The 60,948-nt window shown below is 43.7% G+C and overlaps 1 protein-coding gene and 1 long non-coding RNA gene across 2 annotated transcripts; one reads left to right on the top strand and one right to left on the bottom strand.

The window, feature by feature from the left end:
• Positions 1-352: 352 nt before the first annotated feature.
• On the bottom strand, positions 353-44,696 carry LOC125705063 (uncharacterized). Its single transcript, XM_048971393.1, has 22 exons — positions 44,504-44,696; positions 43,935-44,282; positions 39,672-40,025; positions 38,906-39,007; positions 38,327-38,422; positions 37,398-37,490; positions 34,500-34,571; positions 30,663-30,776; positions 29,423-29,542; positions 18,089-18,196; positions 17,341-17,433; positions 16,627-16,707; positions 7,926-8,030; positions 7,097-7,189; positions 6,600-6,689; positions 4,343-4,435; positions 4,063-4,158; positions 3,641-3,659; positions 2,521-2,575; positions 1,787-1,855; positions 1,375-1,443; positions 353-1,050 (listed from the first exon to the last, which is right to left on the bottom strand). Exons 1-22 carry the CDS (start codon positions 44,562-44,564, stop codon positions 955-957), a joined length of 2,427 nt encoding a protein of 808 aa, XP_048827350.1. The 5' UTR covers positions 44,565-44,696; the 3' UTR covers positions 353-954.
• An 8,497-nt stretch (positions 44,697-53,193) lies between these two features.
• On the top strand, positions 53,194-54,346 carry LOC125705103 (uncharacterized). Its single transcript, XR_007381399.1, has 3 exons — positions 53,194-53,273; positions 53,909-53,979; positions 54,111-54,346. It is a non-coding gene; the product is annotated as an uncharacterized LOC125705103 (long non-coding RNA).
• The last annotated feature ends 6,602 nt before the right edge of the window (positions 54,347-60,948 follow it).

The following is a 60,948-nucleotide window of genomic DNA, read 5'->3' as shown; positions in this document are numbered from 1 at the left end:
AATTAATAAATCCCAGATTTTATTAATTAAATGCAACCAGTATATTAAAAATATATTTTAAAAAACCTCACAAAATCACATGATCCGATCCCTGGGCCTGACCCAAACTGTGGATTTGGAGAATCATTGCACCCCTAGAGAATGACAGGCTGCCATTTCTATGGTTACACAAGGCAAAGTCAGGTGATATGCATCCAATCACTTTGCTGCTACCTTAGTGTCAAGTTTTATTTTTCTCTAATTCAGGAAAAATGCCCTTGGCGCTGATTCCAAAGGCCAGTGGGGGAATTAGATTGACACACAGTCAAGCTTAAACAACGTGTCCAAATGAACACGATAGAGCTGAAGCCAGTGAGCAGTGAGTATTTATTCAGAATGTTGGTAATGACACTGTATATTTCAATACTGCAAACAACACTGCAAAGGTAAGTCAGATAATCATACAGTATGATGTACAACTATTTACACAGGAAGGTTTCTATTATGTCCTGAAACCAGTTTACTTGACTTGTAACTTTCCAAATACATTGTTTCACTAAGCAGAGTCTCTTCACATTAAGTCATCAAGCTTTTTTGTTAAGCAGATATTCTGAAACACATAAAATGGTGAAAAGTTCTTTGTAACAAAAGCATAACATACAAAGTTCAGTTTGGAAGAAACAGGATGACATGAAGGACCCTGTATTGATCTACACAGCTGACTTTATCCTCAGGTGACTGACTATAGATGCAGCATAATGGTCCTTCCCAGGGTGCTGCTCTGCAGATGAACATCTACTTGTCTTAGAAAAGCTTATCTGCTACCCAGCAAAGTCCATCAACTCTTCAGATAGTTAACTGTAAATGAGCATCAATAATCTGATGACTGCTAACACGAGTAGCTTGTTGATCCAGTTGGACCTGGTAAACTTGGGACTGCAGGCAAAACACATAAAATTAAACTCTATAGATCCTTCAGGCTTCTGTGTTCTTCTCCCCCAGTAATACATCCTCTGGGTTTGGTTCATTGTGATCATGCCTGATTGATGATGCCTGATTGTCATGTGATCCCTGCAAAAGTGTGTTAGTTGACACATTTTATATGCTTTTTTCATCAAACAAGTAACGTAGCCACCACATAATTTTGTTTACTATACCTACCAGGTTATGGGACTTAGTTTAATGGGACCAAATATTTAAAAGGTTGACATCTCAAACATTATAGTATGAATGAAATACTCAAACTCTCGTGCATACAGACTTTCATTAAGAAGCTAACTTCCTTATTCTTTTGAAATGCATTGTAAAAACTGACAGGTAACAGTGTCCTTGGATCCAAAGTAGAGTAAATGACAGGAACCCTGAGAATCACAGAGTTCTTGTTCCTCTGTTTACCTCCTCTGTGTTTGGTCCATTGTGATCAGGGGGGGACAATGCTTCAGTCTCCTCATTGTCATGTGATCCCTACAGAAGCGACAATATTCACTTAAATATTTCATATTACTAGGTTTCACCAAACACAGTGCAGCGACCATGAAGTAATATTTACCTTTCAGTTTACATTACTTTGTTTTCATGTAACCGAATATTAATGAAATGTTGGAATTACCAGCAATCTACAAACCAACATCTATAGAAGCTATTTAAGAATTCAGACTTTTAAAATATTCACAATGCCTTTGCATGGAGACTGTTGGTAAGAAGCCAACTTCCTACTTCCGAATCACACTGCAGCTATATCAGCACCTAATGACCCAGGGAGGTTCCATTACATTATCTCTGAGAATCACAGAGTCCTTTGTTTTACCTCTTCTGCCTTCAGTTCTTGGGGATCAGTGGATGATGACGCCTCAGTCTTGTGACTGTCATGTGATCTCTGTAGCAAAAATAATGTATATATATATATATATATATATATATATATATATATATCAGCTAGTAAATTTCATATTTTCAGGTTCCTCTAAACAACAAGTAGTGACCATGAAGTGGTTTTACTTTTCATATTACAGCAAAAACTGGAGGTTTAGGTAACGTTTGGTTTTTATGATCTCGTAAAAATGGCGCATGATAATGTTAGGGATATATGAGATGAGAGTGGTCATCTTCATCCATTTCCAAAGCAAACAGCCAATCACGAGATTCAAAGTGACCAATTAACGAAGTGGAGAAATCAGCCACTGTTCCCAGCTCCAGCTTGTGCAGTGTTGTGCAGACACAAACGCATAGAGATGATGGCGTTTCTCCTGCATGGTTTTTATGTGCTCAAGTTTTGAGACAGTCTTCCCTACCATGTTTAACAACAGGGGACCATGAAAATGAAGAATGTTCTGACATGTTATGTGTGCAGGAGTCATACTAAGGGCTCTTCCTCTACCTCAACAAACTCCATACTTACATGGAAGGAGGAAGAACACAAGGGCCACAGATCTGCCACAGACACAATTATGTATAATAATCTGAGGGAAGATGGTCAGACTGATGTAGGGAAACAGGCCCCAGGACACCAACCAGGGGGGCTGATGTATCTTGGACACCTACCTGGTCCAGCTCAGTATCTTGCCGTCTCTGAATCAAGCCCATCTCTTCTTTTATTCTAAGGAAATTATAATACAGTAATTACAATGGAGCTTTGTCAGAATATCACATTTTAAATTAAATTTTATGACCATTTTACGAATTCCCATTAACGGTTTAAATTTAGATAATTCTGTTAATTATCCGATTAAGTGTTTGGTTCCCATATAAGAGCTGGATTATGGAACTGAACTCAGATGAATCTACATTTTAACAGTTTAACACATGATGTCACTCATTTGTAACATTGCTGCATGGTGATTCGGTGGGTAACACTGACACCTCACACCCACCGGCTTGGGCTCTGTGTAGTTAACATGGTGACTCAGTGGGTAACACTGACACCTCACACCTCCCGACTTGGGCTCTGTGTAGTTTACATGGTGACTCAGTGGGTAACACTGACACCTCACACCTCCCGGCTTGGGCTCTGTGTAGTTAACATGGTGACTCAGTGGGTAACACTGACACCTCACACCTCCCGACTTGGGCTCTGTGTAGTTTACATGGTGACTCAGTGGGTAACACTGACACCTCACACCCACCGGCTTGGGCTCTGTGTAGTTTACATGGTGACTCAGTGGGTAACACTGACACCTCACACCCCCCGGCTTGGGCTCTGTGTAGTTTACATGGTGACTCAGTGGGTAACACTGACACCTCACACCACCCGGCTTGGCCTCTGTGTAGTTTACATGGTGACTCAGTGGGTAACACTGACACCTCACACCCCCCGGCTTGGGCTCTGTGTAGTTTACATGGTGACTCAGTGGGTAACACTGACACCTCACACCCCCCGGCTTGGGCTCTGTGTAGTTTACATGCTCTCTCCATGTTTCCCCAGATACTCCGGTTTCCTCCTAGTCCCAAAACATGAGGTTTAAATGTCCCCTCACAGGTGAATGTGTGTTTGCTCTGTGTTGGACCGGCATCCTGCCCAGGGTGTCCCCTGCCTTGTGTCCTGTGCTTCCTGTCACAGGTGCCAGACTCACCACAAAGGATGGATGGATGATTTTTTTTGTACATTGATACCTTTTGTGTCAAATAAATGGCTTGTACATGTACTACATAAATATCTACTTACTTTTCTTTTTTATCCAACCCTGTAATTAAAAATATATACAATTAACTATGTTGGAGCTCAAAATACTAAGACATCAATAGGAGTTTACTGTAGCTGCCAGGTTATAAGTACTTTAATTAGTAATGAAATTGGTGAGAAACGTGTAAGAGTCATAACATCAGCATCATAAAAGAAGAACAGAAAAACCCAAAAGAATTAATTGCAGCATTGATATCAAATGTCACGTCCTGAGCCACAGCTATAGTGAATAAATAACCATCTAGCTATAAATGTAATATTCATCCAGCTTTAGTGCTGAGCATGTGGAGATGTAAACAATGACTGGAAAGCTGCCAACATGCTGGAAAATTCGCAGTACACATATTCAACATTTATGGGACGTTATACATCATATCATATCATCATATTTCTGTTATACTTACAATATGCAGACACCTGCATAACAAACCAGCTAAAGAGGAAGACAGACCCAGAAATCAGGACAATCAGCCGCAGGTCCAGTGACTGTTTTCCTGTGTCTGAAATGACATCATCACAAAAGTTACTGAGACCTGAGGTCAGTAAATGAGCAGTAAGTGACAGATATTAAACCACAGGAATCCATATATGTCCTAAATGGTTTGTACAATTTATTGTGTGGTTAAATTTACATAGTAAAAGTGAAATTGCAGGAGAAACATCTCAAATCTATAGTGTATTTACCTGCTTTGAGTATTAATACTACAGCCAGGGAAACAGAATTCACGAGAGGGACACCAAAAGCCCCTGAGAAATATACATATTTACGGGGTTTGGCTGAAAGATAGAGAGAAGAGCATTAGTCATAAAGCTACATACAGTGCAGTGATGATGCATTTGCCCTGATTCCCTCTATTTTTGTATTAGATAACTAAACATTTTTTTTCCTTTTCTGCCATTCAGAGGTGGACTTGCTCTTGTGGTTCAGATCATTGCCCTGCTGCATAACCTAATTGCATTTGAGCTTCAGACCACAGACTGATGGACGTTCTCCTTCAGTACTTTCTGGCAGAGCGCTGAATTCATGTGTCCCTCAATTACAGCAAGTCGCCCAGGCCAAGCAGCAGCAAAGCCTCCCCACAGCATCACACTGCCTGCAGCATGTCTGACTGTGGCCATGATGTGTCTTGTGTGGAAGCTGTGTTAGCTTCACGTCAGATGTAGTAGGGCCCATGTCTTCAAGATAGCTCCACTTTTGACTCATCAGCCCACAGAACATTCTCCCAAAAGTGTTGGGGGTAATCGAGGTGCTTTTTGGCGAATGTTAGATGAGCCTTCATGTTCTTCTCCTTTAGCTGTGGTTTCTGCCTTGTAACTCTCCCACTCTCCCAGCGTCTTTCTAATCATGGAATCATGAACGCAGACATTAACTGATCTGACAGAGGGGTCTGCTGCAGCTTCCTTGATTTAGTTTCCTATGCGCTTTTTGAGTAATTTTGGTATGGCAGCCACTCCTGGGCAGATTTGCCATTTTTCCAAGTTTTTTCATCTGAATATGGCGGCTCTCACAGGAAGTTCCTCAGATTGAGGCATGGTGTCCTGCTTCTTGAGACCCCTTATCCAGCTCCACATTGCTGCAATGGTTCTATTTATTATTATTTATGATGTCAAGTCAAGTCAGTTGGTTTTTATTGTTATTTCAACCATACACAATGATACAGTACATAGCGAATGGAGACAACCTTCCTCCAGGACCATGGTGCTACATATAACACTACATCAACACAGGACTACATAAAGTGCAAGTGTGCAAAAAGTGCAAACATTGCAAAAACAGTGCAACAGTGCAATAGAGGAAATAGAAGAGATGATGATGTGTAAGAGAGGCTAAGTGTCAGGGTCAGCTCCTGTTGTCTCAGTCTTTTGTGTCCCTTCCCCGTTTGGCCAGCAGGTGTCACTGGCCATCCTGTCCCTCCTGTCAGTCTTTGCGATTTCCCTGTTATCTGTCAGCCACATGGGTCAACATGTTGAGCATGCAGCTACCTGTAAATCCCTTTCATCATGTGTGTCGAATCCCACCTCCTCTCTTTTCGTATTTTGTTCCCTAGCGTTTCATTGTATGAGTTTTCCTGTGTCTTCTGATTTGTATTTGGTTTTGGTTAAATTCTTTGTGCCTGTGCTTGTGTTTCTATCTGTCTGTTATTCCCCAGTGTTAGATTCTGTTTTTCCTGGTTTCTTGGTTAGTTCTTGGTTTCCCCATTTAGTTCCTTTTGAATTAATTAGTTTCACCTGTTTTCCCAACCCTTGTTGATTAATCTCACCTGCCCCTTGTTAGTTTTGTTACCCCTCTGTATTTAAGTCCCTGCCTCTGTTTAGTTCACTAGCGGTTCTTTGAATGTTCTGTTGATTGTGATTGTTACTGTTTGGTCTGCTTACAAGCCCCCATTTTGTAATTAGTCTTGTTTATCCCCATTTACTTTTGACCCCTCGTGGTCCTTTGTTTTTTAGTGTTTTCTTGTGTATTTTTAGTTTAGTTAATAAACCCCATTTGTTCTTTGAACCGCAAGTGGGTCGTCCACCATTTCTGCCTGCACCATGCCTCATTCTCGATCCCGAACCGCCTCGTTTCGTGACACTAAGTGTAAAGTGCAACAGTGCAATGTGTTGTGCAAAAAGTTGTAGTGATGTGTAGATTCATCAGGGCTGGCAACAATCAAGCCTGGGCGTGTCTAGTTTAATTTAACCCATTATCATTTAGGTTTTGTTAATTAGTTGATTGAGTGACCAATTACTTTGTCACAGCACTGTATATACAATAAAACAGCCATTGGGTATTTTGCTTAATTAAATAAAAAATAATGCTGTGTTTACAAATAAAAAAAAAAACAAATCACAATATTTTATTTAAAATATAAAAAGTATTTAAGAAACACAATATTTAAACACCTCATCAATGAAAAGGTTTTTAAAAAATGATTTTTATAGTAAAACAAATACAAACCAAGTAAATGTCCCCGCTCCCAGAATACAAAGAGTGTTGTGACACTCAGAATGTAGACAAACACAAACTCGCAGATCTTTACTGGTCGTCCTGTAGTCAGAAATAGTCGAAGTTAATTTCTGTTTAATACAACAAGGGATATTCATGAAACGATCAACATTCTGTTCCTATAAAATCAGTAAATTCATCTCTGAAGACACACAGAACAAATAAAATAAAACCGCTCCACTATTGGAAGTGTCTTTTTTACCGCTTACACAGAATGTATTACTGTCTCTTTCGTATTTATTACATCAAAGTATATGACTTTATTAATAAGGTGTAACTCAATAATGACTTAATACTAAAAACAGTTATAGTACATTACTGTTAACTGCATCCCAAAATAATTTCAGGTTTATCAACATTTTACAAACATCATTTACCAAAAATGACTGACTGCAATTAAAGCTCTATTAGAATCAAATGGGTTCCTTACAGTTAAAGGTTTTCCTTACCTTTGTCATTTTCAAGAATTACACTTAGATACAGGAAACTTATTATTAGGTGAAACATGAAGAAAATCCCCAAAAGGATTTTCTGAACAAAATCTGAAAAGTAATAAAACATGTAAAACAGATTAAATAAACATAAACAGGCCCCCATTAAACATTATCTCTCTGTTTACTTTTGGCTGTTGTATCTTTGAGGGGTGGGCACTTACAGGGGGTGGACAAAATAGTGGAAACATCCGTATATTAATTTCAAGAACCTAATAAGGAGTTCCCTTATTAGGCCCTTCTAGCTTCAATAATACGTTCAGATCCTCTTATAATGTGGTGATGGAATCCTGATATGCGGAGTGGGACACTGGACTGATCTTCAGAAAGAAAAGCTTTCAGTTCTTTGCAAGATGAATAAGGTGGAAATCGACTTCACACACTGTGCTCCAGAACCTCTCATAAAGCTTTAATGGTGTTTAGATCTGGTGGCTGGGAGGCCAAGGAAGGCATCTGACATCATCCCGGTGCTCATGAAACCTCTCCTGAATGTGTTTAGCAGTGTGTATGGGGGCATTATCATCTTGGAATGAGGAAACATCATGAGGGAACAGTGTCTGAGCCACAGGGAGCAGCTGCTCTTGTAAAAAGCCCTCATGTTCCTTGGCTGTTATAGGACCATGCAGAGCATTACGATTTTAAACTACATATAAATAGGGGAGAGTTTAATTTTGAGAACTACATGGAAATACATTTTAATTGTACTCTGATGACTCAATTTAAAGACTGACTCATGTAAATTATAAGTAACGAACAGGCTGAATTCAGTACAAAATTTCATACTTACAGTAAAATCCCTCCAAGCGCTTTTCTTCATGATACAATAAATAATCTTTAATAATGATGCAGACACATATTGCCAAAGCAGCCACTGTAATCGGAATTGTATATTCTGAAAACAGAAAGATTACATTGGTGGTTGTCACGGACTCGCGGGTTTCTCTAACATTGTTCAGGCTCATTGAGCTATGTGGCTATCTGGAGAGCTGGGAAACACGCTAAAGACTAACAACAGGGAGGCCAGAATGGCCAGCAACACCTGCTGGCCAAACGGGGTAGAAGACATGAAAAACTCAGACAGACGGGTGCTGACCCTGACAGTGGTGTATAATTTTCCACACTAGTGCCTTATCCTATCATTATTATGGATATAAAATGTAACATTAGTCTGCGGTATATAATTATCCACACTAGTGGCTTATCCTGTCATTATCATGAATATAAAATGTAACATCACGACTGTCTGTGTTTAATAAACCAAAGGTTTTCTCAGTTAAACAATCGTTGTCTTTCCTTCAGCTCCCTTTACAAAGGTACAGTTCACACATTCCCAGTCACATGATGCCAGGGTTGGATTGTACTGGAAGACAGGTGTTACATATGTTACATACATGACCTCTGCATACTCTGTATTCAGCTCACTTTATGTTTATGAAACAGTATTCGAGAATACAGATACTTTATTAAATTTCCATCAATCCATCCATCCCTTAACTTCTGCTTGACTGGTGTTTGGGTCAAGGCGTTCCCATGCCAACCGAGAGATATAATCCCTCCAGGGTGTCCTGGGTCTGTCCCCGGACCTCCTCCCTGCAGGACATGCACTAAAAAACTCTCTGGGTAGCCAGGTATCCGCACCAGATGTACAAATGTACATCTGTACAGATGTACAGAGATTCTCCCGGATATCCAAACTTCTCATCCTATCTCATTTAGGCCTCCTGTATCCACAATCTCATTTTTTTTTACCCATACAGTAGTTCATAACCATAGGTGAGGGTAAGAACAAAGAGGGACCAATAGATCGAGAGCTTTGCTTTTCGGCTCTGTTCTTTCTTAGCCAGGACGAACTGGTTAAGCGCCTGCAAAACTGCAGACACCACTCCGATCCATCTGTCCAGCTCTCGATCTCGCCTACCCTCACTCATGAACGAGACTCCTGGATACTTGAACTCCTCCACTTGAGGCAGTACCTCCTCCCTGACCTGGAGAGGGCAATCCACCCATTTCCAGCTGAGAACCATGGTCTCAGACTTGGAGGTGCTAATCCTCATCCCTGCAGCCTCGCACAAGGCTGTGAACCGCCCCAGAGCATGCTGGAGGTCCCCAGCAGATGAAGCCAACAGGACGACATCATCCACAAGAAGCAGCAACGCAATCCTGAGGCCACCAAACTGGACGCCCTCAACACCCTGACTGCACCTAGAAATCCCGTCCATAAATATTACAAACAAGACCGATGACAAAGGGCAGCCCTAGTGGAGCCCAACTCACACTGGGAACACGTCCGACTTATTACCTGCAATACGGACCAAGCTTCTGCTCCGTTCATACAGGGACCGAATCGCCCACAGTAGCGGGCCCTGAACCCCATATTCCCAAAGCACCCCCCACAGAGCACTTCAGGGTACCCAGTCATAAGCCTTTTCCAAGTCCACAAAACACATGTAGACTGGATAGGCAAACTCCCAGGCCCCCTCCAGTGCCCTCACAAGGGTAAAAAGTTGGTCCAGCGTTCCACGGCACGGACAAAAACCACATTGTTGCTCACCCTCCTCTCGTCCACCCCTGGGGCCTGGCCACCACGTAGCCCTTTAACACCTGGCCACCACAACCCCAGTGATGGGCAAGTCCACTCCAGCCCCCTCAGGGCTCTGTGCCCTGATGTCTAAGGCAGTGCGCATAGATGTATCTGAGGCAGAGCTGAGGAGGTCCTCAAAGTATTCTTTCCACCACCGGGTAATGTCCTCAGGTTAGGTCAACAGCACCCCCTCCCCACTATAAATTTTAGGAACCAGAAGCTGCTTCCCCCTCCTGATATTCCGGATGGTTTGCCAGAACCTTTTTGAGGTAAACCGAAAGTAACTTTCCATAGCCTCACCAAACTCCTCCCATGCTTGGGTTTTTGCTAACACAACCGCTCGAGCTGCATTCCGCCTGGCCTGCCGGTATCCGTCAGCTGCCTCCGGAGACCCCCAGGCTAACAATTCCTGGTAGGTCTCCTTTTTCGGCTTGACAGCCGCCCTCACCTCCGGTGTCTGGATCCTCCATCACCCGCCAGTATAGACCCTGGAGGGCAAAGAACTTTCTGGCCAGAGTCTTGGACACAGGCGAGGCAGTGAGCAGATGAGCCTCTAGTGTCGGCCATGATTTGGCAGGCAGACAAGCTTCGGGCACAGGTGGTGGCAAAACTGTGGATCCCGGAAGGGCTTCCGACATGCCCTCCTGTTTGTGACCCTTCCACTTCTTTTTTCTCCGGCGTCGAGTATACTGGAGGAGAGGACAGCTCGGGCAGTGCTACAGCTGTGACTTGAGGCAGCCCACAGTCCAAATGCATCTTCCATATCATGGCTTCTGCCACCCCTCCCCTTAAGTGCCGTAAGTTGGCTCACACCTCCTCCACGAGGTGCAAGTTATTAGGCAGGGAGATCTGCTTCAGGATCTCCTTCGACCGAGTAGAAGGGCTCCAGCCGCGGGGTCCTTTTTGACCTCGGACTGTGTGAGCAAATAGATCACCCCATCGATTAGGTTGAGGTATTCTTCCTCTGTGAGTCTAGGTGTCTTGGTTTCGAGTTCTGTCATTCTGTCGTGCCTTGGAATCTCCTCATGGTGTGCTAACCAGGAACCACTGAGGGAATCCAAGACGGCCGGGTACTCCGAACTGTCATTCGGCGCATAAGTGCAGATGACAGTCAGAGACCTCGCCCCAAAACGAAGGCGCAGGGAGACAGCCTTTTTGTTCACCAGGGTAAACAACTCCGTTGTTAATGCACCGAGCTGTGGGGCCACCTGCTCACCCGCTACAACTCCAGAAGAAAAGAGCACCCGGCCCCTCTCCAGGAGATTGGTTCCAGAACCCATGCTATGCGTTGAGGTGAGCCCGACTACATCGAGTCAGTATTTCTCAATTTCACGCACAATTTCAGGTTCCTTCCCCACCAGAGAGGTGATATTCCATGTCCCGAAAGCCAGTTTTGTCAGCCAGAGTTCGGTCCGCCATGGCGTCCCTTTGCCGCCACCCGATCCACAATGCACCCAACCCCTGACATTCCCCTTGCGGGTGGTGGGCCCACCTGGGCACAGTCCCGCGTACCTCTTTATGAAATTTAAGCTGAATATTTTTCTTTAAAAAATTTCAGTGTGCAGCAGCTAGAAAAAAACTGTCTGCATCAAAAGATAAGATTAATATACAGTAAACTTTACTGATCTCAAGGGGAAATCTTTGCGCAAACGGCAGCAAGTGCAAAGAGCACAGACGGACATACATATAGTGCAAAACAGACAAAGCAAAAAGACACTAAGCAGTGAAAAGAACTAAATGTGGTGCAAACAAATTAAAAAGTACACATAAAAAAGCATGCAAACAGGATATTGGAATATTAAGAAAATGAATAAATAGTTTTATCCATCTATCCATCCATTTTCCAAACTGCTTATCCTACTGGGTCGTGGGGGGTCCGGAGCCTATCCCGGAAGCAATGGGCATGAGGCAGGGAACAACCCAGGATGGGGGGCCAGCCCATCACAAGGCACACTCACACACCAATTCACACCTACGGGCTATTTAGCAAGTCCAATTAGCCTCAGCATGTTTTTGGACTGTGGGGGGAACATGCAAACTCCACACACATGTAACCCAGGTGGAGACTCGAACCCGGGTCCCAGAGGTATGAGGCGACAGTGCTAACCACTGCACCACCATGCCGCCCCTAAATAGTATTATTATATATTAATATACTGATGAGCCAAGATACTATCACTAGAGGTGCACCGGTCCGATATTCAGATTGGTACTAGCATCGATCCTGACCTATTCAATGGAACTAGTATCGTCCACATGTGACCGATCCTTACTTATTTATTTCACAAAGTTAGCTCCTACTTTTCTCAAATTGATTTGTTCAATCACTTACATGACAGCTCTTTACCAATTTAGATGTGTGTTTTGCAGCATTAAAACTGAACGCTAACGCTGGTACTCAGTTTTTCTGATTTTCTGTTTTCTCAGATGGGTGTAAGCGCAGATACTTCTGTCTGCTGAGACATCATGTAAATATCCTTTGCAGCAAGAGAAGCGTTAAAACAGCAGATAAGAGGGTGACGGTCTGAAAATATTGTACACTTTTAACAGCACTTAGTTGAGCAATTTGCAACCTTTATAAAACCAATGTTCAAAGTTTTGAGAGGTGGGAGTAGCATTTAGTGACAAAATCCACTAAACAAAGTGCACACAAGTGTGCAAGACAACGCAAGTAATATGAAACTAGCTTGAACTGTTTTCCTCACTCACTACAGCCTGTGATACAAGAGGGGCTGCTAGTGCCACACTGTTGCCTGTGGGAGAAAAACTGTGGGGCATTTTAAGCATTCGAATCCTGCATATCCTCACGTGGAAGATATTCAAATTTAACTGTGGTACTGTGATAGGATGCAACCTGTGCAATAAGTCAATTTGTGATATTTCCTTGCTACTAAATATTCCACGGTCAACTGGAGAGATGGGACAATGCATGCTGAGATGCACAGTGTGCAGAAGTTGCCAATTTTCTGCAGAGTCAACAACTACAGACCTCCAAACTTCGTTTGGCCTTCAGATTAGCTCAAGAACAAGGCATAGAGAACTTCATGGAATGGGTCTCCATGACCAAAGCAGCTGCATCCAAGTCTTACATCGCCAAGTGCAATGCAAAGCATCGGATGCAGTGGTGTAAAGCACGTTGCCATTGGACTCTAGAGCAGTGGAGACGTGTTCTCTGGAGTGACGAATCTCGCTTCTCTGTCTAGAAATGAGTTTGCAAGAACTTTGTGGGAACATTTTGGGGATGGCTCCGTCCTGTTCATGGATGAGCAAGTCTGGTGTGGAGAAACTTGACTGGCCCTGACCTCAACCCAACAGAACACCTTTGGGATTAATATAAAGTTGGATCAGCCCATCTCTAATTATGACTACCCCCATGTGAAAACTGCACATGTCAAGGTCTGGGATGTATTAGACAGCATTTGATACTCGTAGTTGACAGGCTGAATGCAGAAGAAATAGGCAGAGATTAAAGACACTATAGTTTTTGTCATTCCTTTCGGCACCACTCAGGCCCCAACTAGCGAATGCAATAACCCTTTCCACACCTCCCTGCCTCTGACTAAGTACAGTTCCAAGGCCTCAAAGGCTCCCATCGGTTGTCAAGATGAAAGGCACACTTAAATCGGGATAGGCAATTACACTGCATGCTCTCTAAGGAGGTCAAAGGCAGCCTGGCCGTCATCACTCCAAAAGAGTGGTTGGGAAGAGTCTCTTTCATTCCCCTTCTCTACCAAAGCATGGAGGGGTTTGGAAATCTGAGCAAAGCCTAGCACAAAATGACAGTAATAGCTCATGAATCGTAAGACTTGCCTAATCTCTTTTGAACTTTTTGGCACGGGCCAGGTCTCCAGCGCACTCGCCTTCTCCCGTTCAACTTCTATTCCCCTGGGCTTCAGCTTAAGGCCATGTTGCTTCTAACAACTGGAAACTAAATATAGTGGCTCTTGAAGTCCTCAGAGAAGATTATGATATCACCCAAGTAAATGAGGAGAATGTCGAAATCAAGATCACCCAGTACCACCTCAATTAATCTCTGAAACGTGGCAGGGGCATTACAAAGCCCAAAAGGCATATGAGTCCCTTCATACAGGTCAAAGGATGTAATCACTGCTGTTTTTGGACTATCCTGCTCACTTACAGCCACCTGGAAATAACCAGCATTCAAGTCCAAGGTGGAAAAGAGCCTGGCTTTTCCTAAGGCATCAAGAAATTCCTCCACATGAGGAAGAGGGTAGGCATTCTTACAGATCACTTGGTTCAGTTTTCTGTAGTTGCAGCAAAAACAAATACTGCCATCCTTTTTCCTTACAATGATAGCTTGTACATACATCCTTGTGCTTCTCCAGCAACTAACAATCCCTTCAGAAGGGTAGTCCCCCCAGAGTTCACTACCAACACCAGACACTTGATCTCGGGTATTTGGCATCGCCCCCAGATTACTCTTTCACTACATGGAGGAATGGTAACAGGATGTCTCCCCGCAACCTTAACACCCTATCTTTCCATCAGGACCAGCTAAATGTGCTCTCTTTTCTACCTGACCCATTATCCACTTCAACTTGGCTGCAGCTGCCCTGGGGGCACATCCTGTTGATCCCTTCAGCACCAAAGGAAACATCCTGCAACTCCCCAATGTCATTCATGCCAATAATACCAGGAATCTTCTCTGTTCTATCACCAGATTTGACATCCTTTATGACAAACACACATTTCCTGGGAAGCACCCTACCCAACAACTCAATGACCATTTGCACACACCCTACTACAGGGATATCAAAAGCATTTTCACGACTGCTGTCAATATGATCCACCTGGCCATTGTGAGGGGTGGCTCTGCTCCCTCGTAATATGTTCAATAATATGTCTCAGTGATTCTAGTAACTTCTGAGCCAGTATTTAAAAGACAGTTGGATTTGACTCGAGTGATAACAACTTCCACAGTCAAGCAGTCCCCAAAAGCATGATCCTGAAGCTCTGATATCCCCAGGCCATCTGCTCCCCCCGCTTTCCTTCTGTCCCTCACTAATGAGACACTGTGCTTCTTTTGATTACCCCTTAAGCCGTCCCCTGCCCCACTACCCATTATTTCATTAGCTTTCTTGGACTCCAACTGTACTCCTGGCTTCGGCACCATTTACTAAAACTGACCATAAGTCCTGCAATTAAAGCAAATGTACTGATCTTCGCTATCCTTCCAGCTATTGTGGTTTGAGATTGCTCTGAGCACTTTACAGCTTGGAAGAGCTCAGACATGCATGTAATTTACATTGGACCAATTCGTTAGTTGAGATGCAGGGAAAGGCCTACCAGCATTTTAACTTAGCAATGTTTGTGTGTTTAGCTTTGGCTAAAATACTCATTTCATATTCATTGTCATTGTTCCTCTCATCTGTGTTATTTTATATCTAGTAGCAATAGTTGTAAATAAACACACTGGCTGTTAAAATAATTTTTATTTATTGATAAAACTTGTAATACTGTAATTGAATACAGTTTACTTACCACCGTTCAAACTTCCCAAACTTCCGGGTTTACATGAAGAAACCGAGGGACTGAACCGCATTAGTGAAATAGAGGGGTTTTGTGGGAAGTTGGTGGATGAAGCTAGTTAGAAAGGGGTGTTTTAATTGTTATTACCTAAAATGTATTTTTAGGTGCATATGGGGCATTTGGTGATCAAAGTTGGTTGTGTGTTATTGTTTATTTTGTATTTGTTTGTTTGATTTACTATTTTGGAATAACAGTGTTGTTATTTAGTTAATTGGTGGGCAGGCCTACAGCTTTCTTTAGGCTGTATTGGGCTCCAAGGATCAGTTTGAGGGGGGGGGGGTTTGGTGATGGAGGTAACGTGTGGTTGCAGGTGTGTGATGGCTAGTTTGAACAGAGTCCAGTAAGACATAGCTGGCAGACTTATGCCTGTTTGTTTTTGTTTTGCTCAGTTTTTGTTTGGGCTTCTTGGTTATTGCTATTACACTGTTGTTGCCTGCATGGTTTGCAAGTGAAAAAAAAAATTGAAAAATAAAACGCTTAATTTTTGTGGGAAACCTTTGGGGCCTTTTTTATTTACTCCGCCGCTGACTACCCTGCTACACTAAGGGTATTTTGAATAAGGTACATTTTGAGTATCTACCAGAATACAATACTGAATACATTCAGGACTGTGTATTCAGCATTCAGACTATGTGCTTATTCATAGTATTCTGCCCAAACCTGCGTGACCCTCAACCCTCACACTGACAAAGACGAGTAAATGCAACAGTGTCATAACCTCACTTTTCACTGTGAACACAGATGTGTTTTATCCATCCATCTCCCTGCTGTTCAGGCCCACACATAACTCAGAATTAATGGGATTAGGCCAATCAGGGCTCAGACCCACATACACAGAACCAGGAATCAAACCCTCATTGTGAAGCACACAATACTGCCCACTGTATCAGAACACCTCTGGGAACCAGCAGACAGCACTCACAATCTCTCCTCCCTGCACCACTCAGAGCTCACCATACCAGTTCCACCGGTTCCTATCAGTGCACCAGCCTCTAGTTCCCTCCTTTCCCCTCTGCCTGTTTAAGCCCCAGCTCCCCAGCAGTCCTCATTTAGACTGTAAACTTCTAGCCTGTGTTTCCCTACCTGTGCTAGTCCTTGCTCTCTGTGTTTGCACCTGGTTCTGCTGTGTCCCAGTTGCCCTGTCCCTGCTGTTCCTGTCCCATACCCTGATTTTACCTTATTAAACCCTGTTCTCCTCCTTCCTCACCTCTGGATCTCTGCCTCCTTTTCTGCCCCCCCCCCCCTTACTCCCAGTAGTGACACACTGAGCCTCCACACAGCAGAAGTTATTAAATGTATCAGAAACACCCACCTCCATTTACACATATAATAAGTATGAAAATGCAGGGAGACTCACCTAATTTAAATGTGTTATTAACCCAGGCAAACAGTTGGGAATAAATAACAAGGAACAGCATGTTAAACAGTACAGGATCATCTGTAAGGCAAACAGATCACGTCAGACATCCTCATCCTCTCATCAGTCTATACAGATATAACATAATATTCAATAACAAAGTGTCCTTGGGCTTTTCTTCCCCTGAGATTAATCCTGTCATCCCCAGGGCCCGACCGCACTGTGAGGTCATGCACAGTAAGGCCCATGATCCGGAGTCAGCGGGGGCCAAAACACAGGCCAAGGAATCTAATGCCCTGACGAGTCAGAGGGTCCCTTGGAACCCAGTGGCGTGATGTTGGTGGGGACCAGCAAGTGTCGGCAGGGGGGGGATCCCGGACCATCCCACATGGCAGCCAGGTGTCCCCCCCCAGCCCGTACACCATACATGTCACCTTACATCAGGTCCACACAGTAACATCCTACTGGGTAAAATTTCAGGTGCCCAGGGTACAAATGTAAATTGTTAAACACCAGAACCTACAAACTCCACACAAAGAGCAGAGGTGGGACTCGAACCCCCAGCCCTGGAGTTAAGAAACAGCAGTGCTGCCCTCTGGCCCTGTGTGCCACGGAAAATGAAACAGCTCTAAACCGCACTCCGGTCAGAATTTGTATTATGCCAATGGACATAAATGTTAATGTGAACAAATAAATACACATAAGTATACTTACACAGGAAATAACCCATGATTACAAAAATGTCTCTAAGTCGTCCTGTTCTTCCCAACCTTCGGGAGCGTATTATTCGAAACAGACCGAGGCCAACTGAAATAAGGGAAGATGCGTTTCAGACACCAGACACAGAGTGAAAAGACAGATGTATTCAGTGGTCCTGTGTTTAAATCCCTGCAGAGCACTGTCATCTAGTTTCTGAGTTTGAATCCCCCAGCAGATTTAAATTGGTTATGAAAGGATGTTTCAGTTGGGTATTGTATCAATAACACCCTAATTGTGTAGATTTTAATTACGGAAAACACACTTATAAATATCAACATAATTTCAATGCTCCAGTTTAACGTTTGTGTGTCTAATTCACTACAATGTAGCAAATAAATTTCATGCCCTGCTCATCCAATCCCCCTGTGTGCCACGCCCCCTCGTTAACCTCGTGTGGAATCCCTATGTGATCAGCTGCTTTGCGTTTTTAATTAATCATATGCATTTCAGTCCGCGTTTGAGTATGTTTCCCTAGTCCCGTCACTGACGTTACAGTCTGCTTTTCCCTCATGTTCAGTGTGACTTTCCTAATACTGTAAATCCCTCGTTCCCCGATCCTGCGACTCCTGCTCCCGTTCCATGCCTCCGCGAAGCATGACAATAAATACCTGTATACCAAGTTCTGCCTCAGTGTTCCTGATATTCCAAAGTCTAAAACAAACATTTTAAATACATACTTTACAAAACCTGAAAACATACTTACATGGGAATAAAACCATGATGACTGGCAACATTAATAAAGTGGAAAATGTTGCAAGTTGTTCTTTCCAAGCTAGAGCTGAGTATTTTGCCAGATAACCACCGACAGCAACTAAAAAAAAAGTAATAATAGAGTCAATCACCATGAAATATATGTCAGACAGAGTACAAACACAGATATGTTCACTGGTCCAACACAGGCCAACTGGAAGTTCTGGGTTTGAATCCCTTATTGAACATTGTGGTATGAAACACATATCAGTTTGAATTGGACATTTGATCACACATCCCTAAATGTACATATTAATTGTGAAAAAATAATTAAACAATCCTAGCAGCCACAAGAAACTAAATTAAAATATACATTATCCATCCATCCATCCATCCATAACCACTTCTCAAGTAGAGTCCCATGGTGAGACTATCCCTAAAAAGCCCAGAGCAGGGTACAGCCTAGTGGGGTGTCAGTCCATCACAGAGCACATCCACTCGCACACAATGGGCCATTTTAGACCCCATTTTACCTAAATGCATGTTTTGTGTGTGTGTGTGTAGTGGGGGGACCAGAGCACCTGCAGGCAGAGGCGTCATGCTGATAGAGACTGAAGGGGTTCGGGGCCCCTCAGGGTTTTAGATTTAGATTCTAGATCAAGGGTCCCCAAACTTTTTTCTTTTTGTGAAAATTACACTATTATTGTGGAGATTTTTTTATGATTTTAATTTAAATTTATTATGCCTCCTAATGCTAGAAAAGTGTATTATTTTGTTATGCACCATACAGACAAATGATCATTACTTTTCAGTGATATTCAAAATCAAATAATTGATTTTGCATATGCATATTAATTAGTGTGAACTGTGGGCTTGCTTCTGGCTGGTGAGATGTCCAATGTCAGGTTCCAGTCCTGTCACAGCCAGCCTCAAATGCTCATCAGTGAGTCTTGAGCTCATCAGTTTTCATCAGTTTCATACATGAAAAGGTTTGCTCACAGATATACGTGATGCCAAAAAGTGTGGACATCGTCATTGCATGCTTCTTGATGTTTGGGTATGTCTTGTTTGGGAGGGTAGCATAGAATTCAATGAGACCGTTGGGCTGAAATGCGTCTTTCAGAACATCACAGTTCTGTAACTCAGCCAATTCAAACTGATAAGAAGCAAGGCTTCATCACTGTCGGCAGCGGAGGGATTCTGGAAAAGGCGTTTGACATGTACAGTAGCTCACGGAATTGCACGTCAAACTCCGCCTTCAGCATTTCCAGCGCTTCCACGGATTTTTCGCCAACCATACTAGGAGCTCCATCGGTAGTGATGCCGGCCAGCTTAGACCAGTCTAGACCCAGCTCTCCCATCGTTTGGCACACTTTACCAAAAATTTCCTCCCCTGTCGTAGTGCCTTTTAGACTTGTAGGGCTGCCAGCTCCTCGCACACTTCGCTTCCCACAAAGAAAAATTAGCAGCTGTGCCGTGTCCTGTACGTCATTGCTCTCATCCAGTGCTAATGCAAAAAATTCTAATTCTTTAACTTTCTCCTGCAGCTGGGCATATACATTATTCCCCATTTCTTCAATTCATCTGGTGATTGTAGTTGCGTGCAGACCTACCGTATTTAAGATGTCTTTTTTTATTGGGGCACAACAGCATTCATACATTTCTTGACGAATTCACCGTCACTGAATGGCCGACCGCTGCTTGCAATCAGTTTAGCTACCTGAAGGCTAGCTGGAACGGATGACTGGTTCAACTGGATTTGGCGTAAAAACGTAATCTGCTGAGCTAATAGTGCACTTTTTAGCTTCGACACTTTGCTCTAATTTGGTCTTGCAAGCTTGCATGCTTTTCTCTGTGGCGGGTTTCATAGTGTCGGTGCAGATTGTATTCTTTGAACACAGACACTGTTTCTTGACAGATGAGACAAACTGCCACTTCTTTGCACTGAACAAAAAAATAATCACTTGTCCACTTTTGGTTAAATATCCTGCATTCTGAATAAACCTTCCTCTTTCCCGACCGTTTCACCATTTTGTCTTCTCTTTCAGCTCGTACATCATCTGTTCGATCGCAGTGGCACATTACTAGAATGTACCATTCTGTTGGTATGTGATTTTTAAAATGAATTAGGCTACGTTAATAACTAAGGGAAATTTTAGTTTTAAAGCCAACCTTTATTATCAAATACAGACAGGTATATTTAAAATTACATTTTAAAATTATAAACTATGTCGCTGGCAATGTTCAGAGGGCCGGTTCAAATGTGGGGGCGGGCCACAATCGGCCTGCGGGCCGTAGTTTGGGGACCCCTGTTCTACACTGTTTAGCCTGTTTCACAATATTTCTCAAGTGACAGTGCATAAAATGATCATATAATTATCATTGCTAGTGATAGATTTTTTTTCTGTATGTCACGCCCAGCTCGTCCGCTCCTCCTGTGTGCCACGCCCCCTGCTTACCCACGTGTGTTTCCCGACTCGTACCCAGCTGGTTCCGTTTATTTTCAATCAGTCCTGTGTATTTCAGTTAGTGTCTTACCCGAGTCCAGTGTCCGTCATTGATGTAAGTCAGCGTCTGATGTTCCCTGCACCTCGTTGTCCTCCAAATAAACCCCCGTTTTCCCCGTATCCCGCTTGCTTGCCTGCTCCTTACCCGCACGATCGCTGCTCGCTGCCGTTACCTCCGCGAGCGATCGTGACAGAATGACGGACCATAAGAAGAAGCAGAGAAGGAGGAAGAAGCTCCCAGAAGAGCCGATCTGTCTGGGCGCCTGCTCGCTCTCCAGCCCTTGGCTCCCTCAGGAGGAGGAGCTCGTCCTGGGTCCCGACCTGGGACCGTACGGTCTGGGACCCTGCTCCCTGGCGAGGCTCTGGGCTCCGAGCGAGGATGAAGAGGACGAGCCCTTCGTCTTCCCAGACCCAGAGCCCCTCCCTGCGGAACAGCTACCGCCCCCCAAGCGGTGCGATAACCGGCCCGAGCAGCTGGCCAATGGGGGGGCCAGAGCGGTGCGGGAAGCCATCCCGCGAGTCCCCAACTTTCTTAAAGGGGCCCCGGAGATTTCACCCGCGGTCCTAGCTGACCGATACTTCACCCTCCAGGGGCTTTATTGGAGGGTGATGGGAGAACCGGCCCCACAGGCCCCCCTGGAGGGGGAAAGACTCGCCGCACAGCTGGGGCAGGACTTCGCCGCCTTCTCTCCTGACTCCCCGTATTCCGACCTGGAGAGAATGGCTGAGGACCTTAGGAGGCTGATCAAGCTCCGGAGAGCACCGGCTTCAGCTTCTGAGCAGCGGCAGCCGACACCGTCACCCGCGGACCCCGCTCCCGTGCAGCCGCCTTCGCAGCCGCCTGCGCAGCTATCGCCTGTGCAGCTCCCCCTGCCTGCAGCTCCCGGGCAGGCGCCCCCACTGCAGCAGCCTGCAGCTCCCGGGCAGGCGCCCCCACTGCAGCAGCCTGCAGCTCCCGGGCAGGCGCCCCCACTGCAGCAGCCTGCAGCTCCCGGGCAGGCGCCCCCACTGCAGCAGCCTGCAGCTCCCGGGCAGGCGCCCCCACAGCCTCCAGTTCCTGACCGCGCTCCAGTTCCTGACCGCGCTCCAGAGGCGCCCCCTCCGCCTGCAGCAGCTCCAGCTCCTGTCCCTTCTCCCCCAGTGACTCCTCTGCCCTCGCCCTGGCGCCATCGACCCCGACCTGGGGTCATCATGTCTGTGTCCCGTAAAGGGAGGGGACACAGACGCAGGGCTGGGGTCCCGCCCGCCCTGCCCCCTGGCTCGCCCTGCCTCGCCTGCGCTGGGGCTCGGTTGGCGCCTGCGGGTCCTGGCCCTCCGGGTCGGCTGTCGCCTGCGGGTCCCTCTCCGGTGCCTCGTCGCCCTGCCTCGCTCCCCCCTTCGGTGCCTGGTCGGTCGCCTGGGGGTTTCCCGACGGCGGCTCCTCGGTCGCCTGCGGGGCCCCCACCTTCGGCCCGTCGGAGGACGTCGCCGCCTGCTGCGGCTCCCCCCCTCGCCTTGCCTTCGCCCTGGCCCCTTCCAACTCCCTCGTCCCCTTCCCTGGTGCTCCCTCCTGCTCCCTCCCTGGCCCCTCCGTGGGTCCCTCGCCCTGTCTCCTCTGCCCCTCCGTGGTCCCCTCTGGCTCCGGCCTCCCGGCCGTCTGCGGCCCCTCCGGCTGCCGCCCGTCGCCCGCTGGGGCTCCCACGGGCTCCCCTTGGTTCCCCCGCCTTCTCTCCCTTCTCTCCTGCCCCAGTCCCGCCGGTGTTTGTCCCTCCTCCTGCCTCTGTCCCGCTGTCCTCTGTTCTTGGTCCCTTTGTTCTGCCCCACTCCGCTCCTGGTTTCCCGTCGTTCCCTCCCGTCACTCCTGCTCCTTTTGTTCCTCCTGTTCCCTCTGTTTCTCCCTTCCTGATCTGTCTCTCTGCCTTTCCTGTCCTGTGTCGTGTCTTGTCCTGGCTTCTGCCTCTGTGTCAGTTTTGCCTGTCTGTCTTGTTCCCTGTCCCTTGATGGTTTTGGTTCTTGTTTTTCAGGTTTTGGTTCCCCGGTCTCGTCCCGTCCTTCGCCTCCTCCCGGGCGCGCCCGGTGAAGCGCGCCTTTGGGGGGGGGTTCTGTCACGCCCAGCTCGTCCGCTCCTCCTGTGTGCCACGCCCCCTGCTTACCCACGTGTGTTTCCCGACTCGTACCCAGCTGGTTCCGTTTATTTTCAATCAGTCCTGTGTATTTCAGTCAGTGTCTTACCCGAGTCCAGTGTCCGTCATTGATGTAAGTCAGCATCTGATGTTCCCTGCACCTCGTTGTCCTCCAAATAAACCCCCGTTTTCCCCGTATCCCGCTTGCTTGCCTGCTCCTTACCCGCACGATCGCTGCTCACTGCCGTTACCTCCGCGAGCGATCGTGACACTGTATTTATGGTGTTTAAATTAATTCTGAACAAGGAGATCGATTTAGTGATTCCCAGAGAGCGACTGGGGAGGGACAGTTACAATAAGAGACGCCATATTCAAGTGGAAGTAGGAAGCTCTGCCAAAACACTCTTTGGAGGCAAACAAGGAAGCTGCATGTTGTAGGATGATGCTTAATGGGGCCAAAGATGGAGGGGTGGCATATTTACCCATCAATGCGGTCTCCTTTAAGAGCACACTATTTAAAAAAAATACAAATGATATTCAATTAATTTATTCCACGCAAGCTTGTCACAATGTTTTTGGTATATTTTTTACATTTTTCATATGACTGGAGTTTTTGTAATAAATAAAATATGTTATATGTTCTCTTAATGAAACTGAAATTTATAAATGGATGAAAAAATACAATAAAGTGCTTTGAAGATGAGAAATGTGTGGGGATTTCTTTGGGCTTGTTTGGCCCTGGCGTAGCGGAAAAAATGTATCACAGACCAGGGCCAGATGAGCCCCAGATGTAAAGTTTGAGTCATGGATCTGGGCCAGATCCACACCATATATGGCAGCATTAATAACTGTATTGGGCCAGTACTGGCCAGGGTCTGTTCCTGATCCCTAATCCAAATCCGTACCGGTATTGGGCCGTTGGAAAGAAAGACCCGTTTTGCGGATCTGCACCAAATTCTATCCAATATCTGGCACAGACACCTTCTGCTGTTTGGGTAGATTGGCCAGCCTGAAAAGCCTCTTCACTGGCTCCACCTCACTATCAGCAAGTTAAATCTTTTTTTGTCCTTGATCAGCATTAAAATTATATTTTGCGACTGCTGGATGACCAGATTGAGTTTATAATGTAGGCTAGTAGCATACCATAAAACTGTAGGACATGCGTTGAGAAAATCGGGTGGGGAAAATAAATAAATAAAACAGAATTTCATGAAATTCACATTGAAATTCAGTTAAACAGAGATAAATGTAGACTAAAATCGCAAAATTCTTCTCAAATTTGAAGAAAACGCCAACAAAAAATGTCATTTTGATCTCAAATATCACAAAATCTCGGAATCCTGAAGGGACTGCATGATAAAAGAATATGAGCAAGCATAGTATTATTTTAATATTTTGTAACATTATTTTAATGTAACCCATACAGCTGAATACAGAAAATCTTCAATCCTCAGTGTATATTTTATCTATCATTATTATGGAGTATAATTTTTATTTTTCTCTTTGCAGGAACTTGTTCTGATTTGCTTTGCTGTGCACTGCTGTGTTGCGTTGTTTTGCTTTGCATGGCTGCTTTGCCGAGTAACTTCCTCAGTCATTCTCATTGGAAAACCATGAGGGGACCTTAACCTTGGCAGTGGCCGACCTACCACATGCAGCAAAGAGTGGCATCAGAAATGCCACTGGCTGGGATATAAGGAGGATTCAGCCTTTTGCTTGGGTGGTCAGCTGCAAGTTAAGAATCCATATTATCGACTGCTGGATTCAGAGATTGGAAGAGGCTTTGCAAGGCACAGTGCTCAACAAATGCACCATGGTAACTGCAAAAAGTGGGATGAACATAAGCTGCCCCTTTATTTATTAGTAACTGTCACAACAGAGAGACAGACAGATTGGACACAAAACAAAGGAAAGAGGAAACCGATACAAAGCTGTCCTTAGATTAGCAGAAATAACCAGCACTTTAGCTCAGCTGAGACTTTAGAGAAATCACAGCATTGGCCAGCAGATATGATGACACACTGCATGCAGACCTGGACCTGGCAAAAACGAAGCAAAATGTGTCCCCAGTGCCTCTCTGCAAGCAGCCAGAATCAGACGACTTTATTTGTGAGAAACAGTGTTGGGTGTGACACCTTATAAAGTAATACATTACTGTAATCATATTACATTTGTCTGTAATGCAGCAGTGTATCACATCACTGTTCTTAAATTCAATAATTACATTGCAGTTACTGTGTTCACTTGTGATACAATCAGTTGATGTCAGCGTTTGTTGGCGATATGCACATTACTTTGACTGTTCCACATAAAACGTGTATAATGAAAATAGGCCACGTTAGTCATATACCGTATCTGCTTTTAAATATGCAGTGTAATGTGTGAATGTGACGTCGACAAATCAGTGCAAGCGCATCTTACACAGCCGACCTTATCCAATCTTTATACTGCAGGCGGTCAAGACAAGATGTGTGAATGTGTTTGGTAGCATAGAAGCTCTCCTCACTGCTGTCACACTGCCAAACTGCAGTGGCAAAGGGAAGAGGACAGGAGAGCAGCCCTGAGGACACTGCAGACTGCCGAGTGTCGTGCTTTTCCTCGCAATGAGCTCGGCGCAAAACGTAACCTGCACCCAGTAGCAGTTCCATTGAAAATAAATTCTTTGCTTTTGATGATGAAATAGACTGTTTGAATGCTGAAGTCATTCAATATTTGAAGTCAAGGTCAGAGATGGAGATCTTGTACCATTCCCTACAATAAACGCTGTATTGTTGAAATTTAACACAGCAGCGCCATCTAGTGGGCCAGTGGAGAGGCTTTTCAGGATGGGAAATCTAGTGTTAACTCCAAGGAGAAATAGACTGTCTGACAAACGATGTGAGAGACTCTTCCAGAGATATAACCACTAGTTTACTGATGAATAAGCAACTGGACACACTGACACGGGGAGAACATGCAAACTCCACACACACGGAGCCATGGCAGAGACTCAAACCCTGGTGTCACACCCACCTTGTGGAGGCGGCAACCGCAGCTGATCCCGCTTAGGGATAATCCGTAGAACTTCCTACTTATGAGGTATTGTTGGCATGCCACTACTCAGCGATCTAAACATTTGTTCTTCCCACAGTTGCATTCTGTCCGTATGGCCCTTCCTGAACTACCCACGCCTGCTGCCTGCCCTCCGTCCTTTCCGCCCTCCCTGTGACGCCCCTCGCGGATTCTCCATCTCTGTTCGTCTGCGTCTTCTGAATGACTCCCTAGCTCTTCGACCCTCAACTATTCCCATTACGACCACGACTTTTGGATACGTCTCAGCTTCTGGTGTTTTGTACGGACGGCTTCTGCTTACAACCCTGCAACGGCTTCTGACTTCTCTCTGTCTTACATTAATAAACCTGCTTGCCTGGAATTCCCTGTCCTGGTCCTGTTTTATGGTACACCTGGTCCCAGAGGTGTGAGACAACAGCGCTAACTACTGCACCACCTGGTCCCCCTACTATTTTATATATTTATATTTTATTTTGGGGTCATTTTCATTATGTGGCATTAGAAAACCCAATTGCTTTTATTATTTTCATTATATATTAATATAGGTTTATTTTATGGCTTATAGACTGGCCTGTTTGAAATGCATGAAACATACAGTTGGGTCTTGTTCTGTGCTCTTTTGACTGGTTTTCATCCCCTCTGAAACCATTCTATTTCCTTTCTTTACTTTATTATAGAACATAAAATGAAGAATTTTTAAACGTCATCCTTATTAAAACTGGGAAGCTGATATATGGGTATATATAAGGTTTAATGATATAAGCAATTAGTGACTGGCAATTAAATAAAGCAATGCATCACTGCAAAGTAATGCAACGAGTAGTGTAACTAATTACTGTACTTAATTACTCCCCGTGGAAAGTAAAGTAATCCATTACTTTTTCAAAAAGTAATGAGTAATACGTAATACATTACTTTTTTTTAGTGCTGACCCTAACACTGGTGATGAATGAGGTCAAGATGCAGATTTTTATTTGCCACATGCATGAATGTCCTGCTACACCAGCAGTGATATGAATTTCCACGACTCCAGACTGTGCATCAAACAAAGTAGAAGGATATTAGTGAGGAAGTGAAGAAAGCCAAGTATCTCTCTGTGTCCCTTGAAGCAAAGTTCATACTCCACTTTTCCTTGTGCCGTTATGGTCCGTGCACGGTTGTGTACATGCTACATTTGTCTGTGGATTCAGACGGTCACATACATACAGCGATGATACTCCTCCAGACCAGTAGAGGGCAGATGTATTGCAACAAACACAAATACAAGCAGTGTACTGAAATGGGTAAACTTCTATTTGTTTTAAAGTTACCAGTCTTGGCCAGTATTACAGTAATACTCCCTCAAACCAGTAGAGGAGGGATGTATTGCAACATCTGTACAGCAGTACAAATAGTGTAGTAAAATGGGTAAACTTCTATGCACAGTTCTAAAGTTACCAGGCCTGGCTGGTATTTAGGTAATACAGTATACCAGGGAACTTTGAAATTAGCCGGGACCCCCTCCCTCGCAATGAATTTTATCGGCAAGATCTCAAAATGCCAGAATAGCATTGCTTTTGAAAATATTGTATACCACAGTATATTGTCTGGAGGTTTGAAAAATGAAATATGGCTCAAGTTTACTTCTTAGTTAAACTGTAATGTGACAAAATGAATAAACTTCATAAACACAAAAATGCACAAAAATACTAAAGTACACTATATATACAATGTTCTTATAGTGCAGAACATATCAAACAATATTTTTCCATCGCAGCCAGCAGTGTTTGCATGATCTGTTGATACTGGAAACACCCAGTGAAATTCTATGCACATGCACAGGTGACGTGCACTGGCACACAAAATGTCTGCTAGACACACCTGATGATGAAATTTACAGCCCTCACACTGTGCACAGACGGTAAGCGTGACATTAGTATGAATTGGCCCTGAAACACAAGGGATCAGCTGCCTGTAATTTTATGATATGAAGACAACAGCAAAGACTGAAGGGTGTTTTCTTGATTTAGTCCATGTAAAGGACACAAATGGAGCTGCTCTTGCCAAATGTCTTAGCCAGACATTATACACTTTGGTCTGTATACCAACAATATAAGAGACAGGGCTACACTGGCTGTGCTGCTCTGTCAGCCATTTACAGAGGTGTGCAAGCTGTCATACAGGAGAACAATGAGAGCTGATTACAGTGCGTTGCTGTAATTGCCACATGACAAACCACCTCAGGGTTGAGAACCTGAGTGCAGTCATGTGATAGGCGACACCTCAGCATCACACTAGTCCGAATGGACCAGTGAGAGGTTCTTTCTGGTGGCTGGAGTGCCAATCCTACCATGAACCCCTAAATTATTCCCTGTAAGTTGGAGGACCTCCTTATAGGGTTGTATGTAGATTAACGTCATACTCAGGACGAGACCAATGAGAAGGTCTGTTTTGTGCTTTGCCCAGAGACTGACCCTTGTTGTGGACGTGTGCTTCAGCTTCATGTAAATCCTTTGGTGTTTCTACCATCATGAGAGGCTCTGTGAAGCGACATGGCCTTTTCATTGAGGTTCAACAAGTACTGTAGTGCGAGAGTCAGGGACAGGGAGATACAAAACCCTGCATGTTCTTAGCGTGACAAGATGGTCTTCCAGGATTAATAATTGCAATGTTCTTGTGTCCATTGTTCCTGTAGTGGTAAATGCGTATCAGATCCAGACAAGCAATAGTTTGATCGTGACTCCTTTGGTACAGTATTAGCCCTAAGCATGGCCACTGCTTGAGTTTTGGTTGCAGCTGGTGGCTTTGTACGGAATCTTCACAGTGACTTTTTAGTAATTAGCTTCAGCATACAGGGCATTACAGACATGGTTAGTCATGCCACTTTACAGCTTCTGAGGTTTGTGAGGCAGTCTGTTCACCTCAGAAGGGAGAAAATCCCCCATCCCCTTCAGATGTGTGGGTATTACAGGGGGGTGTGTCCACCACCCAGGCAGGGACAGAGTACAAGCTGTTCATACATAAATAACAATGGGAAGAAAGTCCTCCAAATTCCTTATTGGGTCTTTATATATTTCTTGTGGAAAACAACCTTCTGCAAGCCGATCCTGACTTAGGCTCACTCTGCCAGCCTATTATCACTCTGCCAGCCTATTATCACTCTGCCAGCCTATTATCACTCTGCCAGCCTATTATCACTCTGCCAGTCACCTCTTGTACCAATAAAAGGTTCTTCTCAGCACTAAAGTTTGTCAAAAACCGACATGGGATCATCACTCACTGGATGTTCTCTTTTTTGGCCCATTTTCTGCAAACCCTAGGATGGTTGTACGTGAAAATCCCAGCAGGTCAGCAGTTTCTGAAGTACTCATTCCAGCATGTCTGTCACCAGCAACCATGCCATGTTCAAAGTCATATAAATCAGCTTTCTTCCCCATTCTAGTGTTTGATGTGAACATTACCTGAAGCTCCAGACCTGTATCAGCATGATTTTATACAATGTCCTGCTGACATATGATTGGTTGATTACATATTTTCTTCAATAAGCAGTTAAACAGGTGAACCTAATAAAGTCGCCAGTGAGTGTATGTTGCCGATGAAGCTGCACGCCCACAAAAAAATAACGCCCCTGCATGGAGGAAACCAGTGCAAACACGGGGAGAAAATGCTAATAGCACACATGGGAACTTATACAATACACAGACTTACTGATGGATGAAGCCATGATGACCAGAAATGTAACTCCAGTTATTCCTGCTATGATGGCAAGTATTTTATCTCTTTTTTCTCTGTCTTTGGAATATTTTGTCCAAACCACAAAGTCGACAACTGAAACAAGAATAAAACAGTTAGCAAACATAAAATTCATTTCAGACAGAGAATATAGAACAAATGTGCTGAGTGTCCTGTGTTTAAGGTGCTGCTTTGCACAGCCCTGTCACCTGGTGGATAAGGGGTTAAATCCCATATGGTTAAAAAAAAAACTTCATTTGAAGATATAAATAGGGTAACAAAATGTAACCCAAGGTGCTGGGGGGCAGGGGAGCTTTAATGCACAGGCTTAGCCAGGGGTCTCTGCTAAAAAAGGACCACCCCCCCAATGACCTAGACAAGTACAGCTTTAATGAGAATAGCAGTGGGCAGGGTCACAGGGGGCCTGGAGCCTCTTCCAAGCAGCAGAGGGCAGAGGTACAGCTTGGATGGGAGGCCATACACACACAATCACATGCTATGGGCAATTTACAGGCACCAGTTAACCTGAGAGGGAGACTGTGGGCTTCAGGAGGAAACTTGAGTAGCTGGAGAAAACTCAAATGACATGGGGAGCACATGCAGACTATATACAGGCACAGAGGAGGGGGGCTCAAACCCACAAGACATGGGGAGCACATGCAGACTATATACAGGCACAGAGGAGGGGGGCTCAAACCCACATGACATGGGGAGCACATGCAGACTATATACAGGCACAGAGGAGGGGGGCTCAAACCCACAAGACATAGGGAGCACATGCAGACTGTATACAGACACAGAGGAGGGGGGCTCAAACCCACAAGACATGGGGAGCACATGCAGACTGTATAGAGACACAGAGGAGGGGGGCTCAAACCCACATGACATGGGGAGCACATGCAAACTGCACACAGACACAGAGGAGGGGGGACTCAAACCCACATGACATGGGGAGCACATGCAAACTGCACACAGACACAGAGGAGGGGGACTCAAACCAGCAGCCTGGAGGTGTTAGGCAGCAGTGCTGACCACTGAGCCACTGTGCTGCCCCATGGATACAGATTAACAATGAACAAAACGGATACTGCATTATAAAAAATTTTATTATGTAAATCGTCACACCTTTCTGTGTTTAAATACAAAGTAGAAAATAAATCTTTAGACATAATCATATAGTCCAATATTCCTGAAATCCATTTCTAAATGTACTCACCTCGGAATATAACAAAAAAGATGAAAATAAATATGATTCCACCAGACATTCCTCTAAATGTTGCTTTCTCAGCTGGAGTTGGGGAATATTTTGCTGAGAACTCAATGAAAGAACCTGAAATAAGATAATAATAGTCAGCCAAAAAGTAATTAATGTTAGACACAAGAAAAAACAAATGCATTCAGTGGTTCATCTGTGTATCAGACACTTTTGTCCATAGTAATGTGCAAGTAATGATCAGAGAGCAGAATCATCCTGCGGTTAAGTTCTAACCTATAGAGCCACACAGATTAGGAAGCAGATTAATAAGTGTCATGAAAAGTCAATCTAAATAGAAAATAAATAGAAAAAAAGAATACAGAGAGGAATTAACATAGAATATAAATAAAAATATATTAACACTAAAGCAGCAATAAGCAGCGTACATCGCTGTTTCAGACATATTCATTCTGAATATGTAACCGGTGTGTATTCTGAATGACAATAGTTATTCTATTCTATTCTATTGGTTTGAATGACATTTATGTCTCTGGTATTTCTGATCATAAGCTTATTGAATGCAGTTTTCACACTAATACTCCTCCTTCTAAGAAAATCTCTGTCACTTATTGCAATATCAGCTCTGTCAGTTGTAACCTCCTTCCCTGTCTGACTTACATAAACTCTCTTTTCCTGATACTATGGTTTCTTTCTATAATGACGCTATCTCTGTACTGCTTAATGATCCAGGCCCTCTAAAGACTCACTCTTGTCCTTGGTTCACCCCTGGTCTCACTGTGCACATGCTTCTATACACCAAGCACATCCAAAAGCATAGGGACGCTGTCACGGATTGGAACCTGACAATATTGTTATGTTACTGTATGTTAATATTAATTGGCCAACATTTTATAAAATTAAGTATAGTGATGGGGAGGATGCGGATATCTTGGGTATTTCCCTTCCACTATGGATGCTGACCAAGATTGTGCATGGATTGTACCATTGCAATTGTGTGATTTGGGTGGGGAAGGGTGTTCACAATTGTTGGGTAAAACCAAGTGGGGAGGGGGGGGGGAGAATTTTTACATATTACAATAAGACTGATATTTTAGTCCTTGTTGGTATTATGAATAAATCCGAATAAAATTGTGGTTTGGATGGTATATTTTAGAACTGTGTATGTGGGATGTATTGAAGATAATTGTTAGATTAATTGTCCCAAGGGGAGGGGTTGGAATCTATTTAAACCCCGCAGAAGGTGCTAAAGGAAAAAGTTGTTATGGATCCAGAGGCTGCCAGGATATAGCCTGTTTGGGGTAATTTTTTTGTTGTTAATACTTTGTATTTGTGCCCTCTTCTGCGAGAGGATAATAAATGTTTGCACCTTTTGGAACTACATGGCCTTCTCTGGTTCCTGAAGCCTCTGGCCTCTCAGCTATTCCTAACAGACGCCCTAAATACTGCTCGCTCAAACTTCATCATAAGTGGGGCTAAGTCTAGGCCACAGACACTCCTTAACACTGTAAACAAACTCCTCAGACCTCCTGTACAAGCATGGCCCAATAGAGCTGAGTAGTGGCAGGCATTTTTACTTTTTTTAAGTCAAAATTAACCAAATCTTTCATAATTTCCCTCCTTTTTCTCAATCATTCTCACCTTTTAACCTTGATTGTGCTACTCCAGCTATAAAACTCCTTTGTCAGGAATTTGGGCGGGTTTGGAGCGAGTACGAGGCATAGTGCAGGTTTGAACAGCAATGGACGACCCACTTTCGGCTCACGGGACAAATGGGGATTTATTACGCAAAACAGAAACATTAAGATCACTACAAAAAAACCAAAAGGATCACAAGGGGTCAAAAAATTAAAGGGGATAAAGAAAAACTAAATTTGCAAAGGGGGAATCAGGCAAGGAGGCAACAAACATAAACCATCACAAACAATGAACTACTAGGGACTAAAACTTAGGCAAGAACTTAAATACAAAAGCTGAACAAGGTGATGACAATCAGGAGTGAAACAGACAATTAACCAATAGGAGAAGGTGCAGGACAACAAGCAAATCAGGAAAACACACAAGAACAGGTAACAGGTGAAACTAACTCAGGGAACTGAACAGGGAAACTAAGAACTAACCAAGGAAACAGGGAAACAGGAACTAACGCTGGGGAACAGACAGGTAGAAACACAAGCACAGGCACAAAGAACGAAACCAAAACCAAATACAAATCAGAAGAAACAGGAACTAGAAAAACTCATACAATAAAACACTAGGGAACAAAATCCACAAAAACAGAGGAGGTGGGATTCGAACATAAGACAGAGGGAATCACAGGCAGCTGCATGTTCAATGCGTTCCTTGCAGCTGATAGGGAGCAGGGGAAGACACAAAGACTGACAACACAAGGGAGGAGATGACCATCAACGCCTGCTGGCCAAACGGGGAAGGGGCACAGAGTGGAACAGGAGCTGACCCTGACATCTTTGTTATCCTGGTCAGCTCGACCAGCCGCTACACCTCTACTTAAAGCATGTCCTTCCATAATCAGTTCTCCAATTGCATCACTGATAAACACATCTCTCTTCCGGATAATGTCCTGAATGGTGTCCCTGTAAAACCTGCTACAGTTATCAAAAATCACCGTGTGCTATTTGACTCTTAACTTCTTTGATCTTCATATAAATTTCCTCTCCAAAACGACATCCTTTCCCCTCCATAATATCGCTTGTCTACACCCATTTCTGTCCAATACTGATGCCCAAATTCTGCTTCATGCTTTTATTACGTGCCATATTGATGACAGCAGCCCCCTTTTCATTGGGATCCCCTCAGAATTTATATAAAAGCTTCGATATGTTCAGAACTCAGCAGCCTGAGTTCTCACTCACACCAAACGCTCCACTGACATCACAGCCATCCTCTCTCAGCTACACTGGTTACCATTTCAGTCTCACATCAAATTATAAATATTACTTGTCGCTTATAAAGCTCTGCATAACCTCACTCCTCACTACCTCAGTGAACTACTGACTCCCTGCTCACCCTCTCGCTCTCTCAGATACTCTAATAATAATCTCCTCACTGTTCCACACACCAGACTTTCTACCATTCAAATCTGAATTAGAGATTTGTCTTCTGTCTCTTCCTCCTTTACCGATTACTGATCTCTCTTTCTTATTTATCTATTTTTTCTGTAAAGCGACCTTGGGATTGTGAAAGGCGCTATATAAATGTAACTATATGTATAAATGTAACTATAAATGTGTTATTTATCATTACAATTCGTGGTAACACAACCGACTTATATGACAGGCTTTAGCTTATTTTCAGCTTCTTTTTTGTTTAATAAATATTGCAACATTTATTACAAAAATATCAAACATTATGATGTGATTTTTTTCCAGTAATCTGGCAGCCCTAATTTTAAATAATCCTCAGTACTTAGCTATTTAAAACCGTCCCCTGTCAGACAGCTGGGCACCGGAGCAGTTCAGGTTAAGCAGCTGTCTAAAGGTAAACAGGCCGAGTTTCACCCCGGACCTGGGCTGGGAAACTTCAGGTTACATACAGGCCCTTGTCTTACCCATCATGCTAAGGACCATCCCTCTTAACTGGGTTACTGCATGTGTGAGTAAGCTGGGGATTCAGTTGTGAAGTTCAGAAGTTTTGATTTAAAGGTATTTTAAAACCTGAGCAACAAAATCATCAAAATAAACTCTGTACAGTAATGAGATGAAAAATGAGCAGCATGTGCTAAAACACTGAAGTATGTTTGCCATCTTCAAAGATGCACCACAGTGTGTTTAATGTTTTACCAGGAGCTGTTTCTTATGCATTAATTACACTTAAACTTACCTGTTAGGACACAAACCATAACGATGGGAAATGCAGCTGTCAGAGTGTTGAGTAGAATATTCTGCCACGTAGCTGCAAAATGAAAAGTTATTTTTTAAATAAAACAAAAATGGGATTTATAATTATATGTTAAATTCAACCCATCATACGTTACACCAGCTATCTTTAATTATAGCGACATTATTTAACAATGTCAGACCATTAATGACCATTCTTTCCATAAAGACAAAATAAACTAAAATTCATCATATATGATCATGAGCTGTTAGATGATAATTTTACACAAATTAGCAGCAGAAGACATTCTTATTAAAAATAAAAGCCTCTGTGACCCACATTACAGTGTAAGAGCTGGACAGTGCACTGATAGAACTGTAATACCAACAGTAACTGGGATGTGAGAGAACCAGCAATCATATGGAAACACCTCATGGAAAAAGTACTGATGGACTTTTAAATGTAAAATGTAGTAAAAAGTTTTAATGTATATTTTGTAAACTACAGAAATTTGGAGAAATAGACAAATATCAATTCCTAAATTCTTCTGTTGCTGTTCAAGTACATCTAGTGATGCTCCTGGAATCACCAGATGTTTCAGGTCATTCAACATGTGTGTGTTCCAGTGGTTAAATGGCTACTCTTCGCCCAGGACTCCTCTCTCTTGAACCACAGCCATCTTGAGGCTTTCTCCGCCGCATCGGTGGTGTTGTGGCTCTTCTCTTCCTCTCACCTTCAATAGCCAACCAACTGAAGACTTTAGTTAAATATCGGGCTGCAAAGCCCCTGCGGCGGACCTCGACTTTGCTCTCCATCCACCTTGGTCCTGAATACCAGCTGAGATTCTTGCTGCAGATCTTGGTTACTCCCTGCTCTAATGAAGGTGATGACCAGCCTCTAAGGGGCGGGAATGTTTAGGCCATTCTGCTCCTGAGCTGATGCCTTCACAATGACCTTCAGGAGCAGGTCATGCCTCCAGGAGCAGGGCCCCTCACTCAGTGCCTTTGGGCAGCATCTCAGGATGTGCTGCAGGTTCCTAGCTTGGAGCACAGAGGACAGGTTGGTGTCTCTGCCTTGCCCCACCTGTAGACTGGATGGGCTGGGGAGCATCACAAATAGCCTGGATGAGGAATTTGATGCTGTGCGGCTCAGCTTTCCACAGCTCAGCTCAGGTCACCTTCCACTTTACTGCATTTTCCCATTTTGACTAAGCCCTCCCATTCCCACCATCCAGCATTGTCTCACCTCCTTCACTGCATCTCTCACTTCCTGCTGGAGCAGGAAGTTTTCCTGCTTCCCTTGGGTGATTAAGGTGGGAAGGATCCTAATCCAGCTCAGCCTTGACAGCTTCCTCTGCCCTCCACTTCCTACCAGTCTTCACCATTATGCAGCAGCCCTGGCGACAGCCTCTACTGTCGGAATTCGCACTTTGTAAACCAGGATAACTTTTTAATGCCTTCAAACTGTAATTCTGCTTGTCACTGCATCTTCCATTAACCCTAGGATGCACAAGTGGGTCAAAAATGACCCACTTATGGAAGAGTGTAGGGTCATATCACTCATGCATCCTAGGGTTAAGCATACTAATACCATGTTGCATATGACATTACCAGCACTTTACTCACCATGGTAACTATTTTACTAAATCACTCCCACACAAAACTTCCTTTTTATTTGTTTTTAATTCTCCTTATTTGATTTTCACTCAAATCATTTTTGCCTCCATTGCTGCTTAAGACAAACGGACCCGCAACAAGAGTCTAGTCTGCTGATTCGTACCAGATGTAAAAAGAAGCTTAAAATATGTTCACATTTTAGACAATGTAATGAATATTTTCCTCATTTATGCTATATATCACCCATGTGCAACCCTTCTGTTATTAATCAGAATAGTCATTTTTATGAACCCCCCCCCGGATATAACTGCGATCCGCACATCACACCCATGTGCTCCAGGCATCCGGCCATTCCTGATATGCCCCCTTTCTGGCCCGATGTATCGATGTAACTGAACTTCACATGAAAGGTGCATAGCCGGTTACAAACAGCACTGAGGATGATCTTTGCTTCAACATTCAACAGAAAGATGAGACAGATTTGGTTTATTTTCAATTCTCCTCCTTTGGTATCCAAACCCCATCAGCAACCCTCTGCTGGGAATATAGGCCCTTCTCCAGACAACTCGAAGGAGCTTCCATGGACGCAGGAAGCGTTTAGGCCAATTCTTGTACTCTTTGTGAGAATGCCCCTCAGGCCTGGAGCTGAGCTTGATCATCCTCTCTTGACTACCTCAGGAACCTCTTTCAGCTGCAGGTCTGACATGTCAAACTGCACAGCTGCCTCGGTCGGCTGTATCACTGTGCTGCACTCTCCCAGGTCCTGATCTCTTACTGGGTCACTATACATCTACTTCAGATGCTGGTCCCTCTCCTCCTGTGAACAGGCCAGCTTGCTGCTATGCTTCTGCCCTAACAGATCCTTCATGAACTTGAATGGCTTGGTGATGAATGCCGTGCTTTCAGGCTCTTTCACGGCATCGTCCACGATGCCACTCTACCCAGCAGAGCACCCTGATCTTCTTGTGTAGGATGTACATCAGCTGAGCCAAGTCACTGTTCTCCTCTTCTTTTTCCTGTATGTATTGGGACCTGAGGGTTTCCATCTCCTGCCTGATACTATGGATCTTCACTGCTCTTTGGTTCTTTACATATAATCCTTTGTAAGTTCTTGGCTGCTCCTCTCCAAATCGCTGTGGCACACCAGTGACAATGATCGCTGTCATGGTCAAGCTAATTATAAACACCTGCCTTTATTTTACAGTTTCTCTTGCCAAACAGTGACAGCCTCCTTTAATATGAAGTGTAGGAGACAGGAGAGAAACATGGAAATATGTAAACATACCTGTGAATGATTTCTGATATGGAGCCATAAGAAACAGCAGCAGGATATTCATCAGACTGATGGCAGGACAAGTAACAGCCTCTTCTGTGGATCCTGGGAAACAGGTAACATTACGTTATATTTATTGAGCAGAGTCAAGCAGGGTCAGAACATACTGGGAGCAATTAGGGGTTCAGGTCCTTGCTGAGGGGCCCATGTGTAAAATCACTCTGTCAAGTCTGAGATTTGAACCAGCGACTGTCCAAATGAAGGGGAAACATCCTAACCCACTGAGCCACATCCCCCCCCCCCATCACTGATAAAACTGAAGAAATCATTTCCTCATACAGTATTTATATGGGCAGTCATAGAATTGTTCCCCAGTTCTGAATGCGGCACTAGGATCCCTGTTATTCCTGTTTAAATTACTTAGCTTTTCATAACTGCCTTCCTTCTACTCTGCTGAACTTTACATTGGATTTCATGTTACCTGTCACTTTATTACCGTCTGCTGACATCTAAAATTCTATGATTAGTCACCAGGGGGCGCTGTCTCTGCTGATGTAAAATATATCTTTATTTCATTACAGTGTGTTTAATCTCCCTGTACTTGCAGGTAATCCAAAAAAGTGCTCATTTTAAGTGAACAAAATTATCCTACACAGACTCACAGTATCAATAAAACAATCTTTTAGGAAATACATATCAAACTATAAATATCTATCAGTTAATTTATGATGGATACTTATTCACCTTAAAATTGAATCACCACAGTATTAATTACAAATATTAGGTATCAGCCTCAAATTACAGAGTCATTCATTTACATAATTAATCCCCAGCAGGTTGCTGTTTATGCTGCTGCTGTTTATTTCTTACTGCCTGCACAACAAAAACAATAAAATCTGTCTCTTTGTAAAGCTGCTTTAAACCATATTCAATGGGCTCACCTTCAGTTACACCCCACAGGATGAAGGCTGCAGAAACCATGATTGGTGGGACTGTGACATGTGAGCAGTGACTCAGCAGAGCCTGTTTGCTTTTATCTATGGACAGGAAGTAGAACCAAATTTAACCACATGTTGCTTAAAATTAGATGATGGTTCATGCAAAGTTTAATAATCTACAGCCATCCTCAGATGTTCATACTGTTGCATGCTCACCTACAGTACAGACACCCAGTACAGACTGTTAATCTCACCAGATGAAGATCCTACATTATTTTTAGTATAATTTCAATGAGGACATCCGCTTTGGTTCATTGTTTTAGTTTGCAGGGGTTTATAGTAATAAAACTTTCTGAAATAATTCATATTCACACATATGTGTTTATTACCAAAGACAAAGGATCAAAGTATGTTAATTACATCACAGTTAAACCCTGCAGTGGACAGACACCCTGTGTAGATGGAGTCCTGCCTGATGCCCCATGTCTGCTGAGATGCCCTCTACAGGATAAGTGGCTGCAAACATGGGTCCACTGATGTCATCATAATTACTAGAAATGACAGAGCAGATGCTACACTTACCTTCCCTTCTTAAATACCTGACAGATAAAGCACCAGTAAGTAGGACTACAGGTGTGACAGCGATGCACAGCCCCAGAATCAGCCAATGCAGGGATGAATAACCTAAAATATTCAGAATAACATTCCATTAGTTATTTTCTAAAACAGGCTGTTTGCCATGCGGCAGCATAATCAACACGTCCACACCATTTAGACTCACAAAGTGGAGCAGAAATTTATAAACAAATCTTTGTCCATAAGTGCATACTGTAAGTCCTAACTGTCTCTAGCCTGAAAACATATAAATTTAATATATAAGATTTTTCATATCCCCATATATGATTAGGATATATTTACACAACATATTGCAAAGGGCATTTTAACTGTATTAACCAGTCACACAATGTAATGTACAGTTAATAAAAATTACTGTATTTTTTCTCAGTCGTACTCTCATGGTCTCTGTAACTCCTAATTGAACATTAATAATAAAACCATAATTACACATTACACTGCATCACTCTAATAAAATACCTGTTATGATAGAGCTGGAAACTGCACTAAAGCTGAAGCCTGAAACAAACATTCATTCATTCATTCATTCATTTAATGCATTTTCTATCTTTAAAAATGAACTAAATTTCTACTGTTTCACTGAGCAGATTAAACCCTATGGTATGTGCATAAAGGTCAGTCTGCAGCAGAACCATTGAGACTTGAAAATGTTATTTAATCACCCAAAACTATGTTGAGATGCATGTTAAAACCAGTCCTTCTAGTGACTCACCCAGTGCTGCTATCCTGGCAGTTGTACTTGCAGAATCAGTATCTGAGTGGACTTCACACCTGAACTCTCCTTTGTCTTCAGTCCTGACTTTCCTCAGTTTCATTGAGAAGTTTCCTTTGGGAATTTCCTCTGTGAAGAATTCAGCTCTTCCAGAGTATCTCCGATTCTGTGACTCTGGTCTGTTCTCTCCATCAGCGAACAGAAGCACCAATATCTCACTGTCATCGTCGGTCTTTATCCATTTCACCTGAAGCTCTGTCACATTAACATGGGTGTCCAGAGAGCAGCTGAGAGTCACATCCTCTCCAGCATGTGCATAGACAGGCTCATCTGCACCCGTCACCACCAACCGCTCTGGAACAAGAAGAGGAAGATCATACAATCTGGCACCCAATGCGTGCATTCGACTTGGGCTTAGGTCTGTCTGCAGCTGACGTGACGTGGAGATAGTTCTGCCAGCGGCTGCAGGGGTGGAGTATAAACTGACTGCAGCCAAGTCACACAACCTCTACTCCTCATAGTGCGAGACCTTTCTGCAATGGCAACACTGCCAGAAGGCTGTCGATAAATCTATACAAATATCTCTGCATGCACATTACTTCTTTTACAATAACCAGCTCCTGATCCCAACTATTAGCAGTGAAAAAAAATACTATTGTGTATAATGGCCCTGTGTAAAAAGATAGCTGCCAGGGAAAGATCAAATACATTTACTTCAAGTATTCTAAGTTTATATTGTCATGTACAGAGTACAATGCAATTCTTACTTGAATGCCTTCTTCACAGACTAGACGATTAAACAGATAAAGCAGCACAACATTACAGTAACTAACAATAAATAAACAACTAACTTACGTTTATTATTAGAGCATTTATTTCATTTATTTAAACATTTAAACTCACTACTTTACGTGCTTTTCCCTCACAAAAGCAGATGGTTCGGGCTTCGTTTAACACGGTTCCACAGAGTAGACACAAAAACACCCCTTCACAGTGTTTTGTATTGTCTGCCAGTTGCAGAATACTGGTGAAGCTGTTGGCAGTTATGGACAATGCCTCTTACCCCCCATAATAGCTTCAGCAACCGACTAACTTAACCCTGCTGCATTAAGGAATGATACAGAAAATCATTTCTGCCCAGTGCTATTAGACTCTATAACTCAACTGCCCATGACACACCTGTGGTGACCAAACTGGACTAGTTACATCTATTGCAACTCAGATTCCTGCATATCCTAATTGCATCTTTACACCTTGTCTATTGTGGTATCCTATTTCAGTATTTTATTGCATTCTGTTTTATTTTAATCTCATTTTATTCTTTTATCATATTGTATTGCATTACAACTTTATTGTTTAATTTAAATGTACCTGCCTGGTTTGGCAACATAATTTCCTTCTGGGGATTAATAAAGTTATCCATCCATCTATCTAAGACAGGACCTGCAAGTTTCTGTAATGCGGCCCTTGGACGGAACACACAAAACACAGTTATGAATGATAATTTAATCGAGTACACGAGATTGATCTTTTGTGACTTTTTTGTTTGTAATCTAACCAATTAGATGTTAGGACTTATTTCGAGCCCGCCCACTGAGTTTGATGGATGACGTTGACAGATCATTTTAATGGTTGCTGGTATCATTTAATTCATTTAAACAAGCATTTAAAGCACAATTTAAACGATTATTTACATAATCATTTAAATGCCAATTTAAATAATTAATCATTTACATGATAATTTAAATCAGGCCTATAATTCAATAATCATCTAAGACATGCTATTGATATTTATAGAATATTGTCACAAAACACCCTCCATACCAGCTGACAGACACTTCCAAACCAGCGAGCTGACTAAGACGAAGCTGAAGTTGGTTCCTATTTCGTATCTCCTTATTCCGATTTTCCGTTCCACCTTAATGCTGTGCAGCCGAATACAATGATGCAATTGCACCTGTAGGGGGACTCAATTAGCGAGGCCTACCTTCAGAACTTCATTTGGTTTTTGATTCGTATTAGCTGAAAACGATTCAACTGACTTTTTACCACACTGAGGAAAGTACATATCTGGGCAGTTTCAGTAATAGTACAGCTCCCTCCACAATTATTGGCACCCCTTCTAAAGATTGGAGATTGGAGTTGCCACCAAGTCGTGCACTGTGACTCCTCTAGATAATATCCAAGGTGCCCTGCGAGATGAAACACGTCCTTCTGGGAACACTGGCAACACCAACACAACCCTCAGCAACCTTCAGGCATTACATTAAAGTCAGCAATCGCACCCAAGTCTGCAAGTTCCTCACTCAAACTGCATGCAAACTATTCAGAAACAGCTTGATCTTGGAGTCTGTCTAAGTCCAGCCTCATTCTCCTAGTAGGTAGTAGCCAACTGGATCTAAGCGGAATTTTCAGAGTAGCAACAACAAGTCTGTGGTCAGAATTCACAAACTGGGCACTTCCGTAGATCCTGCCGTTCTGCAGGAGCCTCCAGCATCTGCCCACGAGGATGTGATCAGTCTCCTTCGCTGCACCACCAGTATCTGAGTACCAAGTCCAACGATGTTGCTCAGGGCGTTGGAACCAGGATCCAGCGACTCGCAGCCCCTGACCTTTTGCAAAGTCAAGGAATATGGAGCTGCTTTCACCGCGGTCTCCAGACCCATGGAGAATGGAGGTCCTCGTAGCCAGCCCTGTCTGTCCCAGTGGTCACATTGAAGTCACCCATGACCAGAGGAGTGTCACCTCGTGGGCAAACCGTGCATAGTAGCGAACACTATTAATTACTTATTTGATATTTTATTTACCTATGTGCTCCCAATTCTGAATTCTCTCTGTCCGTCTATATAGTGAATTATTCTGTAGATGAACAAAAATATTCTTAACCATACAGACACCATAGAACATTGTATAGAAATGTTTATCTACATTTTATGTTTATTTCTGTATTATATATAAGATGGATGTGATTTCTTTTGATTCATTACCCAAAATCAATGGAACAACGGACTTAAATGCTCAAATACTGTAATACACCAGGTGTTGCGGATGAGTCCTGTGGAGGTGTTGTAGGCCCATCAACGAAACACAGATGACCCCAATGAATTGACAATCCCAGGTATATAATCCCAAAGTGCCAGGATTTGTAATTGTAACATCAAGTCCTATGAGCTCGACTGACTCATTTTCTAATGAAGTACACACACACTATCACTGAAACAGTCCAGATATGTACTTTATCGTGTTCAGTTAATACGAATCGAAAGCCAAATGAAGTGCTGAAGGTAGGCCTCGTTAAATGAGTCTCCCTACAGGCGCAATCGCGTCATTGCATTCGGCTGCGCAGTATTTAAGGTGGACCGAAAATTTTGAATAAGGAGATGCGAAAAAGGAGCCAGCTTCAGCCTCGTCGAGCAAAGAGACATTATGAGCGGCGAGTGGAAACACATTGAATGGCTTTATCTGTAAACTTAACTCACGGAAGACCGCGTTTATCATAACCGACGGGTAATTACAAAAAAGACTCTCTCAAATGGTGATATGTAGTAGTTACTTGTCGATCAAATTTCATAAAGATTATCTCATTTGATTGTACGAACTGCAAATAGCCTGGTTAGTTACTGTAATAGCATTCAAAATTCCAGGATTGCCAGCTCTCACGGATGCATGTGGCGTGATACACTTTCAGACTCATGCAGGACTCACTTAAATCTTACGGCAAATCTATTAACCCACTGTAAACCTAAAATTAAAAACTGTACATCAAAAGCGTTGGGGCAGTTTGCTAACAATACAGACAATTTGCAAGGTAATACAACTGTTACATGCATGTAAATGCGTGCGCATGTGTGTGCAGACTTGTCTCAACCTGAAAATCTCACTCCAGCCAGCTGACCACAGTTGGCAACCCTGCAATTCTCATTATACTGTGTTTGCTGTAAGGATATAAAGTTTAAGAAGCCCGTAAAAAGGGGGACAGACCTGGCATTTATTTGTAAAATACCATAAAGTAAGTTACTCAGTTACCAGAAACATGAAACCATTCAGTTCATAAACAGGTCTGCCAGAATTCCCGTAAATTCAGCGTATGTAATAAAATGGAAAGATGAATATCACTTTATATATAATGAACTGTACAAAGCGCCACTACCGAGATGACGTCACACCTCGGACACCGATATACTCGCCTCCCCCAATGTTAATAAGAAACGTACGCCCCTGGGTCCATGTGTCTTAAGTCATAAAACAGAAAGGTTCACTTGCCTACTTCCCGTATGTCCACCCGTGTTTCATGGTTCTCCTGCTCTGTATAAACCACACACTTGTACTCTCCAGCATCTGCAGTCCTCACACCCTCAAGCAGCAGAGAGAAGTTGCCTTTGGCGATTTCCTGAGGGAAGAAGTGGGCTCTGCCCTTGTATGCGTCTCCCTGTGATTCAGGTCTGCTCAGACCCCCCTGGAATAGGTGCACGATGGTGTCTGAATCAGTCCTTCTCCAGTCCACCTCCAGCTCCTCCAAAGGCAGGGGTCTGTCCACAAAGCAGGGCAGCAGAACAGCTCCTCCCAGCCGGGCTGTTAGAGGACCAGCAGATCCGTGTAGCAGGAAACCTGCTACAGGGATAAGAGATATAAAATCACTTAATGCCTCAAAGCATTAAATAATAAGCGCGAAATATCAATTAGGCTACAATACAGTTATTTGAATATTTGGTAAGCAAATATTTGTATAAAAATTTGTACACCCAAAATATGAACAACGTACTCAATTAAATTTCTTCAACATTATTGTACGAGTTACCAGACACGTAAAACTGTCTTCATAATGTACATACCATCAGAATTAATGACGAACTTCAACACGATCAAAATAGCGCTGAAAGTTTTGATCTGCATCGCCACCTTTATTGTTCTACAAAGAACTGTTTCTATAATGCAAAAGGCAAATTTTGCTGTATATTTTCGTTTTTATAAACAGCCTATATGCGCTTTTATTAACACAGTTACATCCCTACACGAAATGCCGTCTTCCTGACCATACTTTAACTTTCATTTTACACCTGGAGCTGAAACACGCCCAACACCTGAATTACGGCAAAGGGTGGATCTCATGGCTGATTTTTCATGATCAAATGCAAATCGCTTAAGTGAAGGTTAACTGGCTGATTCTCAGCTTAAATAACTTCGTTATAACATGTATAAAGATGTACAAAAGGGATATAGAATATGGGTTTAATGAGGAATCCCTAATAGCTGAAACGTGGAAAATATCCATTCTAGAAGCTGACAAACGTGATTTCCATATTATTGTCATAGATGTGGGTTTTCTAATGAAGCAGAAAACTACTATAAATACCAGAGCCTGTAAATGATTACAACCCAAAATTTGTATAGAAAGATCAAGTCCTTAATTCATAAAACATAAAACAAATAAAATAGGTTGCTGTTCTGAAAAGAGTTTGTCACTTAGGCTGTCAGGCAAGCTGCAGAAATGCAAAATCAAAGGGGATGCCTTTTTCAGCAACCACCTGCCGGAAAAGGCATCCTCTTTGATTTGAAAAGCTCCCATCAAGTGCCTTTGGCAGTTTGTATTTGAGAGAGTGTTCACTAACCTGTAAGTTTCAGCGGTGTAGCTGCAGTAGATGCAGTTTTAACAGGGGGATGCCTTTTCTGGCAGGCGGTTGCCAAAAAAGACATCCCCTTGGATTTTTCATTTCTGCAGCTCCCATCATCAAGTACATAATAATAATAATTCATTGATACTCATGGGGAAATTGTCTTTACACCTCCCTATTTATAGAGTAAGTTGTTTGCAAAGGGTAGCCATCTGGTGAGACACCCAGGAAGCTGGGGGTTAAGAGCCTTGCTCAAGAACCTGCAGACATGCTGAGGCTGCGTTTGAACTACTGACCTTCTGATTACATGGACACAGGCTTAGCCGATCAAGCCACACACACGCTGCCCCCTACACAAAACTATATCCCCTCACCAACTTCATCATTATATTTGCACTGACCCCAGCATCATGCATTTTTAACTAATACAATTCGGAGACAGGTCAGTGTCATCTGAGCTACATGGTGCAACACTATTTTAGCCATTAATTAAAACGAGACCCAGACATTTTAAAAAGATTGAGTAACAACTTGATTATTTTTTTCGTGAAAAAACAGTGTTACTGTGCATCTGATACACACTTATAATGTAACAAGCTTTAAATTGCCACGTTCATGTCTGCTGTTTTGAACTTTTGAATCGATATTAACAGGCACGTGACATCCTATTAAGTAACAAACCATTTTCAGATCAGCGACCTATTTTGTTTTGTGTTATATTTACATCACATTGTGTTGTGTATTTTAACAAAGGGGGTCATTGTGACGCCCGCTCCGTCCGCTCCTCGTGTGTGCCACGCCCCCTAATTACCCACGTGTGATTTCCTGATCGTGCCCAGTCGTGTCTTGTTTCCTGCTGCCTTGTTTCTTGTATTTAAGTTCCTGTTGTGTACTAATCCAGTGTCTGTCATTGATGTTAGTCGGCGTCTTCTGTTCCCTGTCCCGGATCCCCTGAATAAACCCCTGTTTGCCCTGATTACGGCGTGTTTGCCCGTTTCTGCCTGCTCGCCCGCACGATCGCCGCTCTACCCGCGATCGAGTGTGACAGTCATAGTTACACGTGACCCCGAGCACAAGGCTACAGCCCTGAATAACACACTATCCATGTTGATCCATGCAGCAGGCCAGATAGGGTAACATGTCTTTCACATGTTTCTTATGCTCTGTATGAACTCATAGTGCATCATCACAGGCTACACTCACAAGGCCTCCAGCATTTCACCTACGTCCTACGTATCACCCCACCAGCGAGGCCAGTCCTGGGCTGTCACATGGAAGCTAACGAAGAAGTCTGGACTAAACTAGAGGACTTTTCTTAGAAAAGGCAAAGAAAGTATTTTTAATTAATTATAATTAGTTAATTAAAGGGGGCGGCATGGTGGTGCAGTGGTTAGCACTGCTGCCTCACACCTCTGGGACCCAGGTTCAAGTCTCCGCCTGGGTTACATGTGCGTGGAGTTTGCATGTTCTCCCCATGTCATTTTGGGGTTTCCTCCGGGTACTCCGGTTTCCCCGCACAGTCCAAAAACATGCTGAGGCTAATTGGAGTTACTAAATTGCCCGTAGGAGTGCATGTGTGAGTGAATGGTGTGTGAATGTGCCCTGCGATGGGCTGGCCCCCCATCCTGGGTTGTTCCCTGCCTCGTGCCCATTGCTTCCGGGATAGGCTCCGGACCTCCCGCGACCCAGTAGGATAAGCAGTTTGGAGAAGGGATGGATAGTTAATTAAAATGTTTGTTTATAGTGTTTGCAAAAGAATTGTTTTGAATTGTAACAGGCAAAAACATTTTCAAGTTTCGGATATGAGGACTTGAGCATTATGTTGTTTTTTGTCTTTGTTGCTTTTCTTGCCTTTCATTGAGGAAGATGGAGGAAGATTGAGGAATTCCGTACAGAGACACACTCCCTTTCTCTCTTTCTCAGAACCCACCCCTCACTCTCACACGTAAACACACACATGGAACGATGCACACACACACAAACATCCATATATGGTCACTAATACTCATGCACACTCACATGGAAACACATTCATTCCTGAAAAATCAGACTGGACCGATACACACGCACACACACACGCACACACACGCTCACACACACAGAGGTTTGTAATTACATCTTTGTGAGGACTCTCTATCCATTTCTATGGAGAAAAAATTTATCCCAACATAATGACCTTAACCCTAAACAAACAAAATAGAAGACTTTTGGCATTGTTACTTTTTTGATTGCATTCACAGATCTTTGTGTGGACCTAAAAAATGGTCCCACGACATCAAAATAACAGGTTTTTATTACATTTTGGGAGACACTTGGTCTCCACAATGTAATATAACCCTAATCCATGCACCCACACATACACAGAAACTCACTTGCACACACAAAAATAAAGCTCTCTTGAATGCTTATTCTTACAGAAATTTCTGCCTTGACTTTCATATCAGTTTTCTTATGGTCCACCTGACAGGTGCAGTGGTGGCTCTGAGGCTAGGTATCTGTAGCAGTACCGGGAAGGTTGCTGATTCAAATCCCATGAATGCCCAGAGTCATTTTACTCCATTGGGCCCTTGAGCAAGGCCCTTAACCTGCAATTATTTCATAATGGGTATGACATGAACCTGCATCCAGCCCTATAAGGAGGTTCTATAAACTCACAGGGAATAACTTGGGGATTGTTAGCAGGATTGGCACTCCAGCCACCAGAAAAACACTCACATTAGTCCATTCAGACTAATGTGGTGCTGAGGTATCACCAGTCACATGGCTGCACCCAGGTTCTCATCCCTGAGGTGGTTTGTTGTGTGGTGGATGCGGCAACATGCTGCATCAGTGCATGCTCCTTACCTCTCTCTCCTCCTTTCTTTGTTTAATCCTCATTCCTCTTGCTCTGTACTCATTCCTCTAACCCAGTTTATTCCTGTTACAGTTATTGTTTTTTTTAGGTTAAAGCACTTTTGTTCAGTTTTGATTGGTCAATCATTTATGAAATTGTTTAATAAATGCCATGATGATTATTTAAAAATACTGGTTGAGTGGCTGGGCAACAATGAGTCAGTGAGATGTGTTTCATAGTAGCTCTTTAGGAACATGACTTTTTAAGTTGTACTTTTCTTGTGCATATGTCATTTCAAACCCTTTTTTACAATAACTCAGCATATTATTACATTTCATCAACTTCTCCCTTTTTGGTAATAGTTATGATGGCTGGCCAATCTAAATGTGATGTCAAAAAGTGGGCCACAGCAAACCTCGGCTTTCACATGAGCTGAAGCCCGCAATGTTGCACATGTCATTGCCAAACGGACAGACATACAGGTTTGATGAGCCTGAGCTGGCTCTGACTTTTGCAACATAAAAAATGAAAAAAACATTCTTAGACAGGAAGTTGCCCAGCACTGGAGAGTTGAGACTGAGCTTTTTACATCCTCATGTACCATCTCCATCCTATTCATTCCCATGCCATTCTGATAGACTTGTTATGGATCATCAGAATGTGCTTTTAGTGGCTGAACCTGTGACAGCAACAGGGTGGACATACACAGTTTCAAGCAAAGACTCAATAGCTGCATCAAAAGCTCTGCTGGACTATAAATTGAGAGTACAGTCAGCCCCCGTGCATTCGCGCTTCGTGATTCACGAATTCACAGATCCGCAAAAATGACATGTACGTTTCCTTTACGTATTTTATTGAATTGTAACTTGGTTACATATATGACTTCTGTCAATAAGTTTACAGTCCCGCTCGTTTACTCATTTTACCTTACTGTGAATGCAAAAGAAAACGGCAGCCAATGAATGCCGTGTTCTATGAAATAGTAGGGGTAACAGATAGATAGAGAGATAGATAGATAGAGTGAAGAGGCACTACAGCTAAGTTGTCCCCCCCTCCTTTGTCCACCTGTTTCCCCTCCCTCTCCCCTCCAGAGAGGAGTTAAACAGCTTGATGGCGTATGGGACAAAGGAGTTTTTAAGTCTGTTGGTTCTTGTCTTTGGGAGAAGCAACCTGTCACTGAACAGACTCCTCTGGTTGTTTTTGGCCGTGTGCAGAGGATGCCCAGCATTGTCCATAATGTCCAGCAATTTTTTTAGTGTCCTTTTCTCTGCCACTGTCGCCATAGTGTCCAGCGTCGTGCCGACCACAGAGCTAGCCTTCCTGATCAGTTTTTCCAGCCTGGATGAGTCCTTCTTTGCTGTGCTGCTCCCCCAACACACCACAGCATAGAAAAGTACTCCAGCAACCACTGACTGGTAAAACATTAGTGTACTGTACTGTTTACCGTATAAACTAAAGAGGAAAATAAACTATTCTGATTGTACCTGTGACGCCCGGCCCGTCCGCTCCTTGTGTGTGCCACGCCCCCCTAATTACCCACGTATGATTTCCTGATCGTGCCCAGTCGTGTCGTTTCCTGCTGCCTTGTTCCATGTATTTCAGTTCCTGATTTGTACTAACCTGTTGTCTGTCATTGGATGTGTTGCGTAAGACCCGTCAGTGTTGGTGAGACCTGTCGTTGTACCCCGTTTCCTGTCCCGATCCCTGCATTAAAACCCAGTTCGTTCCTCATCTTGCCTGCAAACTTGCTTTCTCTGCTCTTTGAGCCATACCCACCACGCCTGCTCCGCTGACCCGTCCGTCCAGGCGTGACAGAATGACAGACCGCAAGAAAAGCAAGCGGGCAAGAAAGCTCCTGAAGGAGCCGGAGATCCAGCTTGGAGCCTGCACGCTAGCCAGGCTATGGCTCCCGTCTGAGGACGAGGAGGAGGCACCCCTCCTTCTCGCGGACTAAGCCCGGAGAAGACCAGTCCTCTTACCACCCCTAGAGCAGTACCATTATCGGCCGGAACGCCTGGACAATTGGGGGGAATCCGGAAGGGTAGAGACGCCATCTCGCGTGTGCCCCGCATTCCGGCTAGGGCCACATCCATCATGCCTGAACCGGACGATCCTGCCCCGTGTCCAGTGGCAGCCACCCCGGAGGCGTACACCACGCCTCTCCCAGGGAGGACGGCTGCCCTGGCGAACCAGTTTTTTACCCTCCAGGGTTTATTCCTAAGGGTAATGGAAGGGCCGACAGCCCCAGGAGACCGGAGGATTGAGGCTCTCGTTGCGCGTTTGAGGCGAGGCTTTGACGCGTTTACGCCCGCCTCTGGTCCGGAAGTACTCGAGGGCTTGGCGGAGGACCTCCGACAGCTGCTCCTGCTCCAGAGCGCGTCGGTCTCCGCGCTGGAACAGTCGCTACCGCCAGCGGACCTCACTCCAGCTCAGCCGCCGCCGTCGCAGCCGTCTGCGCAGCCGGCCCCGCTGCCGCCGTCGCAGCCGGCCCCGCTGCCGCCGTCGCAGCCACCCCCGCTGGCGCCCCCAGTGCCTGCAGCGGCCCCAGAGGCGCCCCCAGTGCCTGCAGCGGCCCCAGTGGCGCCCCCAGTGCCTGCAGCGGCCCCAGAGGCACCTGCAGCAGCTCCTATGCCCTTGACCAGGGCGTTTTCTGTGACTCTACTTTCTGGTTCTGTTCCTGGCCCAGCCCCGCGTCCCTTGGCTCCAGTCCCCGAGGAGGTCCCCGAAGACTCCATCACGGCTCCTCCATCTCCGGAGGTGGAGGAGCTAGAATGGGACCCCTCGGGGACGGAACTGGTGACACCAATCCCGGCACCCCGATGTACCCGACCCCGAGTGGGGGGTACCATGTCAGTATCCCGTAAGGGGAGGGGACATAGACGCCGGACTGGGGTCCCTCCCGCCCTGCCCCCTGGCTCGCCCTCCGTCGCCTGCGCTGGGGCTCGCTCGGCGCCTGCAGCTCCTTGCCTGCCAGGGCGGTCGTCCCCGGTGCGGCCCCTGCCGCCGTCTCGTCTCCCGTCCTCTCTCCCTCCTTTGGTGCCTCGTCGGACTCCTGAGGGCCCCCCGTCGGCGGCGCCTCGGTCGCCTGCGGGGTCCTTACCTCCTGTTCGTCCGAGGACGTCGCCGCCTGCTGCGGCTCCCCCCTGTTCCTGCCATTCGCCTGGTCCCCCTCCTGCTTCCTCGTCCCCTTCCCCGGTGGCCCCTTCGGCCCCCTCCTCGGCCCCTTTCCCGGTCCCTCGCCCGGGCTCCTCGGCCCCTCCAGGGTCTTCCCCGGCTCCGGCCTCCCGGCCGTCTGCGGCCCCTCCGGCCAGCTCCCGTCGCCCGCTGGGTTTCCCTCGGGCTCCCCTTCGATCCCCCGCCTTCTTTCCCTTTACTCCTGCCTCCTTCCCTTCTGTCCCTGCTTCCCCTTTCTCTGTCCCTCGTCCCGTCACTCCTCCTGTTCCTCCTTCTCTCCCTGGGTTCCCTCTGTTCACTCCCGACCCTTTTGTTCCGTCTGTTCCCTTCGTGTCCCCGTTTCTGGTCTGTCTGTCGGCTTTCCCTGTCCTATGTCGCATCCTGTCCTGGCTTTTTCCTCTTTGTCAGTTCTGTTTGTCTGTCCAGTTCCCGGTGTCCTGTTGACTTTTTTTTGCTCTTGTTTTCCAGGTCCTGTGTTCCCCGTCTCGTCTCGTCCGGCACCCCTCCCTGGCGCGCCCGGTGAAGCGCACCTTTGGGGGGGGGTTCTGTGACGCCCGGCCTGTCCGCTCCTCGTGTGTGCCACGCCCCCCTAATTACCCACGTGTGATTTCCTGATCGTGCCCAGTCGTGTCTTGTTTCCTGCTGCCTTGTTCCATGTATTTCAGTTCCTGATTTGTACTAACCCGTTGTCTGTCATTGGATGTGTTGCGTAAGACCCGTCAGTGTTGGTGAGACCTGTCGTTGTACCCCGTTTCCTGTCCCGATCCCTGCATTAAAACCCAGTTCGTTCCTCATCTTGCCTGCAAACTTGCTTTCTCTGCTCTTTGAGCCATACCCACCACGCCTGCTCCGCTGACCCGTCCGTCCAGGCGTGACAGTACCATTAATTCTCTTTTTTTCCAGTTACTTTGGCAATGTTGTATTTTTATTCATTTTTAATGGTAATTTAACGTGTTTTAATATTATTATATTTCCACAGCTAGTTCTGGCAAAAGTTGTAGTTGTCATGACAAATAATAACCCTGTACCATGCATTGATCACTAACTGCTAACAGAATTGTAAGGAACTGTGGTTTTGATACACATTTCACATAAGTAATGATATCTCAGCAACAACTCAAAAACCGAAGACCCAATTTTCTGGAGATGTTCATGAGAACAAGTACACATTCAGTAGCTTTGGTAAAAAAAATGATAAATTCTGAAATATAGATTTTTTGTTATTGAATTTTTAATATTTAAATATTTTAAATATTTTAATTATTCATACAAGGAAGGCATTTCATTTGTTCAATGTATAGAGCTGGACAATAGCTTTAAAAAAATATGAGGACCTTTTCTGTGCAGCTTATATTAAGGTTAATATAGACGGTCAAATTCATAGTCCCTCCCCCAAAAAAGTAAAAAAAAATTTCGCTTAAATCTCTTTAAATATTGATCCAAGATTCGCCCAATTTCAGTTTCATGAGTCACTCATGTGACCAATTCAGCATGCCAAATGTAGTTAAAATCCGTGAAGATGAGGTCCAAAAGTGTGATAATTTGACAAGGAATGACCCAATACACCATAAGCACAATAAACAGCAAATGACACCGAATTATAACTAACATCAAACAGGAAACAATAGCGCTCCAAAGGAAGCGAAAACCCAGATGAATGCTACTAAGAACTGTGTTAACACTGATGAAACTAAGAATATTTTATTTTTATTCTGCGCAACATTGATTTTTTTAAATGTAATAGTCAGCTCGAAGCATTTACTTTATTCCGAAAGCAATACCCCAAATTACTAAAACATTTTACCATCCATTACCGTAAGGGTTCCCAGCCCCCGGTTAGTGTACCGGTGTTCTGTCGAAACATGCTACCCATTGAATAGTGCTACTTAGCGGATCTGCGCATGCGCAGTCCCACAAGTTTGCACTCTGTTTCCACGCCCATGAATCCGTGCTACCTTGGTGCTGAGACTTCGGTTTAAAAAGGTGAGTTTAAACCGTTTTTTTTTTTTGCTTAATTTGACCGAAACATTTGAATTTCTGCTAAACTGTTGTGAATGAGCCTTAAGGTTGAGTGAAATAAAAACTTAGTGAAGAAAATTATAGTGGAAAAGCTTTATTGCGATCCAACCAACAATTCCCTGCCAGCCCACGGATCCGCAGACCGAAACTGGTTTAGGCTCCCAAATTTAAACACCTACGTTTACATCTTTTTTTGTAAACTTGAATATCTTGTGGTTATCATATGTGTGCAGCGCTATTCAGTGCACAGTGTGGTTCATACGTAAATGCTTACGCACGTGATGACATATGCGATCAGCTACCTTTTGATTAAATGTATGATAATGCTAATAAAAACGAACAGCTCTTCTAATAACATTGAATGTCCACAGAGTAGTTTTTCCAATAATTTCGGTCAGCATTTATTAACTTTACACAAACGTTAGTAACAATAAGTGCGAATGAACTCCTAACTAATTTCTGCGCCATTACCCTGGTGAAAAGGTTTACCGTACGAATAATAAAGCAATTTACCTTTTAGTGTAAATATGAAATGGTGACGAAATGGTAGCCACCTAATACTCAATGCAACCTAATACTCAATGAAACATTGTTTCTAGGGAATGCAGATGACTTTTGTGTGGTTTGCTCATTGCTGGAAACTGATGCTGATAAGAGCATGATTGAAATGGTAATGTATAAAAGAATGTGTGTTTTGTACTATTAATTTACTTTAGCATGTCTGCATAGTGACATATAATTCGTCTCATTGTGTAATTATATGTACCTAATTGTTATTTTTTTTGCTTTTCTCACCTGTAGGTGCAGTGTGATATGTGCAGTAGGTGGGCACATTTTGAATGTGCCCAATATGAGAAAGACAGTTGTTTGCCATATCTGTGCAAAAAGTGTCAGAAAAAAGAATAATGTTCTCAATGATTTCATACTGTGTAAGCCCTGTTTAGAATGTCCTTAGAGTTTCCCATATTTTGTATGTTTTATTTATATTTTCTTTTTTACATAAAATTTTTTTTTAACGAGTTTGACATATTTTACAAGTACTGGTGCAATAAAAAAGTAGAAGCATTATTTTGGTTTGGACTGTTGGTGTATTGCTTTTTTAAGTAAAGATGTTATTCAAAATACATTTAAATAAATAACTTTTGGGCGGCATGGTGGTGCAGTGGTTAGCACTGTGTACCTCACGCCTTTGGGACCCGGGTTCGAGTCTCTGCCTGAGTTACATGTGCGGAGTTTGCATGTTGTCCCCATGTCGTCGTGGGGTTTCCTCCGGGTACTCTGGTTTCCCCCCACAGTCCAAAAACGTGCTGAGGATAATTTGAGTTGCTAAATTGCCCGTAGGTGTGCATGTGTAAGTGAATGGTGTGTGAGTGTGCCCTGCGATGGGCTGGCCCCCCATCCTGGGTTGTTCCCTGCCTCGTGCCCATTGGGATCTGGGATAGGCTCCGGACCCCACGTGACCCAGTAGGATAAGTGGTTTGGAAAATGGATGGATAAATAACTTTTACTACACAATGCTTTAGATTTGTTATAAATTGATACATATAATTTTTGGTATAGAACAAAACATTACAGATAATTTGATGCCATCCTAATAGCACAAAATCACTTTGTGTTGCACTGTAAGCATTATTTTATAAGGGATATTAGTCTATCAAATTCTGCTACACATACAATTTAAAAAACATGCTAATATACACTGAACAAAAATATAAATGCAACACTTTCGATTTTGCTCCCATTTTGCATGAGCTGAACTCAAAGATCTGAAACATTTTCTACATACACAAAAGACCCATTACTCTCAAATATTGTTCACAAATCTGTCTAAATCTGTGTTAGTGAGCACTTCTCCTTTGCCGAGATAATCCATCCCACCTCACAGGTGTGGCATATGAAGGTGCTGATTAGACAGCATGAATATTGCACAGGTGTGCCTTAGACTTATATTTTTGTTCAGTGTAAGTATAGACTATAGAGTATCAAACCATGCTCCCCATATGCACCGTCCGCGCTCAGCGTTCCGGGGGGGCGGTGCCAGTTTATTACGGGTTTGCGCTATTAAAAAAAGCCTACCGTCCCGTTTATTACGGGTTCGGGATGCTATTAAAAAGAAAACTGTATTGTTAAGTGATGGATTTCCGTTCACATCACCAATCCCCCACCTCTCGGCATATTTTATCGTGAACACACCGGCAGATTACACCGCCGTTTTAGGGGTCAGTGACTTTTTTTGAAACATATATACAGTATAAGATTTGAACGCCCAACTAAACTAGCCTGTTTGAGAAGAATTTACCAACCAAATAGCTGTCTGTCATCACTTCGATATAAGAGCACCCCAAATAAAAATAAAGACCACAAGTTTTAATGACATTAAAAACATGCAATAATTTTATCGACATGAACTATGTTAGAATAGTATAAAAGAGTAAATAAATAAAGAGTATAAAGTAGCATAACATAATTTGAAGAATAAAAGGAAATTTTGGAACGGATTCCAAATGAAAATAGCACACTTGAAATGAACTCTAGACCTTTTATCTGCTCCTTGTAAATTAGATAATGAGGGAATGACACACACTTGGCCATGGAACAGCGGAGCAGCCAATTGTCCCATTACTTTTGGTCCCTTAAAAAGTGGGTGGCAGATATACAAACTGCTGTAATTCCTACACCGTTCACCTGATTTGTATGTAAATACCCTCAAATTAAAGCTGAAAGTCTGCAGTTAAAGCACATCTTGTTCATTCCATTTCAAATCCATTGAGGTGGTGTATAGAGCCAAAAAGATTAGAATTGTGTCGATGTCCCAATATTTATGGACCTGACTGTATATGTATATATATACACACACACAAGTTCAGAACAAACCACGCCATTAAATCTTTTGAGTTAATTATCAGAATTAAGATATGCTTAATTGAAAGGACATCTGGATTGCTGAAAATGTGTTTCAGATATTTAGATAAGTCAGGTGGAACATTACAATACAGCCCTCAGAAGGTCGCAGCATTTTTTGTGGCATGTTGTATGTGTAACTGCCAGGCATGATGGATGTCTGTTGGACATAAATGAGGACACATTAGAGGACTTTAGCAGGCATGATGCTGAACTGCATGTGGCGATGCCCACAAAGGAGTGTACGCCGGCAACAGCGCGGGCAAGGAGGGATCAGCTGGCAGAAGAGCTGAACCATCTGCAGCCTGGTAAGGAAGCTTTCCACCAGGTCAAACTGAGACAGGTTTTTATGGCTTTTGCATGTTTACAAGATACCAACATATTTATATATGACACAAAGTAGGCCTTAAAAGCTGTAAAGTTTGGTTTTGCCTAGTAAATTTTACAGGCTTTGAGCAAAGTAAATAAAAAGCCATTATTTAGCAGCTGGCTAACTAATATTATATTGTTGTCAACCCATCTCTCAATATTCTGACTTGTTTTTAAAAGTTTTGCCCTGATTATTCAAGATAAAGTATTTGTGTGGAGAGAAATTGTGAGTGCATCAAGGACCAACATAAAAGCACCTATCTGTTCATGTTAACTGGAGAGCTTCTCAGGTAGCTTCAAAATATTGCAGTTACACCTCAAAAGAAAATGAAGTCCCCCATAATCCTTGAAAAAATACGTTATTATAAAAAACCAAATTAATTAATTAATTAATTAGTTCCATATGAAGATAAAGAATTTTATCTATCATTCACACAACTCCTCTGATACCTCAAGAGCCATAGATGCATAAATCAACCTGGAAAAACCTTCAACTTTGGATAACAAGGTCTGACCTGTAATGGAGAGATCCCTCTGAAGCCAGAGATTGAGTCTTTTTTCCAGAGAAGTAATCAAGGGTGTAAAATCATCCAGCATTCTTGCAGTCTGGTCTTTGTTAATAATAATACTAATAATAAAATCTTTATTCAGATAATTTTTTACTAATTACTTAGATTTAGTCGTAGTCCAGATGTCTGTGTGGAAAAAAAGTTGATGGTTTTGGTGCTAATTTGAGATTTGTATTTTAAGAAGAGAGTTGTATGATCAGCCAATTGACTTATTACTGTATGAATGTTTGTCCAATTCTAGACTTGTAGCTCTGGGGAACCCATGGGGTCATATATGACCCTTCCTTTTATTTCTGCCTTGCATTCAAAGTTAAGAATTGTTTTTTTTTGCTTTACAGCCCATTGTACCATATATGACCCAGTAACAGTGACATTTCGTGATTACTGACTGAATTAACCTGATTTTTTTCCACATTAAATATGGCCCCCACCGCATTTTGAGGTTCTGCATCATCAGTTATAATGTTTAGATGTTATAGAACATGTACAACGTCGTGGCCAAAATAGAAACGCTGCGAGTAAAGCAGTAAAGATTGGTATTTAATTTCACAGTGCAATAAATAATATAGCTTAATAAGTTACATTATTATTAGGGATGAGCGAGTACAGCATTATCTGTATCTGTTAACCATATGAATTATCTGCATCTGTACTCGGACTGGGCGGGGCATAACCCAGAAGTGGGCGGGATTTAACCTGGAAGTGGGTCGGGTTGTCTTGAAATGGGCGGGGCTTTAACCGGTACGTTATTTTGAGCATGCAATTGATATGGGTTGATCAGAAATTGTTATATTTATTGCTGATTAGAAAACTATTTACATGACAGCATCAGCATTGAGCTTCAGATCACTGGTTTTGATCACGATAAACGAACTATATACAGAACAAGTTTTGCAACAATGAATACAACACATGCGGTTGCAATTATGAAGTAAAATGTAATGAACAAGAGTTTTCATCTCAACATAACTTTCTTTTTTTAACTTTAAATTTTTTTATGATCAGTGTGATTTTTTTTGGTTCTTTTTTATTTTTTTTATTTCCACACCAGGTATGTGTGAGTGAGTGAGTAAGAGAGACAGAGAGAGAGAGAAAGAGAGAGAGGGGGGCGGGGAGGACTGTGTTCTATGGATCAAATAGTCCAACGCTGTTTTTCAGATCTGCATTGACTTTAATGAAGACCAGTTGTTCCACATGGCTAGGGTCTAAGTTTGCACGCTGTGGACTGACCACATTTCCAGCTGTGCTAAAAACACGCTCAGACTGGGCACTTGTAGGTTGACAACTGAGATGCTGCAGTGCAAAGCGTGTAAGATTGGGTCAGCACTGAAGCTTGCCTGACCAGTATTTCACTGGGTTATCAGTGAGGCTGATGTCCCCATCTGCCAGGTAGGCCTCCACATCACCTGATGGATAAATGTGTCCTCATTGGAATAGCTGATTTCTTTTTCTGCAGGAAAGACAAGACTGAAGTGCTGCTGGTGGCAGGTGTCTCTTCTGTGTTTCTTGCAGGTGTAGCCACAGGGTCACAGAACTCCATCCTGAGGAGTAATGTCCTCTTCAGTGCCTCCACATCAACATTGTTTGGAAAACAGCTGGCCTTATATTTGGGGTCAAGGAGAGTGGCAAGCAGAAATGTGGAGTTTGCAAAAATTGGTTCGAAACGCCATTTTAGTTCTTTGCTCAGATTGGCTGCCAGTTTCCTTGCTGCTGTGCCTAACCTTTCCCTGGACTCAGCCGCAACATCTTGGTCCAGCCCCACTGTGGCATCCTGATCGTCATCACCAGCCATGAACTGATCAGATTCATCCTCAGATTCCTCACCAGCATGCAGTGACCTGATGATGGAGCACAAGCCATGCAGGAGGGGGATGACCTCAGAGATGGAGGCGCTGTGTTTTGAGAGCACCTGTGTGACCTCCTCAAAAGGACTAAGAACAGTGAGCATGTCTGTTGCTAACCCCCACTCATTTGGATAGGTGATTGTTGGAGCTTTACCCATGTTAGACTGTGTCATAATCTGCACAGCCCTGCGCTGCTCCACCAGCCGCTGGAGCATATAGAACGTATAGTTCCACCTTGTTTTTACATCTGTTATGAGCATGTGCTGGGGGAAGTTCAACTGTGTTTGCAGCTCATGTAGTCTGTTGCTGGCTTTGCTTGAGCGATGAACATGGCCAGATATGCTCCTGGCTTTGGAGAGAAGGGATGTCCCAACCCTGTCCTTCTCCAGTGCTTTGATCACCACCAAGTGAAGCATATGGGACACGCAACGGATGTGCCCATATTCAGTCAAAGCTTTCAACCATTTTTGCTGCATTATCTGAAACAACAAATCGTATTGTGACAGACTGACCAACAGACTCTTCCCACTCTCATCTTTTCCTTAAGGCAGCACAGAATGTTGTTTGATGCGTGCTCAATGTCCAGCACACCAACATTTAGCAGCCCTGCTTTCCTCTGTACTGAAGCTTCCCCTACACGTTCACACCAGTGCCCAGTAAGATAGATATGCATGTGCGTTGTGATTGCTGGTCCAGAGATCTGTAGTGAGGTTGATGACACCTCCTTCAGCTGCCTTAAGCGACTGGACCATCTCCCCTCTCATTGCCTCATACAGCTCAGGCACTACAGTTCGACTGAAATAGTGTCTCGAAGGTATCTTTTACTTGGGCTCTAAAAAGCCCACAAGTATCTTGAAGCCACTCCTCTCCACCACAGAGAAAGGTTCAAGATCAGTGCAGATCATTTTACCAATCATCTCTGTAATTTGTTTTGACCAGGGATGGTTTGCTGAGAATGGCTGCTTTGCTGCAAATGCAGTGAGTATTGGTGAAGAGGAAGATGAATGTGAGCCCTTAGCAGCACCCAGATGAACACCAGTGACCCGAGAAGGAAGAGGAGAGGAGGTGGCTGATACAGTGGGCTTTCTCATGTGATGAACATATAGCAGATGGTTATGTAGAGATGTTGTGTTGTAATGTTTTGCATCTCTACCTCTGCTTAGCTTGGACTTGCAAAGCTTGCAAATGGCTTTGGAGGGATCATTTTCAGAAACAGTGAAAGAGTTCCATACTGCAGAAGTCCTCTTGATCTTTAGTGGAGGAGGACCTCCATCCCAAGATGCAATATTGGTCTCAGTGGGGGAAAGGTGGGTGCTACTGCCACTGTTTTCATTGTCACTGATTTGACCCTCGCTGTCCTGCAAGGTTAAGCAAACTCTGACCGGTGGTGCAGTGTCAGCTGAAGTACTCTCTGTATCACTCATTATTCTGTATCACTGATCATGGGGGGGGGGGGGGGAGTGTGTGTGTTTGTAGCTTAATTTGTAATATTATTTATACCACAACTACCTTTATTTTTAAATTTATACTACGGGACCGTTGAATGCTTGAATCTGATTGGCTGACGAACGTTCTGAGGTGTGCAATTATTTTCAGATAAACGCACGGCGAACGTAGTTCCAGGTAGCTCTCTTGACCGCATTACAGTTCCATATAACTTCGCATAGTTAACTGTAATAACGGAAATTAGCATGCAGTACCTATACAGCACACAGGACTAACAAAAACAACAACATGATAGACGATTTTCCGAAAGTCAATTTTAATATTTACGGCGAATATGAAACTTTCAACAACTGGGCTGCAGCAGTATTAGTTAGCCTAGTGTACCAACTTAAAGGCTACAAATGACATTTCTCACTAGCGAGGTAATAACAGCGCTGCATCTTAAAGCAGACTTACAGTTTAGAGACGGTGCTTCAGAACACTGTTGAGGGACACACAGAGGTAGCCTAA

This window comes from Brienomyrus brachyistius, chromosome 12, assembly GCF_023856365.1.
Source record: "Brienomyrus brachyistius isolate T26 chromosome 12, BBRACH_0.4, whole genome shotgun sequence".
Classification (NCBI taxonomy): domain Eukaryota; kingdom Metazoa; phylum Chordata; class Actinopteri; order Osteoglossiformes; family Mormyridae; genus Brienomyrus; species Brienomyrus brachyistius.
Note: the sequence above shows the minus strand (reverse complement) of the source record. Positions and strands in the feature narration are given on the sequence as shown.

Bases quoted from the DNA above. Each gene is read 5' to 3' on its own strand.
- LOC125705063 (XM_048971393.1), bottom strand. From the start codon at position 44,564: ATGCAGATCAAAACTTTCAGCGCTATTTTGATCGTGTTGAAGTTCGTC. The intron at 40,026-43,934 runs GCAAGTGAACCT...TTCTTGTTCCAG, and splicing joins GGTGGACATACGGGAAGTAG to AGCGGTTGGTGGTGACGGGT. The intron at 1,856-2,520 runs GTAGGTGTCCAA...TTTTTGCTACAG, and splicing joins AAGATACTGAGCTGGACCAG to AGATCACATGACAGTCACAA.